The 72,089-nt window shown below is 38.4% G+C and overlaps 1 protein-coding gene across 1 annotated transcript; it reads left to right on the top strand.

Moving 5' to 3' along the window:
• The first annotated feature begins 22,825 nt into the window (after nucleotides 1-22,825).
• Nucleotides 22,826-34,093, top strand: CENPW (centromere protein W). Its single transcript, XM_006878977.1, has 3 exons — nucleotides 22,826-22,951; nucleotides 32,027-32,140; nucleotides 34,067-34,093. The coding sequence occupies exons 1-3, from the start codon at nucleotides 22,826-22,828 to the stop codon at nucleotides 34,091-34,093; spliced, it is 267 nt and encodes an 88-aa protein (XP_006879039.1).
• The last annotated feature ends 37,996 nt before the right edge of the window (nucleotides 34,094-72,089 follow it).

Here is a 72,089-nt window from a genome sequence, read left to right as displayed (position 1 = left end):
AATTTATTAATATTTAGAATTTTTTAATTTCCCCTCTTTTTATAATCTGAGCTGCCTCAGTGGGAATGAAGTACTATGTCCACTATTGTGGATGGTTTACTTCTATATAATGGCTAATTACACTGATCACTTTTTCACATGTTTTAGATTTTATTTTGATGTTACAAATGTACCATTTCAACTCTGCTTTAGGAAAAACTATGTAGAAAACACAAACTAAGAGAAAGCAGAGCCATGTTTAATACAAATAGCTTTGGGATAGTTATAAGGATTATGAAAAACATATGAAAGGTAATGGATACATGTGTGTTTGACAATAGATAGCATTTAAAGTTTCTTCTCTTTTAAATGTTCTACTTTACAAAGAGAAAGCATATATTAAAAACAAAAATCTTTACATTTATGTTTTATGGCAATTTTATCCATTTAAAGAAAAAACTGAATTAGATGATAAAGTCCAAGTAAATGATTGTAATATTTTTTAAAAGTAACTTAAAATGAAAATTAAATAAGAAAAAGTGTTTATTTTATAACAGTATTAGAAAGGTTTTCACTTAAAGAATATTCATTTATGTTGTTGTTAGGTGCCATCAAGTGGAGTACAAATCATAGTAACCCTATATGAACAATATATACAAATCCAGTCCTATCTTGTGCCATCCTCACAATCTCTCACACACTTGAGTCCATTTCTGCAGTCACCGTGTCTGTCCATCTAGTTGAAGGCCTTCCTTTTCTCTCTTCTGTTTACCTTCTACCTTTTCAAGTATGATGTCCTCTTCCAAAGAATAGATTCTTCTAGCAACATGCTCCAAGTATATGAGATAAATCTTTCTCATCTTTGTCTCCATCAAACATTTTTCTAAGACATATGTTTGTTCTTTTGGAAGCCCACGGGATATTTAGTACTCTTTCCAACACCATAGCCCAAAGGCATAAAATCTTCTTTCATCTTCAATATTCATTGCCTAGCTCTCAGATTCATATCAAGTATTGGAAAAGATCATGAACTGAATCAGGTACACTTTACTCTTCAGACTGAGATCAATGCTTTTTAATATTTTGGAGGAATCCCTGACAGCAGATTTGTCCAATGCACTATGTCTCCTGATCTCCTGACTTACTAGTGCTAGTGGATTGTTGATGCAAGCAAGATTCATTTAGTGACAATATCATTACTACTCCATTTATCCTGACATTACCAATTGGCCCACTAGAGAGGCTTGTTGTTTTTTTTATAGTGAAATGTAATCCATACTGAAGACTACAGTCCTTGATCTTCTGCAGCAACATTTCAAGTCCTCCTCACTCAGAAAATAAGGTTGCCTTATCTGTATAACACAGATTGTTGATAAGCTTTCCTCTGATCATAATGCCACACTACTCTTTGTAGAGTCCAGCTTCACAAATTATTTTCTCAGATAAAAACTCTTCCTGATTTTAAACCATGTGGTAATTCCCTTGCTCCATTTGGACAATAGCTTCTTGGTCGAGGTAGAGATTTCATATACAGTTAAGTGTTCTGGATCTCCATTTTTCTTAATGGTTGTCATAGTTTGTTATGATCCACACTGACAAATGCCTGTGTATAGTCAATTAAACACAGGGAGGTGCAAGATGGATCTTGGTTGAAAGTGAAGGAATGAAATGCTATGACTTTCGGATAGTAAATAGCTACTACTCTTTTATTGTTGTTCCTGTTGCTGTTAGAAGTATATCTATTATTAACAATTATAATTAGCCATGCAACTCTGCTCTTACTGCAAAATTTTTATAACCACTAGACTTCCTTTCCCCCTTCCTTGTCACGACCTTTCTTAAACTCTCCTTGAACTCCTGTCAGTCCCCTGTCAATGTACTTTTATAGCCATTTTTTTATGATCTTCAGCAGTACTTTCCCTGCATGTGCTATTAATGATACTGTTTGATAATTTCCACATCCTGTTGGATTACCTTTCTTGAAGATGGAAAGAAATATTAATCTTTTCCAGTCAGTCAACCAGGCAGCTGTTCCCCAAATTTCTTGGCATAGACTGTTGAGGTCATCCAAAGTTGCATCTATTAGTTGAAATATGTAAACTGGTATTCCATCAGTCCCTGGGGTCTTATTTTTTTGCCAACGCCTTCAACATAGCTTGAACCTCTTCCTTTATTATCATTGGCTCTTGTTCATATGGTACTTCTTGGAATTTTTCAATGTTGATGAATTCTTTTAAAAGTGATATGTCATACTTTCAAAAATTAAGTGAAGCTCTCATTAGAAACCCTAGCTGATTTATGAAATCTTGATAGACTTCAAGTGACTTAGATGGCTAATACCTTTCTCCCAGCCTATAATTAATTTTCAACACATTCAACTATCCTCTTCCAATAAGAATCTAGCAGGTATGCTTATTTAATTATGTAAAGTCAGAACTCACTAAAATTGTCTATATGCAGATAAAGCAACTGTGTTGAAAACAGTGGCAAAAATTTGCTGATGAAACTCAAAGACCTTTGTGTATGAACTTTAAAATAAAGGAAAGAAACCCTCACAACTATACACATAAACAACCTTAGGACAAACAGAAAAGACTGAAACTGTCAAGGATTTCATTTGGTTTAGATCCACAATCAATACTCATGGGAGCAACAGCCAAAAAAAAAAATCAAACCAAGTCTTGCACTGTGCAAATCTGCCACATAGGTCTTACACTGCCAGACCAAAGGCAAGTGGTTCAAATCAACCAGCTACTCAGCAGGAGAAAGATGGACAATCTCCTGTGATTTATGGCCTCTGAAAACCTACTGGAGGACCAGCTATGAGTTGGGTCACAACTAGATGGCACATAATAACAGCAAAGATGTCACTTGAGGACTAAGGTGTAGTCCACAAAAACAATAGCATTTTCAGTTGCCCAATATGCATGTTAAAGTTGTATTGTGGTTTCAGTTATGAAAGATGAGAATTATAACTGTCTATCACATATGGCTCACTTTTCCCTATGAACAAAAGTTTGCATTTGAAACTAAGGCACAAGTTATTAGAATTACACATATAGTTATAGGGAGCTCTACTGGCCTAGTTAGGAAGCTCTGATAGTCTACTGGTATTGCAATCCTGAAGGCGTGCAGCTCAAGTTCCCCAGATGCTCCATTGGAGAAATATGGGCCATCTCCTCCCGTGCGATTAACTGCCTCTGAAAACCCACTGGAGGGTAAGCTATGGGTCAGTACCAACTCGATGGTACTCAGCAACAACAAAGTGGTCTATTTGGGAGCTCTGGTGGCCTAGTGGTAAGAAGCTATACTGTCAGCCTCAGGGCAGGCAGAATCTACAAGCTGCTCCATGGAAGAAAGATAGGCATTCTCCATACATATTTGTTAGGTTTTTCTATACCATCAAGTTGAAACTGACTCACAGCTTATACCTCCCAGTGGGTTTTCAGAGGCAGTCACGGGCCTTTGTCAGTTCCTTTGTTGTTAGCTGCTGTGAAATCAGTTTATGACACATGGCAAACTCATGTACGATGTAGTATTGCACACTTGGAATTCATGGGATTTTTATTAAGTTTTTGAAAGCTTAAGTTTTTAGAAGTAGATTCCCAAGCATTTCTTCCTGGTCTATATTAATCTGAAAGTTCCACTGAAACCTCCTCAGACCATAGCAACATGTAAGCCTCCACTGAGAGAAGGGCGACTTCTGTTCTTGATACTCACTGACTGAGAATCAAACCTAGACCAATCACTTGGAAGGCAAGACTTTACCATTGAATTACCAATCCCCTGTCAACCTCTTAGGGTTTACCTAAACAAGAAATTTTTGGAAAGTATTAGATATTTTATCCTGAAACATTAACTTTAGATAGTTTAGAAGTATTAGATTTCCAGGTTTGACACATAGAAATTCTTTGTAACTATTTGAATCTACCAGCAGCCGCATGAGAGAAAGATGGGCAATCTCCTCCCACGCGATTTACTAAAACCTGCTGGAGAGTCAGCTATGGATCGGTTTCCATGTGAAGGTACACAACAACAACAACAATCTTTGTTTATGTATATGAATATATTACTCCTTAAGAAAGGAGGACATCAGGGTTGTATCCTCTCTCCATGCATATTCAATTTGTGTTCTGAGCAGATTACTTGAAAAGCTGGATTCTATGAAGAAGAATATGGCATCATGATTGAAGGAAGACTCAGTAACCTGTGTAATGCAGATAACACAACCGTGCTTTGCTGAAAGTGCAGAGGACTTGAAGCACTTGTTGCAGAAGATTAAAGAATACAGCCTTGTAGTTTGGCGCTTCCTAAAAATGCTGAATGTAGAAATTTCATACATCCCAACTATTCCATTGCTTGGAATATACCCCAAGAAAAGGAGAACTGAGGCTCAAGTGGAGACTTGTACACCAGGATTCATAGCAGCGTTATTAACTATGGCAAGAACTTGGAAACAGCTCAGATGTCGAACTACAAACAAATGGATCGAGAAGTTGTGGTACATTCATACAATGGACTACTCGGCAGCACGCAGGAGCAATGATTTTGTAAATTAGTACCTGACTTGGGAGGTACTAGAGGGCATTATGCTGAATGAACTAACTCAGTCCCACAAGAACAAAAACTGTTTAATATCATTATTGTAGAATGAGTGTGAGGATAGGATAGGGAGGAGGGAGGAAGCAGAGGGGTGAGGATGGACGGGTGCAGGGCAGGTGGGGGGAAGGCTGTTAATCATAGGGTTGTACAATTCGGTAGGTGGAAATGTGAAGGAAATGTAAAGGATCTTGTATGAAAAACAGTGTATTCAAACTTTGTAAATAAAACAGTATAAAATTAAAAAAAAAAAACAGCCTTCAATATGGATTGCATCTCACCATTAAAGAAAACAAAAATTCTTACCACTGCACTCATAAACAACATCATGATAGATGGAGAAACGATTGAAATAGACAACTATTTCATCTAATTTGGATCCACAGTCAACACCCTTGGTACCAACCAGGGTCAGGGAAATTAGGAGATTTTTGCACCGGGAAAGTCTGCACACAGAGACTTCTTTACATTATTGAGGAACAATGATGTCAGTTTGAGGACTAAGGTGTGTCTTATTCAGACCATTGTTTTCCTAATTACTTGCTATGCATATTAGAATAATGTGGATAATGAATAAGGATGACAGAAGAATTAATGCCTTTGAGCTGTGGTGTTAGAGAAGAATACTGAACATCCCATGGACTGCCAAAAGAACAAACAAATATGCCCTGGAAAAAATGCAGCCAGAGGACCCTTTGGAGGCAAAGATGATAAAGCTTCATCTCATATGCTTCGGGCATGTTGCTAGGAGAGGCTATTCCTTGCAGAGGGACCGCATGCTTGGAAAGGAGGGGTTTCACCAAAAGATTCCATTAGATGGATCTACACAGTGACTGCTACAGTGGACTTGGTGGGTCAGGTTGCGCTAGGAGGGTGCATGATAGGAGAGATCTGTTGCCCACAGTTGTAATGGGTCGTACTCAGCTTGGCGGCACCTAACAATAACAGCAACAGCATCATTTTAGTTCAACTGGCATCCCAATATAATATCAATATAATATTATAGAAAAGCTTTGTTGAACTTAGAAATTATTTGAATCAGACTCATATTATAAAAGCAATAGAGAAAAATGAACCACTAATTGGAACTTGCAAAATATATTTTTACAGAATTAAAATAAAAAAACAAAATGCCATTTAAATGTCTTAATTGGTTTCAGTTTTACAACTGCAATCCAGATGGTTTCTTTTCAAGTAGTTTACAATGTCTTTGCCGAGTAACTGAATTACCAAAGCAGCTGTGATTATTAACATTTACCTAAATAGAAAAATATGTCTGCTATTTGTTTGCAAAGAAAGTACCTGCTTTTCAGGAGTTTGGAAAACAAATCATGACTTAATTATTCTAGATAGCACTCAATTTTAATAAAACAGAGATAAATCTGAGATGCACATAATAGCATATCTTTAAGTGAATGCTGATTTGAAAAATGTTATTCATAATTAACTTTAAAATTAGACCAAAGCAATTTCTTGTAGATTCTTCTAAATTTATGATTCTACAATACAATTATAAAAGTTATTTACATTTTAGGGTGAAAAAACTGTTTTATAGAATTGCTTTAAAATCCTATTAACCATTCCCTTTAATTGCTAGTTAAAATGTCATATTCTGGAAACAATTGGTCTTTATACAAATTTGTTTCTGATAAAGTTGAGGTGTTCTAATGCCAAAATCTTAGCAAAGTTAATTTTCTAGATACTAAATATAACTGGAGTACTATATGTAAATTCAATGTTTTTAAGGACAATTAAAGAAAAAACTCAAATATTTAAGGAATGAAGAGCTATAATCTTTTCACCAAATGTTACCAGAGAAAAGTCTTATTAGAAAATGACAGTGTAAACATTCCATGACTCCCATTTTTCAATTAATGTTTTCTTTGCTCACTTACTATTTAGGTAAAAGGATGGAAACAACTTATTTAGTCTATATCGCACAACTCTATGGTTGGCTAGATATAATAGTAGCTTAACTATTCTGATCTCATTCCGTTGGCATTAGGATGGCCTAGATCAGGATGATGCAACTCTACTCCAGGTATCTCTTGCAATCTCCCAGCAAGCTAATCTGGGTGAATTCTCATAATGAAGAGCAAAAATGTACATCTCACTGCACAAATCTCTCCAAGTCTCTTCTGTGCAATGTTTTGATAGCATTCCATTTGCCAAAGCTAGTCATATAGTTGAGCCTAGACTCAAAGTGTGGAGTACTGTGACATTCATGGGAGAGACTGTACATCTTTCTCTCATAGAACAACTGGTACATTTGAACCATGTGCCTTTGTGTTTGTAGCACAATTTACGATTAAGTCACCAGAGCTTTCCAATGAAGACAGGTAAATCTCAATCCTTGACCTTTCTTTTCCTTTGCAGAGGCAACCACTAACTTAAATTGATGAGCAGTTTTCAATTGTCTGGTAACTATGCTTTGTACATATGGGATAATATAGTATTTTTATATTTGAAATATTTTATATCAGTGTTATCAGATTACATGAAACCTTCTGCAATTTCCTTTTATATTCAACATTGTGTTTTTTGAGATTTAACTATATTAGTATATGTAGCTTTCTGTCAATAATCTTAATCATTATATAATATGATTCTACTGTATGACTAAGCTAGTTATTAGGAAGCACTTGCATTTCTCCAAAGTTTTCCTATTACAAAGTGTGCTAAGTGGCCAGCCTTTTATATAATTCTCTGGGAAAAACCCAGAGAAATCATTTCTGTCTAATAGAAGGTACACCAGTTTTCTATAGTCTTCTCCTCCCAAAAATGTATGAATGACACGTTCAGTGCAATCCCAATGCAAATACCAATCCCATTCTTCAACGAGATGGAAAAGGTAATCTCCAGTTTCATCTGGAATGGAAAGAGGCCCCGAATAAGCAAAGCACTCCTTAAAAATAGAAAAAACATAGGAGGCATCTCACTCCCTGATTTCAAATACTACTACACTGAGGTGGTGGCTAAGACAGCATGGTACTGGTACAATGACAGACACATAGGTCAATGGAATAGAACTGAGAACCCAAAAATCAGCCCATCTACCTATGGTCAACTGATTTTTGACAAGGAGATGAAATCAGTTAAGTGGGGAAACGACGGCCTTTTTAACAAATGATGTTGGCAAAATTGGAAAAATATCTGCAGAAGACTCAAGCAAGATCCAAACTTCACTCCATATACAAAAACCAATTCAAGGTGGATCATGGACCTAGGACTAAAATCAAGGACTACAAGCTTCATTAAAGAAAAGCTTGGAAGAACTCTAGTAGTCCTACTCCACAACATAAACAGTCTTTCAAGTATCCTGAAAAATCTACAACCAGGAGAACATAAACTAAATGAGTGGGACCTTCTAAGAATCAAATCCCTATGCACATCCAAAAACTTGTCCAACAAGGAAAAAGGGGGAAAGGGAAGCCACAGACTGGGAAAAAGAATTTGGTAATGACATGTCAGATAAAGACTTATATCTAAAATTTATAAAATACTTGAGCACCATAACAAGATAAAGGTAAATAATCCAATTGAAAAATGGGCACAAGATTTGAACAGACACTTCACCAAAGAAGACATTCAGATGGCCAATAAGCACATGAAGAAATGCTCAAAATCCCTAGCTCTAAGAGAGATGCAAATCAACAACTATGAGATATCATCTCACCCCAGTAAGACTAGCAAAATTTAACAGAACATCAAGCAACAAATGCTGGCAAGGTTGTGGAGAGACTGAAACCCTCATTCACTGTTGGTGGAAGTGTAAAATGGTACAACCACTCTGGAAAGTGGTATGGTGCTTTTTCAAAAAATTGCAAATAGAGATACCATTTGACCCAACAATTCCACTACTGGGAATATACCTTAAAGAGACCATAACCGCCATCCATGCAGATATATGCACACCCATGTTTATTGCAGCTTTGTTCACAATAGCAAGGAGTTGGAAAATAACCTAAGTGCCCATCAACAAATGAATGGATAGAGAAGCTGTGGTATATTCACACAATGGAATACTGCATTGAACAACAAGGAACTCATGCAATATTATTCAAAATGGGTGACTGTGGAGGACATTATGCTGAGTGAAATATCTCAGTCACAAAAGGACAAACACTGCATAATGCCTTTTTTTGTAGAATGGGACTGACATCAAGGTTAGGATAAGAATGAGAAAAACTGGATAAATTATGCATACTGCATTCAATCAGATGAGGGAGAGAACAGGTTAAATGAGATATGTGATAGGGTATTATGGTTATCACAAGAGTCCAGAATGAAGGTTGCCTAGTTGAGTGTACTCGGGGCTGAGGTGAGGGGGGAGGGAGGACGGGGAGGGGGATTGTATACCAATGAGGAAATTTTTCTTTTCGTTTTCAAAGAGAAGAGAAAACTGGGGGCAGGGGGAGGGGTGGGAAGGGAGAAAAATGCAACAATGAATGAATGGAAATCCAAAATCTCTGTAAATGTTCATTAAAATTAATTTTAAAAATGTATGAATGATTAATCATTTCTCACATCTGGTAAAAACTTTATATTATTTATGAAAAGAAAGATTTAGGAAAGATTTTCCATGAGATTGATTGATGCAGTAACCACAGCAATGAGCTTAAAGCACAGCAGAGACTATGAGGATAGTAGAGCCAAGTGGGGTTAAGTTTGTTGCACATTTGATTGTTATGAATCAGAGGCAGCTCCATGACACCTACCAACAAGTTACAATTCTTGGTATCTGTGTAACATATTGAACAATCAATCAGAAGATCAGTGGTTCGAACATCCTAGGAAAAGTGAGAAGGACAGATGGTCATTTTCCTTCCGTGAAGATTTACAATCCGGGAAACACTTTGGAAGCACAATTTATGCCCATCTATTATTTTGAGATTGTAGCTCATTGACATTTAAACTTAAATACCTGTGATTTTAAACTCTGCATTTTGGGTTGCTATGATTTCTTTAATCAAACATTTTATGTGTCTCCCAACTTTTCATTGTGATGAACCTCATCAACATACACTAAATTTTGAAAAGCTACATTTGCTTCACTTTATCTTCCCTGTTCAATAGGTGCAATACTAGTATTTCTCCCTAAAGTTATATAGGAGATTAAGTGCATGTGTATGTACACCTGTGTGGTGTTTAGAGTCATTCCTAGTACACTGGAAACACTTGTATAAAGTTATTTTTATTATCATTTTGTAATGACTTAAGTTTATTGAACAAGCCAGACTAGATGAAGTGTAAGCAGAAACTGAGTTTGTTCTCTTTGTTCTTCCCCCATCAAACATGTTCTACAGATTAGGGTGTTGGTTTGTTTTTCCCCCCTCCTCTTAAATATATTTTTCACTAGCCTAATTGTTTTTGGTCAAACATTCTTCTAAGTGGTATAGCACTGGTATATCCATTTACTGTACAGAGGTATCTCGTGGTTTCTGTGATGCTAAACACTGTGACACTGATGTGTCAAATATGATAATGGTTACCCATGGTGGACGGTGTTTGGTGGAGCTTCCTGATTAAAACAAGCTTGGAAGCTGGAGTGGCATCCACTTCTGAAATAGCTTGTCTCCGAAAACTCTACGAATGTGGAGAAATAATAATGTTATACAAGTGCTCAAGTCTTTCATTCATAGGGTCTCTATGAGTCATCTACGACTCAACAGCACCTAACAACAACAACAAAATAAGTATACAATCTAGCAATTTAATTAGTTACAAGTGGATAATTAACCAGTATTATATTTATAATATTGTACAACTTCACTACTATTTCCTTTTTTTATTTTGTTTTACCACATTCAGAAACTCTCTACTTATTAAGCAGTAACTTTAAAATCCCGCCTAGTCCTTAGTGGACTAGGTGGCTTTTCTTTCCCTCTTAGAGGTTTGTGTGTTGGTATGAAAGTGAGAATGTTTCAGTGGAGCCTCCAGACTGAAATGAACTAGGATGAAAAGTTTAGCCATTTACTTCTGAAATGCAGCCAAATGAAAACACTATGGAACAAAAGGGTCTGATCTGCAACAAATAATGGAGATGGTGCAGGACCAATTCGCTTTCCTTTCCCTTGAACGTGGAGTCACTGTAAATTAGAGGCCAATTCAAGGGCAACCATCTAAGAATAGATGAGGTGATTGCTAATAATGTAGTTTTTATCATGAATATGATTTTTATTTTCACTTAACATTTGATAAAATAGTCAATTTCTTTTGTTACGATCTAATAGAAATGAATATTTTTCTCAGAAGATATTCAAAACTCAAAGGTTTCTGGCACTCATAAAAAAGGAGTTTTATTAAAGTCAATATCTTTCACCAACAAAGGTAAACAGAAGTATGTCCCTATAACCACTCAATATTCAATATTTAAAATGGCTTAGGTGCTTAGGAGCAAAGATAAAACGGGTGCATTTGGCTGAGTTCAAACAAGAGACCACACAAGTGAGGTGAAATCGCCTCTGAAGTGATTTGTCTTACAAGCATCTGGCCTGATGAAAGTACAAACTACACAGGTTTCCAAAACTTAATTTTGAATCTTACAAATGATAAATGATTCCATGAGAATTTTTCAAAGTTGTGTAAAATTTTGGCAACTCTGCTATAATGAGCAGCTCTTTAATTTTAACCACAATCTCCTAACTTTTCAAAGATCTAGTGAAAGAAATAAGCGAGCTCTATGGGCTTTTGGTCAGGAGTTGTACTGCCAACCCCAAGACATGCAGTTCAAATCCACCAGCTGCTCTATGAGAAAAAGATAAGCAATCTCCTTTCATGTGATGTATTTATTGCCTCTAAAAACCTGCTGGAGGTTAAGCTATGAGTTGGCTCCAATTCAGTGGTACACAGTAATAACAATGAAGCAATATGGTAATATGATAAAACTTCTTTTTCTATGTAGGACCCTTTATGTCCCTTGTAGGAGAAGTAAAAAAGTATTGCCTGCCGTCTAGTTGATTCTGAACCACAGCTACCCAATGCATCATAGAACTGTTTCATAAGGTGTTCTTGACTGTAATCTTCAAAGGAAAAAAAAGTCCCTATGTCTTTCTTTTGAAGCCCTGTGGTTGTGTTTGAGGCACTAATGTTTGCGTTAAAAATTGACTACAAATTATTTGTGCCATTAAGGGACTACTATTACGGAGCTCTAGAGGCTGAACGATAAGAAATAGGCATTGAAACAGATGAGGGAGAGAGCTGTATAAAAGGAATATATGATTAATTATTATTGTCACGAGAAGAGTCCAGAATAAGAGCTGTATAGTAAAGTGGTTCGGGTGGGGGGCTGTATAACAATAAAAGAATTTTTTATTTTTCAAAGAGAAAAGCAAACTGGGCACGGTGCGGGGGTTAAGGAAGAAAATGTACAACAATGAATGAATGGAAATCCAAGTTCTCTATAAACTTTCATTAAAATCTCAATTAAAAAAAACAAACCCTGAAAGCATACAATTCAAACCTACCAGCCGCTTGCTCTGCAGGATAACTAATCTCCTGTGCAATTAACTCCCTCTGAAAACCTGCTGGAGGGTCAGCTGTGGGTTGGTTCTGACTCAATGGCACACAACAACAAGAACAAAGGATCATTCATATTCAATAGCGTCTCAAAAGCAAATGCAACAATATTTTTGTAGGGGAGAAAAAAGAAACAAAAAATCCCAAGCTTAGTATGTTGTTGTTGTTGTTAGGTGCCATCAAGTCAACCACAACTCATAGCAATCATTTGAAAAGCAGATCTGAACCTTGTCTTATCTGGTGCTGTCCTCATGATTTCTGCTATGTTTGAGACGATTGCTTCAGTCACAGTGTCAGTCCATCACCCTGAGGGTCGTCCTATTTTTACTGACCTACCTTTCTAGCATAATGTCTTTTTCCAAAGAGAGGTTCCTCCTGAAAACATGCTCAAAGTATGTGAGGCAGTTTCATTATCCTTACCTCTAAGGAACACCCTAGTTGTACTTTCTCTAAGACAGATTTGTTTCTTCTTTTGGCAGTTCATGCGATATTCAGTATGGCAGTGTCAAAGGTTTATTGTTCAAAGTGTCTTTTCTACCAAGAAACAAGGCCCAAGAAAAACCAACAGGCATATTTCAACATTGCCCTGGATGTGCTCACCGAGTTGTGCTAAGAAATCTGGAGGACAGCCACCTAGCCAGCTGACAGGAAGATATCCATATTTGTTCCTATTCTGTCAAGTGACCTGACAGAGTGTGGAGATTATCAATAATATCACTAATATCACATGCAAGCAAGATGCTGCTGATAGTTATATATATTAAAAAATTGACTGCAACAGCGCATCAACAGAGAACTTCCTGACGTGCAGGCTAGGTTTAGAAGAGGCCGTGGTACTGTAGCTAATGTTAGATGGATCTTGACTGAAAGTAGAGAGTATCAGAGGAATGTCTACCTGTGTTTTATCGACTCTGCAAAGGCATTTGACTGTATGGATCATAACAAATTGAGGCCAGCTCCAAGAAGAATAGGAATTCCAGAACATTTGATTGTGCTTTTGCTAAAAACTTATAATTAACCAGGATGCAGTCTTCAGAACAGAGCAAGGAAATACTGCATGGTTCAAAATAGGCAAGTGTGTATGCCAGGGATATGTCCTATCTCCGCCCCTTTTCAATCTATATGTGGAACAGATCATCTGGGAGGTTGGGCTCTGTAAGGAGGAAAGAGGCACCAAGATTGGAGAAAGACTCATAAACTGTATTATGCAGATGATACAATATTGCTTACCAAAACTGAGGAGGGCCTGAGGCATATGCTGCAGAAGACCAAGGACTGCAGCCTTCAATATGGATTGAAGCTCAACATCAAGAAAACAAAAGTTTTTCACCACTGGGCAGATTGACTGCATTATGATAGATAGTGAAGAGAGATGAAGAGATTAAGATTGTTAACAGCTTTAGTTTGCTTGACTCCACAATCAATACTCTTGGTACCAGCAGCCAGGAAATCAAAAGATGAATTGCATTGGAAAAGTTTTCTGCCAGGGAACTGTCCAGAGTACAGAAGAACAATGATGTCAGTCTGAAGACTAAGGTGCACCTGATCCAGGCCTTGGTCTTTGCAGTTACTTATTATACATCAGAAATCTGGACAATGACTAGGGATGATATAAAGAGAATTGATGCCTTTAAGCTGTGGTGCTGGAGAAGAGTACTGAATATACCATGGACTGCTAAGAGAACAAACATGTTCATCCTGGAGAGGGTGAAGCCAGGGTTCTCCTTGGAAGCAAGGATTCTGAAGTTCCATCTGACATACTTTCAACATGTTGCAAGGAGGGACCAGTCCTTCATGGTTGGGAGGGTTCAGGGACAGTGTAAGAGAGGAAGATCCTTTATGAGATGGATTGACTCAGTACCTGAGGTAGTGAAAGTAGGTATGTCAAAGACAGTAAGTTGGTCTCAGGACATAGCAGGGTTCAGAGCTGTTGTACTTAGGGTCATTATGAATTACAACTGACTCAAAGGGATATAACAACAACAATAACAACTCATTAGTTAATTGTTTCTCTTGTGATAACATATTTATTATATTACTATTATAGAGAAAATATTAGAGTGAGAAATTTTAAAAAAGGTCCCACATTAATAGAGGCATTTATGAGCTCATGGGAGCTCAATCCTATCCATTTGGGACACTCATTTTCCTGGGACATAGCATCTGGCTACACCACATCTGACGGTCTACATCACACAGCAGACTGTACCACCAGCCAGTCAGTCACGTAAGTCATCCCTCTGGGGGTCTGAGTCTCTGTAAGACCATCCAGTGAACCACCAAACCCAAGATACAAAGAAGAATGGGGGAACTGAACAAAGGAGGAACAGTTGATGTCAGAAATCATGGTGTCAGAGAGCAGGTCAAACATTTGGGACACTGTTTACTTCTGCTACCTCGTAACTGCTCTGTTACTAATCTTAGCAGAATGAATTATGAATGCAAGTTTAAAAACACCATAATTCAAAGATCTCTATTGTTTGGTCTTTTCATTCATTGTACAACTTTCAGATTTATAACCAGCAACAGGAAATACCATGGCTTGAATCAAGTGCATCCTAATCCTTAAACTGGTATCTTTGCTCTTTAACACTTCAGATAATTCCTTGACAGAAGATTTTTCCCAGTGCAAGACATCTTTTGATTTCTTTACTGCTAGTATATGGATGTTGACTGGGGATCCAATTTAAGTGAAATAAATGGCAACCTCAATGTTTTCTCTAAGGATCATGATTTGGAAACAAAGGACTATTATTATTTTTATTTTCCACTGAGTTGGAACTGACTCAGAGCTGACCTTTCAGCAGGTGTGCAGAGGCTACAAATTGCATGGGAGGAAATTACCCATCTCCCATGGAGCAGGTGCTAGTGGTTTAGAATGTGTGTCTTAGTGTTGGTGGCACAACACCTCACTGCTAGGCTACCAGGTCACATTGGTGACAGAAATAAGGCTGGAGATTGAATGATGGAATTTCTTATGATTTATGACTTACTTGTTGCAAATACTTATTAAAATGAATATATAAACAATGAATATACGAACCTCACCTGGTGGACTACACAAGAATCTGGTTAACTTTATCTGTATAACAAGTCCATGGAGAAGTTCAAAATCACTAGCCAAAACAAGACCAGGGGATGACTGTGGAATAGATCATCAATTACTTGTATACAAGTTCAAATTGAAGCTGAAGGAAATTAAAATAATTCCACAGGAGAAAATATAATCTTGAGTCTATCTCACCTGAACTTAAAAATCATTTCTTGGCCAAATCTGGTGGCCTAGTGGCAAGAAGCTGCACTGCAATCCCTGAGGTATGCAGTTTGAATCCACCAGATGCTTTGCTGAGAAGGAGGGACACTCTCCTCCTGTACTAGTCAGGTCAATTTGACAGTACATACACACCCAAACTAATAAAATAAACATTTAAAAAATAATCTCAAGAATAGATTTGATAAATTGAATAAGACCAGATGAGTTGTGGGATGACATCATTCACAAAGAAAGCAAAAGGACATGACAAAGACAGGGAGAAAGAAAAGACCGAAATGGATGTCAGAATAGACTCTGAAACTTTTACGAGAACATAGAGTGACCAAAACAACAGGAAGGAATGCTGAAGTGAGAGAACAGAAGATTTAAAAGGGCACCTTGAAAAGACAAAGCAGAATATTATAATGATATTTGCAAAGAGCTGGGGTTCAAAAACCAAAAGTGAAAAACACACATGGCGTTTCTCAAGCTGTAAGAACTGAAGAACAAATTCAAATTGTGAGATACAAACTGAAGGATTCTATAGACAAAAATCTTGAATGATGCAGGTAGCATCAAAAGAAGATGGAAGGAATATAGAGTCAGGAGTGGCATCCATTTTCTAAACAACATGCCTCTGGAAACTATGAACTTTGACAAATGTCCATAGTTATAGACAGACTTCAGGCCTTTTGTCCATAGGGTCACTATGAGTCGTGCTTGACTCGAAGACAATCAACAACATACCTAAAGCAATTTATCAACAGCGAACAGCATCAAGAAGTAGCATATGATCAATGACCAATTGTAATGAGGGAAGAATTTAAAATTCACTGAAGGAATTGGTAAAAAAATAAGGACCATGGCTTGATGGAACATTAAATGAAATGTTTCAACACAAGTGCAGCTCTGGACATGTTCACTAGCCTATGTTAAGACATTTTGAGGAGAGCTACCTGACCAAATGAATAAAAAATATGCATATTTGTTTCCATTAAAAAAATGGGTGATCCAACAGAAAGTGGAAATTCTTCAACAATATCATTAATGTCACATCAAGTAAAAGCTTGCTGCAGATTATTTCAAAATGGCTAGAATATTAAGCTACACAGAAAGTGAACTGCCTAAAGTTCAATACCATTGAACTTTTTCCAAAGAGAATGAAATTTACATTAGCAAGAACTCATTGAAATAAAGGGAAAAATTCTCAAATTTTTGCTGAATCACAGAAATTCCTTTGGACTCATATACAGATCCAATATAAAGATGCATGTGTAGAATGGGATTTGTATATTCATTTAAGCAGGATTGAGTTTGTTTAGTTTTTCCCCCCCAGGTAAGTATGGGAAGAAAGGTAATGACTAGAGAGGCAAGGGTAAATGCAAGAATATATTATAACAGTGAACAATGGACTGTAGGAGGGAGGGTAAGGAGTAGAGTGGGGATGGGGTTGTGAAGGGCAGAAAGATGGAAGTCATCCTAGTATTATCCTGCAATATAGAAGGAAGTGAGTTCAAAAGTTAGGAGATGCAGAGGTCGAAGGACAAGAAATTAAATTGAGAATATGGTATTTGGCAATGCTAAAGGCTAGTATAGGACCAGATCCCTGGTGGTGCACTGATTAAGTACTAGGCTGTAACTGGAAATTCAGTAATTGATATCCACAATACATAGTCCACAGAAAAAAGAACTAGTAATTTGCTCTTTGGAGATGACAGTTAGGAATCACAGTGAAGCAGTTTTACTTTGTCATATAGAGTTGCTATAAGTTGGCATTAGATATAGGAGTGAGGTCTGATGGCCTGGTGGGAAGGAGGTACACTGCCTTTCCAAGGTACATGGATCAAAACTACCAGCTTCTCTGCAGGAGAAAGATGGGCAATCTCCTTCCATAATATTTACTGCCTTTGAAAACCCATGAAGGGTCAGCTATAGGTCCATTCAGACTCAACAGCACATAACAACAACGAAAGAGAGTGGAGGGCACACACTGATCATAGTATGTAGTGACCAAAAAACAAAACACCAAACCTCCAAAAACCCCCAACCCAGAAGACAAGAAAATTGCAATTGGAAATGGTAATCTGATGAAGTGAAATGATCACTTATGTGACAAGAATAAATAATTGGTGCCATTGACTTGATTTTATAGTGACCTGGTGGTCTACTATCAAAAATATGCACTGCATTCCACAAGGCACATGTTTTAAATCCACCAGCTTCTCCACAGAAGGCTGGACAATCTTCCCCCATGTGATAAAATGCATCTGAAAACCCACTAGAGGGTCGGCTGTGAGTCGGTTCTGACTCGATGGCACACAACAACTTGATAAAGCAGATAAGCCCATAAGACCAAAATAGATGTCAAGTAGATTTTCAAAGCATGCTAAACGATGGTTCACTAAGGACACTGGTTGCACTATTTGCAAGACATACTTGCTTGTTATTTTCTCAGTCCTTGGTATATTCAGTTCTACAACTATTCTCCAACACACCAACTCAAAAGCATAGATAATTTTCCATTATCTTATTGATTAGACAATTTTCAGATGCATAAGAAGTGACTGAAAGACCATGGTTTGGAATGGACCAGGTGTACCTTAGTTTTTAAACAGACATCATTGTTCTTTAGCACTTTGGACAAGTCTTTCATTGCAGATTTTTGGAATATAACACATCTTTTGATTTCTTAATTGCTGGTACCAGTGGTGCTGATTGTGGATTTAAGTAGGATGAAGTTAACTATCTTTCCTCCAGGATTATGATGTTGCATATTAGCCTAGCGGTTCCTAGAGTAATTTGCTTTCTTGATGTTGAGATATAATCCACATTGAAGGCAATCCACAATTGAATGTAATCCACATTTTATATTCTTTAGTATATATGGAGCAAATTATTCAAGAACTTGGACTATATGAAGATGAATGGGGCATCAGGATTGGAAGAAGACTCATTGTGGAGTTTGTCTCTCAGATGACAGACTATGTGGAGGGGCAGGACTGTGTGAGCGAGGTGGATTGGCCTGTCCACAAAGGGATTGGCTATCTACCATTCCACAAGGGGGTTAGTTAGTCTCAACTATCTATAAGAGGATTACCTAGTCTCTCCAATAAGTTGAATGGCTCTAATTGCAGAGAAGAGGAATTCTTGCACCTAGAAGGAATTCTCACACCAGGAAGAGGCTTTCCCCAGCCTGTTGAAATGTAGGACACAATTCAAACTGGCAGCTATAGCCATGGTCGAACAGGAGAATTGTATGTGAGATAAGATTTTGGGGTGGAGCAGCCAATATTGGCAGGACAGCTGTTGGACAGTTTTGTTTGACAGCAAAGGAGAACTTTGTTGGACAATAACAGGAAAAGCCAATATTGGCAAGACTTAGGAACACTTAGCAGCACAAGGCTTGAGGTTGAAGTGCCTGAGTGCACATTTTGGGAGCTGTCTTGACTGTATTTTGTTAGTAATCTGAAGTATAACCTTTTGACTCTCCCAATATGTTTCTGTGTGGTCTGTCAAACAGTAAGATTAGGGTTAAGATGAGTATTAAGAGTCATGGGCAGGTGGGGTACATGTCTGACCTCAGAGTAACTGGTTTCGCATTATTGATACATGGGCAGGGATAGTTTCCTCCTGTGAAGTTAGTAAAGGTGAGATATAGCATTCCCCATGTGGCCCTGGCTGTTTTTACACTCATTAACAACCTTTTTTAGGCAGATGACACAACCTTGCTTGCAGAAAATGAATGAATGAATGAATCCACAATAAATATCATTGTTTACTTGAATCTACAATCTACACTCATTATAGCAGTAGTCAAGAAATAAAAAGATGTTTTTGCATTACTGAAATCTGCTATCAAAGATTCAACATGCTTAAAAGCAAGGATGACAGTTAAAAGTCCAAAATGTGGGGAGCTCTAGTGGTGGCCTAGTGGCAAGGAGCTGCAACTACAATCCCAGAGGCGCACTGTTCGAATCCACCAGATGCTCTGCCAGGGAAGGAGGGACAATCTCCTCCTGTACCAGTCAGATCTGATTTGACAGTACACTGACACAAAAATAATAAAAAAAAAAGGAAAAAAAGTCCAAAATGTGCCTGATCCAGGCATGATTTTTCCAGTTGTTTCCTATGCATCTGAAAGTTTGATAATGAATAATGATGACAAAAGAATAATTGATACTTTTGGATTGTGGTGCTGAAGAAGAATACTGACTATCTCATGGACTTACAAAACAAGAAACAAGTCCATCTTAGAGGAAGTTCAATCAAGGGTCTCCTTTGAAGAAAGGGTGAAATTTGGCCTTAACCACTTTGGACATGTTGTTAGGAGGGGCCAATTCTTGGAAAAGACATCTATCTGGGAAAAGTAGAGTTCAAAAAAAGAGCAAAGGGCCCACAGAATGATAGATTTACATAGTGACCATAACAATGGGCTGTAGCATATCTGAGATCCTGATAGTGTCACAAGACAAGGCAAGGTTAGAATATGTTGTTCATTGGTTTGCAGAATCAAATCATAAGTGAATTGTTTCCTTAGCATTTAATATTAGACACAATCCAGAGTGAGAGTATCTGACTGGTATAGGAGGAGATTGCCCCTCCTTCTCCAGTGGAAGATCTGGTGGATTCGAACCATTTGCCTTCAGGATCAGAATCTGCAAGTGCAGATTCTTGCCACTAGGCCACCAGAGCTACCTAATCTTTACAATTTCTTAACATTTCTTTATTTATTATTCTTGTCATGTACTGCGGACTAGGATCTCATTCATAGTTAGCTGATCCTGTAAGCAGTTTTCAAATCTTTAAATAGCTAGAGAAGAGATTATCCTTCCCCCCTCTTCTTTTTTTTCTCCTGTGGAGCAGCTGGTGGATTCTAAGCAAAAGATTTTGGGTCAGCAGCACAACCCCTTACCAGTAGGTCTCCAGATGCCCCTAACATTTTTAGAAATGATAGTAGAAATAGCACCATAGACTCAAAACATCAGACAGTTGTCAAAGGAAGCCTCCATATTTAATTATACGGGAAGTTGTACTCTATGAAGAATAATTATGGCATGAGAATTTGAGGAAGACTCGTCAACTAACCTTCACTATGCAGATGATATAACCTTGCTTGCTAAAGGGAGGAGGACTTGAAGCACTTGCACAGAAGATCAAGGAGTGTGACCTTCATTATGGATTGCATCTCAATGTCAAGAAAAGAAAAATTCTCCCCACTAGACCAAAAGGTAACATCATGATTTTGTTGTTATTATGTGCCTCCAAGTTGCCTGAGACTCATAGCAACCCTATGTACAACAGCTCTGAACCCTACTCTATCCAGTATCAACATTATTGTCTTCTGATACACCCACTCCCATTACCCCCATCACTGAGTCAATCCATCTCATCCAGGGTCTTCCCCTCCTGCACTGTCCCTCCACCCTCCCAAGCATAACCCTCTCCAAGTACTGGTCCCTCCTTGCAACATGTCCAAAGTATGTCAGATGAAGCTTCAGAATCCTTGCCTCCAAGGAGTAGCCTAGTTTCACCCTCTCTAAAATGAACTTATTCATTTTCTTAGCAGTCCATAATATATTCAATCCTTTTCTCCAACACCACAGCTCAAAGGCATCAATTCTCCTATCATCCCTAGTCATTGTCCAGCTCTCTGATGCATAGCAAGTGATTGCAAAGACCATGGCCTGTATCAGGCACACCTTAATCTCCAGAGTGACATCATTTCTCTTCAGTACTTTGGAGAGGTCTCTGACAGCAGACTTTCCCATCGCAATACATCTTTTAATTTCCTCGGTGCTGGTGCTAAGAATGTTGATTGTGGAGCCAAGCAAATTAAAGCTATTAACAACCTCAATCTCTTCACCATCTATCATGATGCTGCCAATTGGCCCAGTAGTGAATAGATGGAGAAATATTTAAACTGTCAATTACTTCATCTTACTTCGACCCACAATCAATACACTTGATACCAGTAGTCAGGAGATCAGTAGATTTACTGAAGTGGGAAAGTAAGCAGTCAGAGGGCTCTCCAAATTATTGAACAACAATGATGTCGGTTTGAGTACTAAGGTGTACCCGATTCAGGTCATGTTATTTTTCAGTCACTTGTTATGTATGTAAGAGTTGGGCAATGACTAAAGATGATACAAGAATTGCTTTGGTGCTGGATAAGAGTCCTGAACATCCCATGGAAGGCCAAAAGAACACACAAACATGTCTTGGAGAAGGTGCAGTCAGAGTGCTCTTTGGAGGCAAAGATGATAAGGATTCATCTCACATACTTTGGACATATTACTAAGATAGGCTATTTCTTGGAGAGGGACATCATGCTTAGAGAGGTGGAGGGTCGGAGAAAGGAAGAATCTCAACTAGATGGATTGACACAGTGACAACAACAGTGGTCTCAGGCATGTTAACGAAGATGGCATAGGACAGGACAGGGTTCAAATCTGCTGTTCATCAGATCTCTATGAGTAATGTTGCTGTTGTTAAGGGCCTTCGAGTTGTAGACGACTCATAGCAACCCTATAAACTAAAAGACCTGAACACTTGTATAACTTTCATCGTTTCTCCACGTTTACACGGTTTCTGGGGGCAAGCTATTTCGAAAGTGGATGCCACCCCTGCTTCCAAGCTTGTTTTAATCAGGAAGCTCCACCAAACACTGTTCACCATGGGTAACCATTATCTCATTTGACACATCAGTGTCAGTATTCAGCGTGACAGCAACCACGAGTTACCTCTGTACAGCAAATGGACAGACCAGTGATTATACCGCTTAGAAGAATGCTTGACCCAAAACCATTAAAATCAGATCTGAGGGCCGCAGATTTTAATCACCAAATCACCCATCTTTGGCTTGGTAGCATCACTTTCTATCCATTAGACCAACAGAGCTCTATGTCTGAGTTATACTCAAAACCACCTCACACTTCTCTGGTGGTCTGGTAAGGGGCTGTGCTGCCAACTCAAAGACAGGAGGTTTGAATCCACCCAGCGGGAGAAAGGATGGCTATATCTATTCTCCGGTGATTTGTTGGTAAAGTGTTCTCAGGTGGGGATTCAGACGCTGTGAATCACAAGGGGGAAGACTGCGCAACCTTCTCCCCTGGAAGAGAGGGGGAGTCAAACTGCGGGCCTTTGCTATTGCAGCACAGCTTTCTCACCACTAGGCCATGAATCTGAAAGCCTGCTTGAGTGTCAGCTCTCAGAGTATGAGCGGGGCCGTGAAGCCCACCAAGCACCACCTGTGGACGGCGTCGCAGAGGGCCCATTTCCAGGAGTCTCCGGGCTCGGGCTTAGCGTCGCGTTGACGTCACTGCAGGGCGCCGGCGCCTTCGGTTGGCGGTGGATTCAAAAGCTCGGAGCGGACTTTTCGGCGCCCGCACGGAAAGGGTGGGACCTCTTTCCGCCTCTCGTATTCACGGCTGGCTGGAGAGTGTACGGGTGAAACTCAGCTCCTACCCGAGGGGGAAAATGCCATCCTCGACCACCATCCCCCAGAAGAAGAAGGTAAAGCGAAAGGCCCCCCGAGGTTTTCTAAAACGCGTTGTGAAGCTACAGAAGCCTGACCTTCGTCTGGAGAAAAATGGCGACTTATTGGTGAGTTGCAGGCGCTCGTCGGGCTGGAGGTGGGGCCGCTGAAGGCTGGGGAAAGGAACCTGGCCTTTTCCCCGCCGTCTCTAACCAGGGCATAGCCCTTGATTCAGTCCCACATTTCTGGCACTGGCTAGGTAGATTGCTCAGGTCGGGCTGTCAGTGTATCTGCCTTAGTTGCTCGAGAAACAGATGAAAGGCAGATGTCTGGACCTCTGGGGAGGAAGGAGGCACACCAGCTTGAGAGAACTAAGTGGCTGCTTACAGAATTTAAATAACACTAATGGAGAACAGAGTTCCCTACTGTGCGTAGTGTATTTGCGAAGGGTGTGAAACATCCACTCTTATAAAACCAGATTTGAGCCTTCCGGTTGGGTCATTTTTATTTAACTGTTGTAAAAGGCATTACTGACATCATGCTTTTTAAGCACTTTTCTGCTTCCCTCTCCTCTCGCTTCTTTACTTTAACCAACCCCGAGACAGGTGGTCTTGGAAATGAGAGACAGGTGAAATGGAAGGATTATCTAAAAACCGTAAAGAATTGTTAGGTGCCTGAAGCATAGTCCTTCGCAAAGCAAAGCAAAACAAAACAAAACAAAAACCCAACACCAAGAAGCACAAAAAATGCACTTAACCAAACCACTATGTGATAATCTTTCTGCCTTGAAATAAAAAAATTTGTAAGTTGAATGCTTAGACCTCATAACCCCCTAGCTGAATGGGGTGTATGTTCCTGCATTTACACTATAGGAGGCAGATGGTACAGGAGATAAAGCTATGAGTTTGTAGATGTTATGTGGAGAATGTCCTGTGAACGTGTGATTCCAGCCATTCCTGAGGTATGCCTTTTGGAGGTGGTGGTGGTTTTCCATTCTTTTCTCTGCCAGTTTTCATGAAATATCAGCCCTGGATTCATAGTGACTCTCTGTGTGTGGGTAGAAACAGATTTATGGAAAGCAGACCTTTCTCCTTGTCAACCCCTAAAGGAGAACATGACCAGGTGGGCTTCATGGAGCCATGAGATGCTGTGCTCGAAGAAACAAAAGTCCTTTTGGCCACCTATACCCAGGTGCTATGATTGCCTTCTGGGCTTTAGTTTTTTATCATTGTCTTTTATGTCAGTTATCTACCCTTGGGTGGGTTTTCTTTTCTACATTTTCTTTCCTTCTTGGGTCTCTCTGGTGGCATTTGTAGCAAGTGGAACCTCTAACCCAAAGGCTGTTCCTATGGGTTCAAATTCACCTGCATCTGTGTATATAGCCTCAGAAACCTGATGGAGGATCACTGTGAATCGAAATATATTTGACCATTGTGAGGTGGGTTGGTTTCTTTTAAAATGGTTTTACGTTAATACTTCAGAATCTTAGATGTTACACATCATCCTTTAAGCTTTCTATAATTAAGGCAGTCTTTTTTTTTTTTGTTGTTGTTGTTGTTATAAGTCACCTTATTTTTTATAACTCTTCAGTGGTAGTAGTGTACATCTACAGTTTAGTTATGGGCACTCTAATACTTTTCTTGGACTTTATTAAGTTGTGTTCAGTGTGGTATATAGTATACCATTTACTCCTTTTCTATCTTCTTTAGAACAAAACTAAGCTACTTTTATGCTGTATTTTGTTCGTGATGTTTATTTTGACTGAAAACTTTAAATTAATGCTTTCTCAATGAAGCTTACTTTAGAAAGGATTAGTTGTTACACTTTTGTTTATAATTTTCTTATATATATTTGATTCACCCAGTAGACTAGGAACTTTGAATTGGAAACTTTAGGTATGCCTAGTATTGAGTATAATACCCAGTACGCAGTTAATGCTGGAAATCTATGTTAATTACATGTGGATTGATGCACTTTCTTACATGTAATGCATCGTTTATTTTATGCTGTTTTATGAGTCACCACTTTTTGTTTCATGCTTTGATTGTATATTTGCTGTTAAATTCCTTATTACAGCTGAAATCTAAAGTTGTTCCAATTATTTGCTGAATTAGCTTTTAGACTTATCACAAAGAAACACTATGCAAATATCTGTATAAGTTTTATGTGAAATTTTAAAGTCTTTTGCCAAAGAAGGGAAGTTATATTGGCACAATCTTTTGGCCAATTTAGATTAACAAGAGATGTCGTGTAAATTTATTTTTACTTACTTTTCAAGCAAACTGATTTCTACCCTTAATTCCTTCAATGTAAATCCTTTATATACTAGTATCATTTTCCCATTTGAATAGCTAGCTAATACCTTCATGGGTGATAGAACAGGGTTCAGATCTGTTGTTCATCAGGTCACTGAGTCATACTGGAACTTCATGTGACTGGAAGCACTAACAACAACAACAGTACCTTTGAATGACAGCAGTTGAGTGCCATCATATGAATGTTGTCATTGTTAGGTTAACTCTTGTTAGTTGTCCCTGAGTTGACTCTAATGATCTGAACCTTACCATATCCTGTGCCATCTTCACAATCTCTTACATACTCAAGGCCGTTGATACAGTCACTGTTAGTCTGTCTAATTGACAGTATCTTTCTCTATTTTTCTGAATGTTATTTGTTGTTATGTGCGTCAAGTTGCCTGCGACTCAAAGTGACCCTATGTCAGCAGCCCTAAACCCTGCTCTTTTTTGTGCCAGTCTTATTGTCTCTGACACACCTACCCTCCTAACCCCAGTCACTGAATCCATCTCATCGAGGGTCTTCCTCTCCTGCACTGTCCCTCCATTCTCCCAAGTATGACGACCCTCTGCAAGGACTGGTCACTCCTTGCAACATGTCCAAAGTATGTCAGATGAAGCTTCATAATCTTTGTCTCCAAGGAGTAGCCTGATTTTACTCTCTAGGACAAACCTGTTTGTTCTCCTAGCAGTCCATGGTATATTAATACTCTTCTCCAACACCACAGCTCAAAGGCATCAATTCTTCTGTCATCCCTAGTCACTGTCCAGCTCTCTGATGCATAGCAAATGATTGCAAAGAGCATGGCCTGTATTGGGCACACCTTAGTCTCCCCAGTAACATCATTGCTCTTCAGTACTTTGGGGAAGCCTAAAACAGCATGTTTCCCCAACACAATACAATACGTCTTTAATTTTCTGGTTGCTGGTGCCAGTAGTGTTGCTTTTTGAGCCAAGCAAACTAAAGCTGATTAGTCTCAATCTCGTCACCATCCTTCGTGATACTGCCAGTCAGCCCAGTGGTGAGAATCTTTCTTTTCTTAATATTGAGCTTCAATCCAAATGAAAAGTGCAGACCTTGACACTCTGCAGCAAGCACTACAGGTCCTCCTCAGTTTCAGCAAGCAAGGTTACTTAAAAAATAATTTAGGATATCTAAAATATTAATACAAATTTTTCTCATGATTCATGTCTCATGCAGATGGAAAGATCATGTAGACTAAAAGCATTCACAAAATATCATAAAAGAATTTTGTTTGTCTGAGGTTGATCTGTTTAAACAGTGGGCTACCAATCAAAAGTCAGCAATTTGAACCCACCGGTCATCAAAGTTCAATCTCCACCTACTTCACAGCAGAGAACTATCCCAGTTATTAACATCTCTGGTCCCAAACAAATAGAGACAAGGGCAGACATGGTCCCTATACTCTTGCACTCATTTCTGCTAATTAGTAAGTCTGATTCAATTGCAAGTTGACTCACTGACTTGACTTTACTCACACTTGTGGGCTTTATTAGGGAACTAGGTTGGTGGAAGGGGGTAGGATGTCACTGTGAAAGTCCTTGTTTAATCAAGCAGTCCCAAATCAGATTAAGAAAAAATCCTTAATCCCAAACCCTTCTTTAGTTCTCAAGTCGACAATTATAAGTCCAGATTTGGTCCCGCAAAACAAATACAAGAAGCATCTGGTTTCCTCAGTCGACCTGCAAGCTTTACCTCATAGCAGCCACAAGTTAGCTCTTCCTTCACTTACCTATCTATTAAGCAGAACCTTAAACTTTGGCTCCAGGACTCCCATCAGGACTCACCATAATTTCTTGACTGGTTAGCTTTCTCTTATAATGTCTTCACAGCTGATGATGATGTTGAATATCAATAGGTGAACCATGTGTCTGCAGTTGAGGCAGCTGGAGACTATATCCCGAGAGGGGACTAAAATAAGGGACACAAAAGCCATTTTCAAAAGTCCTAACACTGCAGTATGTAGTCCATATTGGAAGCTGTTGCCTTTAATCATTTGCTGCAAATGTTTTAAATCCTCTTCACTTCTGCAAGCAATAGTGTGTCGTCTGCATAATACAAGGTTGTTGATTCTCTGATTCTAGTGCCACATTCTTCTTTGTATACTCCAGCTACTCTAATGATTTTCCAGCATATAGATTGAATACATGTGGAGAGAGGATATAATCCTGATGCATATTTTTTCCTACTTTTAAATTATACAGTGTTTCTTTGATCTCTTCAGACAACTATTTCTTGGTCAGTGAATAGGTTTTACATAATAATAATTAAGTCTTTTAGAATTCCCATTCTGCTCAGTGTTCATAATTTGTCATCACCCATACAGCCAAAAGGCTCTGGATACTCAGTCTAACACAAGTGTCTTTTTTTTATTTTTAATATTTTCAACCTTGTGTCAAGACCTTCAAACATCAGCATTGATATCCTTCATGCTACAGCGTATTCCAGCTGTTTTTGAATAGTCTTGAGCAAGATTTTACTTGCTTGGGATATTAAGGATTTTGTTTGAGAATTTCCACATTGTTTGACCCACCGTTCTGGGGAATGGGAGCAAATATGGATTTCTTCTAGTCATTTGGTCAGGTAGCTCTCCCATATTTTTTGGCATAGACTGAAGAGCATGTCCAGGGCTGCATCTGTTTCCTGAAGCACCTCATTTGATATACATCAATTCCTGGAGCCTTATTTTTGCCAATGCCTTTAGTGCAGCTTGGATGTCATCTTTGATAATCAATTCTTGATCATATGCTACTTCCTGAAATGTTGCAATGTTGACCAGTTCTTTTTGGTAAATTGACACTATGTATTCTTTTCATCTTCTTTTGTTAGTTCCTACATCATTGAGTATTTTCCCCATCCAGTAGTTCATTGTTGTAACTCATGACTTGAATTTCTTTGTCAGTTCTCTCAGCTTGAGAAATGCCAAGCATAGTCTTCCCTTTTCTAACTGTAGCTCTTTGCACATTTCATTATAATACTTTGTGTTCTTGAGTCACACTTGAAAATCTTCTGTCAGCTCTTTCACCTCAGCTTTTCTTGCCCCTCTTGGAGCTCTTCTGGTTCCAGTACAAGTTTCAGAGTCTCTTCTGACATCTATTTGATCTTTTTTGCATTTTTCACGGAAGATGTCTTTGATGTCATCTGAAAAGTGGTTTAGTTTTCAGTGCCGCCTATCTATTTTTAAATAGTTTTAAAATTCTTTTGTGATGAACTCGTGGTCACATTTTGGTTCTCATAAACTAATTTTCATATTAAATTTAAAAAGCAAACTGTACAAAGATACTTAGTGTTAACTTCTACAAAGAATATGGAATACTATGATGTATCTAATTGAATCTGAATGCTGTCAGACAGCTGATCATGGGAGCATAGAAGTAAGAACTGTCTTAAAAAGAATGGAAAAGAGGTTAAGAGTAATTTAAATCAAGGAGTACAAAATTTGTAAAGGGAAAATTGAAATAGGACTATAGTTCACCTTGCATTCATTGCTGATTGTATTGTTTACCTTAATTATTTTCACAGACAGATGAATATAGATTGTATAATAATTTTTCCATTTCCATAGTGAGTTTTCAGTAAAATATTTCACTGATTTACTGTTTACATTCCGCTAGTAAAGATAGAAAATGAGAAATCTTGCTTTTGTGTAGAGCTTGCGTCTATAAGAATATACAAAAACCTAAATATATACACACACACACACACACACACACACACACACAAACAACCTGGAACCAGTGTGAATGACTAATGGATGATTAGAAAGAAAGTCTTATTTTTGATGTTTTAACTTTTTGTTGTTTGTTCATGTTATGTGCCATCATGTCCCCTGCGACTCATAGCAACTATATATAATAGCTCTGAACCCTTCCCTGTCTTAAGTCATTCTAAATTGTCTCCAACACATGTACCTCATTACCCTGTCACTGAGTCAGTCCATGTCATCCAGGATCTTTCTCTCCTTTGCTGTGCCTCCACCCTTCCAACCATAATGCCCTTCACTAAGAACTGGTCCCTCCTGGCAATATGCACAAAGTACAAGAGACAGAGCTTCAAAATCCTTACCTTTGAGGAGCAGCTTGTTTTCACCCTCTTCCAGCATAGACCTGTTTGTTCTTTTGGAAGTCTATGGTATGTTCAATACTCTTCTCCAGTACCACTACTCAAAAACCATCCATTCTTCTGTCTCCATTACTCACTGTCCAGCTCTCTGATGTATAGCAAGTAATTGCAATGACCGTGGCCTGGATCAGGTGTGCCTTAGTCTCTAGACTGACATCGTTGCTCTTCGGCACTCTGGGGAGGTCCCTGACAGCATATTTTTTTTAATGCAATTCATCTTTTGCTTTCCTGACTGTTCCAAGACTGTTGATTGTGGAACCAAGCAAGCTGAAGTTAACAATATCAATCTCTTCTCTTTATCATTATGCTGACAATTGGCCCAGTGATGAGAATATTTTCTTGATGCCAAGCTTTAATCCATATAGAATAATACAGTCCTTGTCCTTCTGCAGGAAATGCCTTATGTCCTTTTCAGTTTCAGCAAGCAAGATTGTGTCATCTCATCTGCATAATATAGATTGTTGATGAGTCTTTCTCCAGTACTCCAGTGTGATGCCACATTCTTCCTCATAAAGTCCAGGCTCCCGATATGTCCGTGAAGTATACTTTTCCTAATTTTAAGCCATATAGTTGTTCTTTGCTCTCCTCTGATGACTACTTCTTGGTTCAAGTATAGGTTTGACATGAGCACAGTGAAATTTTTTGGGTTTCCCGTTCTTCTCAGAGTTAGCCACAGTTTGCTGTGATCCACACAGTCAAATACCTTTCACTTAGTCAGTGAAACACAGCTAGACATCCCCCTGGTACTCTCTGCTTTCAGGTAAGATCCATCTAACATAGGCTATTATGTTCCTAGTGCCATGTTCTAAACCTAGCAGCCCTAATAATGGATTAGTTAAATGCTTTATTGCTAACCGAAAAGTGGCAGTATAAAATATCAGTTTTCCCCTCAATGGGAAAAAATAACTGAACTTGCTCTTGTGAAGATCATATCCAGGAAACACTATTGGGCAGTTCTCCTCTGTCACATTATGAATTGAAATCAACCCTGTGACACAACAGTGCCACCACTTCTTTGTAAAATGTTAAAGAAAAAAAATGTATTGGTTAGAGCCATTTTAGATTTGCAGGAAAAAAAATTGTGTAGAAAGTACAGAGATTTCCTATATTCTCCTCTTTTCCCTGTACATAATTTTGCCTCATATTAAACTCAGAAAACACACTGCCTTCAAGTCACTTCTTAGTCATAGGTGTCTGTTAGGTTTCCAAGGGTGTAAATATTTATGGAGGAGAACTGCTCAGCTTTCTTCCTCCAAAGGGCTAATAGATTTGAACTGCTGGCCTTTGTGTTATTATCCCAATACATTATAAACTAAACCCAATTTTATTGTTGTATGTTAGTTACAATTGATAAAGTTGTGTTGATACATTATTATTATTATTATCTCTAGTTTACATTAGGGTTTTCTTTTTGTCTTGTTCAGCTGTATGGTTTTGACAAAGGAATATGTAGCTACCAATAAACGATCATGCAAAATATTTTTTAAATCATTAAAATGTCCAGTGGACTTTTTGCTTATATTTTTATTTAGAAATAAATTTAGACTCAGAGTTGCAAAGATTCCTTTTAACACATGATAATCCTAAAGACTCTCATTTTCTACTGTTTTATACATATTTCTTTAAAAGATTTTTTAAGGTTTTTAATGGTAAGTGAAATTATTTTACAGTAATTGCCATATAAATAAGACCTTTGTACATACACATTTCAAGTCAACAAATTATAATTTCAGTAATTAACATATTCTTGAAACAAGATTGAAGTTGTCAACAGTTTCATCTTATTTGGATTCACATTCAATACCCTTGGTACCAGTAATCAAGAAATCACATGTTGTGTCGCTTTCGGAAAATCTGTTGTCTGGAATCTCTATCTAGAGTATTAAACTTAAAGACTAATGTGCACCTAATTCAAGCCATGGCCTGTCTTCTCAGTTGCTTGCTATCCATCTGAAAGTTGGGCAGTGACTAAGGACGACAGAAGAAGAATCAGTGACTTTGAGTTGTAGTGTTGGAGAAAAGAATGGGATATACGTTGGACTACCAGGAGAAAAGTCTGTCCTGGAGAAAAGGAAACCAGGTGCTCCTTGGAGTCAAGGATATTGAAACTCCTCGCACATACATAGAGCATGTTGTTAAGAGGGACCAGTCCTTACAGAAAGGACATCCTGCTTGGAAAGGTGAAGGGTCAACGTAGGAGAGGAAGGCCCTTAATAAGATGAATTGGCAGAGTGACTGTAAAAGTGGGCCCAAGTGTCTCGTGGATGGTGAGGATGGTATAGGATAGAGCAGGGATCAGATCTGTTGTTCATTGTGTCGCTGTGAGTCGTAGTCTGCTAGATGTCACATAACAACAGTTAGAATGTCTTCTTAGACTTCAGATTATGAAATGATAACCTTAATAGTTAAGGTAATTTTAGGTTTTTAAGAAACTGAAAATGATAAATATAAAGCAGTAATATTTCTTGGTAATAAATCCTGCATAAGTTTTAGCATGTACTAATTCTTTATGGTAAGATTATGCCTATACCTTTGGTCAGTTTATTACAGCTTAGGTTCATATATTGCAGCATGTCATTTTCTTTTTATGAAATCTCAGAGGTACTTATATTAAGTTGTGCATAGCGTTAACTAGAAGAACGAAGTAGCATATTTACAGTGAATAAATGTTATAATTTTAAGTGAATTTTGAGATCTTTTAATTTTAAAAGTTTTCATAGCATCTGTATTATAATTTAAAAATGCTTTTAAACTTTCTTTTAAAGATTCATCTGAACTGTTTACTGTTTCTTCATCGATTAGCTGAAGAGTCCAGGATAAATGCTTGTGAGAATAAGTGTGGAATAATTAATAGAGAGCATATCCTGCGTGCAGCAAAGGTAAAACTGAAGTTTTTACTTGAGCAAGAATTTTCTTAAGTAATAATTAACTTGACAATATCACCTGGTTCATCCTTAGATTCCTCATTCTTCTGGAATAATTTGAGGCTTGACTTTTCTTAATAATGGAGATGAATTTTTCCCGCTATTTGTATATTGCAGATTTCTGATTGATTAATAGCCATTAATTTATCACTAAAAGGGAGAATTTTTTTACTGTTTCATCTGTAGAAGTATCACTATTTCAACCGATTGTTGTCAAGTCAATTGAGACTCATAATAAGTGAGCCTGTAGTAGGGGTAAATAAAACTGCCCATAATTTCCAAGACTGTAATAGAAGCAGACTGCCACACAGCCTTAACCCTATAGAATGTATAATGGGTTCAAATCATGAACCTCAGGGTAACAGACAAGTGCGTGCATACTGCGTCACTAGTGGAATTATGTTGTTAATATACTCTCCGCTTGGAAGTGACTCAGCTGACCCTCTAGCATATTTTCAGAGGTGGTAAATCACATGGGAGATTGCCCATCTTTCTCCTGCAAAGCACCTGGTGGATTTGAATTATATTGCCTTGCATTGACAGTGCAGCTCCTTACACTAAGTCACCAGAGCTCTCTCGTAGAATTATAGAAGACTGTTGATAGTAGCAATGACAGTGACTGCAGTGATGAATTTAAGCCCAACAGAAATTCTGAGGTTGGAGAGAATCAAATTGTACATGTGTCACTATAAGTAGGAGCAGGCTCAACAGCACCTATCATAAACCGCAACATGTATAATATAGTAGGACAGGTTTATCTCCTTGAAATTATAAAAATATTCTTTGTTCTTGCTTATTGTAAGTGATCCTAATATTTGATGTTACAACTTTGATTATAGTTGCAATTTCTTGTATAAACACAGAAGATTGCTTATTTTTCTACATAAGGATATGATGCTTGGGACAATATTTTTTAAATGTGTTTCAGAAAGCATTAATTCCAAGAGTTGTTAATAGATTGTCCACCACAGAAAGCTACTGTGATACTGTATCTCCTTAAATACAATTCACATTACTATAAAAGATTATTAGTAAAAAAGCTAATGTCATAGTTGAATTGAGCGTTCTGTAAATTTGAGTATGTAATAATTTATTTGAAATACCCATATAAAAATCCTGAGAACAGAAGGACCCTTGGTCCCATCATGGTTAAGAACCCAATTGCTGACTTCAAGATTGGCAGTTTAAACCTACCCAGTGGCTCTGTAGGAGAAAGACTTACCAGCCAGCTTCCTTAATTCAAGCCAGTAATGTTATGTGTGCCATATGGGATAACTGAGTTGACTTCACTTTTGTGAAAGTCTAGGCATGAATATGACCTGGCTCTTTTTAGGGTCTTTTTGTTCTCTTGCAAAAGTAAATATTTCAACAAATTTGTAATCTATTAAAGCCAATACGTGTAAAAGGCTGAATATGTGTTTGTGTGTGTGTGTATTTTAAGTGGAGCGTTTGTTTTTAGAATTACCTGTGGCCTGTGCTTAAAGTACTAGATGGCTAAATTAAAGATCTACTATTTGTAGCCAAAATATAAGAAATTTAATGTTGCGGTGAATTTGCACTGCTGTATAGTTTAAAGGAGCCCTGGTAGGACAACAGCTAACTGAAAATAAAACTAGATTTTTAATACTTCTATGGAGTTTGAGCTTTCATTCTTTTTTTCACCCCTTGTTTTTTTTTTCTTCAGTGATATGTTTTGTATTAATTGAGAAACTTAAATTATGTGATAAAAAGTCATTTATAAGGCATTGTATTCCCTAGTGGCGTTCTAAATTGAGTTTTGCCTGTTAAGATACTCTGACGTTTTACTGAAAATTTTATTAATTTGACATAGACAATATATATGCCACTAATAAAATATGAATCTTTTTGTTTCCCTGCCAGGTAATTCTAAAGAAGAGCAAAGGTTAGAAGTCAAAGGGCATGTTCTTCAAAACCATATGATTTTAGGTAGTTAAAAGGAAGATGTTAGATCACTTTCTACATATTTCTTGGTATTGTAGACTAATAAAATATTTTATATTTGCGTATTTTTACTGGTATTGAAATACCTTGAAGAAACACAGAAAGTTATTTAATCATCTTGAGATATTACACTTTATTATATGATGGCAAAAAAAATAATATTCCAAGAATAAGTCTCAGAAGTAAAGCCTGAATACTCCTTGAAAAGAAGATACTACATTGTCTCATCTACATTAGACATGTTACCAGGAGGAACCAGTTCCTGGAGAAGGACATCAGACTTGACAAAACAGAAGGTCAATGAAAAAGGATGGATTGGGCACGTACCTGTAACAATGGATTCAGGCATGGTAACCGGAGGATACAGGACTGAGCAGTGCTTAGTTCTGTTGTGCAGAGGGATGCTATGAGTCAAAACCTACCTGGCAGTGTTTAATTTAAATTTCTTTTTTCAATTTTCTGCTATTGCACATTTTTACAAGAAAAGGAAGCTTACTCTATTAGCAATGTACTCTTCAGTTGTTGACGGTTTTATTCAGTATTCCACATTTCTGATAATACTGGGAAATATATATTATGGTATTGTCCATTCGTGGTGGATATCTGGCAATAACAATGTGGGGTAGGAGTAACTTGCTAGATCTGATAGTGAAGATTGTAAGTCAGCTTAATTTGACAAAGATGGCTTTGCTTAACAGTTATGTAAGGTAATTTGTCATATGACTTTGTATTCTAATGAGGTTAACTGTTGTTCACATAATGCTGATTTTCAAATAAGAACCTGGTTTTTGGAAAATAAACATGTTGAGAGAGCACCATGCATAACCCCTAGCAATTACTTATTTTTTTCCTTTCATTTTTTTAATTTGAGACTGTTCTAAATAGACCCAGAGGATAGAACTTTTTGAAACAGTGTCTTTTTCACCACTTAGAAAAATGTACTTACGACTCATCCTTAATTAGTCTTTGTTAATGTGGTTGTTGTTTTTATGTACCATCATGTAGCCAACTTAAAGCTGACCTTCAGTGGTTTTTCAGAGGCAGTAAATCATGCTAGCGGAGATTGCCCATCTTTCCCCACTGGAACAGCTGGCGGATCAAACTGCTAGCCTTTAGGTTGGCAGCAAAATTCCAAAGAGTTGCTTTTAATTTTGGAGTGGTACTTTACCATATGGTTTGTCCATAGTATAATCATCCACTTTTTGAAGGTTGTTTTGGATACTTCCAGTTTTTACCTTTTGTAAATAAACTTCTATGGACTAGGGGTACTATTGCAGATTGTATGGCTAAAATTTTGATTTGGTTTTACACTAATGTTCATAATTGTGTCTGTGTGTCTCAGCTCTGCTATTATAATCCATAGGCAGTTGCACTGCTAAGCCAAAGGCTATGTTTACCAGAGGCTCCACTTGGAGGAATATAGAAATTCTCTTTCGTTGCAATTTACAACCTCTGAAAACCCACAGGAGAGGGTCAGTCAACAGTTGGTTCTGATTTGAGAGAATAAGGTTTTTCTAGTTTGTATGAACACAAAACATAGAAAAAGTTCTGCATAGACAGTTAATTCAGTAACATGGATCATACTCTTTTGAGTTATTCCTTCATTAACATAAGTTTATTTTTTCATGATCTTTGCAGCTATTTTTACTTTGAAATTGTGAAGGTCTTTTAACATTGAGGGTCTTGAAAGCTTTACTCTAACCAAGTAATTAAGGTTGTCTCAGCTTTGAGGAGTCAGCTCTCCCCAGTAGAATTTGAGTGCCTTCCAACCTGAAAGGTTGGCAGCTTTAATCGACCCAGAGGCACCTCTGAGGACAGGCCACATGATCTGCTTCTGAAAGGCCATACAGGAAAACCTTTTGGAGCAATTCTACTCTGTACCCATGAGGCCGCTATGAGTCAGAGGCAATTGGATCAGCAACTCATAAGAACAACATTGAAATACAGTAACTGTACTAAGTGTAAGTAATGAGTGTCAGAGAGCCTTAGGGGGGAATAAATCTGAGTCTTTTATTAAAATTAACAGTATTAAAATGCTATAAAAATGGGAATTGACAATGTATGCCAGTGAAGATAACTTAAACAATGTAGATAGATCAGTAAGGCACAATAGGTCTTCTCCTTTCCGGGTAAAGGTGAGAGGTCAGATTGAAGAAGTAGAGACTTGATTGATGAGTGAAAACTTGCAGAGTACTAACAAGGTGAGATAAATCAAGTAAATAGTCTCATTAAAGAAGATAAATTCAATAGATGTATGCAGAGATAGATAGCAGCTCAAGTGTCTTCTAGGTATGAAGGCCAACCTACAAAACTATGAGAACTTGTAACTTTGCCCGAGAATTGACATTTTGAAAGAATCGGCGAAGCTTTATGAAATATAGAAACATACCACTTGTCTGCATGCAATCAGTAATGATAAGGACTGTTATAAGAGCTTTTCTGGAATAGAGATCATGTAGGAAAAGGCAATGAGGGCCTATTAACTTGGCTTAAGACTACGTGAACTAGCAAGTTCTTGCCAGAAGTCCCTCAGATACTGTTCTTAATTTATAAATCAGAAAACTAAGTGACTTGTTATTGTAAAACATTCAAAATTATACAACAGGCTGAAGACAACAGAACTAGTGAATCTCTGAGTGACATAGTTGGATGGTGTGAATTTCCTTATTTTCTGTCTTAACTAAGGACTGTGAGGATCATAGAATTATAATGAACCCATTATAGGAAACAAATGAAAACTAAATTGTGTCCATAATATATATATTTAGGAATTTATATAATATCAGAGCATAACAATAGTATAAAGGAAAATGTGTCAATGATGTAAAGAAGCTATTTTAAAGCTGTTTCAAAATGTCAATAACTTATCAAACAAAAACGCGTGTCTGTTTTCTCTAATTCTTGCCTACAAATTATTAAATGGAAAATATTTTAACTTTTTTTGTAGCAATGAGAACTCTTCTTTCATCTGTATTTTACATTTGATGAAATTTCTTAGTTACGAAGTTCAGTTTCCTGATGAATCACTAATACTTGACTATAGCATTGCTACAGAATTAACTTCTTGGTGAGTTTGAACTGCCAGCCTTTCACATAGCAATCATCAAATCTTTTATTCCCTTGCATAGATAATTTTGGTTAATGAAACGACAATGCTCAAAGATATTTAATTTTTTAAAGTGTGCTCTCTATCAAGTCAAAACTGACTCATAGCTGGCCCTTCCTTCATTGTGTTTCCAATTTTGTAAATTTTAGCAAAAAAGGAGAAAGGACCACCTGCTTTTCCTCAGAGCTGCTGGTATATTTGAACCACCATCCTGGGGTTAGCATGTTTCAGACTACCCCAGAGCTCCTTTCCTCCGCTTATTCTGGGGCAGATACCACCCTTTTGACTGTGTGGCTGATTGTTCTATGGAATGCATCCCTCCCTGGTTGTCTTGTACACTTTACAGGTTGCTACTTGCTTGGCTGAAACTAGAACCAGAGGTGAATTTTCCAGCCTCAAAAAGTGACTAAAGGGCCATAGTTTTCAGGATCGACCCTTATCAAAATGTCTTTCTGAGCTAATGATTAACTTTTTGTTTTGTGCTGAAGTATTGATGATTTCTTGTATTAAGGTAAGAAGATGAGGTTGGGATTTAAGCCCTACCCTGCTAGAGGGTTCTGTGAGCTCATGGGACCTCAGTACTAGCTCTCTTTGGGATCTCTACCTTTCTAGCTACGCTGCAGCTGACAGTCTGCAGTACTCACCAGTCTCTTCCAAACCAGCCTCCATTCAGTCATGTGGGTCATTCCCCTGATAGGTCTGAGTTTCTGGAAGACCTACCTTCCAGTGAACCAACAAATTCCGTGAACATAGAGGAGCGAATGAACTGAATAAAGGAGGGACTGTTGATATTGTGAATCATGGAGTTATACAGCACATCAAGCATTTGGGACAAAACTGGCATGCTATTGAAGAGTAATGATGTTTGAGGATTAAGGCGTGATTGATTCAGGCCATGTTTTTTCAACTCACCTGCTGTGCTTCTGAGAGCAGGACAATGAATAAAGATAACAGAAGAGTAATTGATGCCTTTGAACTGTGGTGTTGGAAAAGAGTACTGAACATCTCATGGACTGCCAAAAGAATGAACAGATGTGTTTTGGAGAAAGTACACCCAGAGGGATTGTTAGAGGAAATGATGATAAAGCTTTGCCTCACATACTTCGGACATGTTACCAGGAGGGGCTATTCCTTTCCAATATGATAGTTGGAAAGGCAGAGAGTTGGCAAAGGAGAAGACTCTTAACCAGGTGTATTGACATAGTGACTGCTGCACTGGGCCCTAGTGTGTCAGGAAATGTGAGGATGGCGCAGGATGGGACAGGGTTTAGGTCTGGGTCATAGGGTTACTATGGGACAAACTTGGCTTTATGACACCTAATAGCACTAAGTAGACTAAATCTGGTGACTTGGTGGTAAGAAGCTGTGTTGTTGTCCTGAAGGCACGCAATTTGAATCCATCAGTTACTTTCAGGGAGAAGGATAGGCAATCTCATGTGCAATTAACTGCCCCTAAAAACCCACTAGAGTGTCAGCTATGGGTCAGTTCTAGCTTGACTGCACACAACAACAATCTTACCAGATCAGTGAGCTTAGTCATTTTTAGGATTTTGAATTTTGATACACATTTATCTCCTCAAACTTTGCTCCCTTTTGGAGCAGTCATTAGTAGCAAGGTTAACTAACAGTCATTAGCAAGGTACCTTCTGGTTCTGTTTGCAGAATCTTAGATGCTAAGCTTCACGTATTTGTCCTTTGGAGATCATTGTTTTCATGCACCTTTGGTTTTCTTCACTTTGCTCCAGATAGGTGAGGGATGACCAAAGTTGTAGTCACAAGCTTTAAGAACTCAGTTGTTACTGCCCCCAAATGCAGAAAATATCTTTGTGTCTATGTTGGGTCAGTGAAAGAAAGCAAGATGCTCAACAAAATGGATTTACAAAGTGACTGTCAGCTTTAGCATACCAGAGATCATGAGGATGGCACAGACGGGTCAGTTCCAGTATGTTCTTCCTAAGCTGACTAGGAGTCAGAGCGACCTGATGCCACGTACAGTAACAACAGTTCCTGTGAAGATGAGGTGGTGGTGGTGAAGTGCTGTCGAGTCATAGATGACTAACTTTCATCATTTCTCCAAGTTCAAAGAGTTTCCGAAAATGAGGTTAGCAATTTGCAAATATCCAAGCGACCGTTCTATCATCTCTGACAATTATTCCTTTGGGTCAGTCCTCCAACGTCCTATATCTTTTTAAGTTCTGTGATTCTCTGAAGTCTCACAGACAAAATGGCTCATTCTGTTGTGGCCAGTGTACGTGGTGGAAGAGACTAGTAAACAAGGAGCCTGCATCCGGCTGGTGGTGGTTGCCAGCACAGTTGGAGTGTATTAGAGACAATGTTTCCCAATGCACGAGGATTGAGCTTCCTTTAAAGAGGATCTCGGCATTATGAACTACATCGCTAAAGAACCAAGGGTGATGAGTAATACCCTCTAGTAAGCATGGGGCTTGAATTTGGTCCTAATCCTGTCTTAATACAATAAATAGCTTATCCTTGAATGAGAAGTATAGAGAAAAGAAGCTAGAAACACAAAATTGGAAGGGCCATCTTGAATTCACTGTACCATAGGTAAAAGCAAAATTACAGAAAGTCTTTTTGTTTAATGTCTTAGTAATTTTGACTTTTTATTTTAGCTAGTAAAGAGTAGAAACTGATTAAACATAATTTTAATTTATACCTTGATGGCTGTTTGAATAACATGAAGAATGGGATTCCAGAACACTCAATTTTGGTCATATGGAACCTGTACATAGATCAAAAGGCAGTTTGGACAGATGGGGATACTGGTGGTTGAAAATTAGAAAAGACATGTGATAGGTGTGTTTCTGTATGCTATATTGGAAGAAAAAGGAAATAGGAAAGAATGGTGCCTATGTTAGAGGAGAAAAGGCGTTGCTTCTTTTACAATTGTATTTGTCGTATGAACACAAAACAGCTTTTTACAACTAGGCCACCAGAGTTCCCATATGAACATTACTAGCTTCGGTGAAGTCTGGAGCAAGTGACTTTCTGAGTAGGCACTTTGCCTGAGTACAAGAAATGATCAGTTATTGAGGAGACAGATACTGGATAGCCATCTCTTATGGAAATATTCTAAATCCATTTAATTCTACTTGTAAAAGATTAATCACAAAATTGTAATTTATTGAGTTGGAATTCATTCAACTGTTGGGGTTTTTTTAAATATAAAATTTTTATTTTATACTGGTTTACTTACAAAGTCCATGTACATTGTTTCCACATCAGATCTTTTCCATTCCCTTAACCCACCCCTTCCTCCTCCCTCCACCCATCAAATTGTGCTACCCTGTGATTGCCCTGCCCCCCCCTTCCTGACCATCCTCACCCCTTTGCTCCCACCCTCCTCCCCTTACATCCTCATACACGTTTTACTAGTTATTTCTACAATAATGATTTGTACAGTATTTGTCCTTATGGGACTGAGGAACCTAACTTGGGAGGAACTGGTGAGCATTATGCAAAGTGAACGAACTCTTTCAACTGTATATTGAATTAGGAAATGATCTTTTGTTCTGAATTTATTCTAAATTTTAATATTAGTAACAAAATAATATTATTCTGAACTTAATGTTTCCCAGGATATGTAGCCACAGGAATTAAGTTACACTAGCACAAGTATGTAGAAATTGTATGTAATTAGAGGGCCAATTTATAACTACTATGTAAATATATTAAGTATCTTTAGAAAAAAATTCATTTTTAGACTTTTAATACCTTCAGTTCTATTTTTAAAATTTTGTATAATTTTCTTGATTTCTATTACCACTTGTGTTTTCACATGAAGGAAGACTTTCAAATTAAAGGAATGGCTGATAGAGATAGAGTAATTCTGTAAGAGAAAATAAATGCAGCCACATAAGTTATTGGGCATACTTTGTTTCCTAAATTGTGCATAAGGTAGGTGAAAAATGATAAAGTTGAAGATACTTAGCCAATGAGATCATGAAATTGTTAAAATATTCCTGAAGATTTTAAGAATGAGGTGTTGAAGGTATGTGGTTATTTGAAATACTGTTTTTGGACAAACCTCCAGTGAAATAGAAGTTAAAATATCTAGCCAAAATGTCAAATCACTGAAGAAGTGCAGAAAGAACCAGCTATAAACTTTCTAAGTGTCTTTTCTGGAAATGCAATCATTTCATTGTTACTCACATAAGTCTTCTAAAGTGCTTTGGGATTTTACAGTCATATAGATTCTATGCCCTTGAGTAATAAAATGTTACTCTTAGTCATTTGGAATTTTAAATGTTACCTTATTTTTTGATGTAACTGAGTTACTTTTCTTCTTTGTTACATAAGGCCTCAGAATACTTGTTTTCTTTTTTATGATTTTACTTGGCTATATAACACTGCTTTACATATGAAAAATAAAGGTGGAAGATATAAATGATCTTAAAATAATTATATATTCCTTAAAGATTGTTCATAAGATATATAAATAAAATTTATTTTATTCCAAACCTTTCAAGAGCCAAAAGAAGCTAGATGGGTCTCTAAAGTATTTAATCTGTAGACATAATAAATATTATTTCAGTACCTACTATTTTTAGGATACTATGCTTAAAGAGCAAGAGACTTTAAAAAAAAAATCAAAAAACCATTAGCACACATTCCTTGTCTGTAAGAAGTTTATAGTTTGAACAGAGAATAACTGATGACACAGGACAGTTTACTAATATTTAAAGTCTGTTCCAGCTATAAAAATACATGTTTCTAACATGACTGGTTGTTTTGCTTATTTATTGGTGCATAGCAAACCATCTTAAAACTTAATGACTTCAAACAACTGCTATTTTATTATTTTTCATGATTCTGTGGGCTGGCTGAGGCTCAACTAGGCAGTAGTTCTGGTTTCACTTGAAGTGTCTCATAGCCTGGCAGTCACATGATAGGCAGGCTGGAATGTTCAACTTCTTGACTCAGCCATTGGGGTCAGAGAGCTCTTCCTTGGGACCTTCCTTTCCTCATGTCTCATCCTTGAGAACCTCTTTATGTGACCTGTTCTGTAGAATAGTCTGGACTACTTACATCGTGGGTTAGGGCTCTAAGAGTTGAGGCTTATACTACTTTAAGCTGTGGGATGAGAAGTCCCAGAATATCCTTTTTCAGTGTGCTCACTCTCTATGCCAAGGCAATCATGAGACCAGTCGGGGTTTGTTGTTTGCTTTGCTTTCCTTTTTTGGAGTGGATGGGGAACAAGCTCTACTTTTTGGTGTAAATTAAATAGTGAGAGTGGAGATATTTTTAGAAGCCATCTTGAGCTCCCACTGCCTGTTGATTCTTCATTATTGTAAGAGATCTAAGATTTTAGAAATTTATTTTAAATTTAGATGACTGAGGAAGTCTCCAACGTGTAGCTAAGACTTGTCTGGATTATAAAAGCTCGATGCACCTTGGAGGCAAAGATGATGAGAATTTGTTATCAGGAACAGTCAGTCCCTGGAGAAATACATCATGTTCAGCAAATTATGGGGTGAATGAGAAAGCAGATCTTCAATAAGATAAATTAACACAGGAGCTGCTTTAATGGACTCAAGGACAGCAGAGGCTGAAGCTGGACAGCATTGGGTTGTGTACCGGATTATTGAGTCAGCCCACTCAGGTTACCTAATGACAAAAGTATAAAGATATTTGGGATGAGAAGGCAGCCACTGAATTAATAAATGTTAAAAAAATGTGACCCTGAAATAATCATCTTTTAATGTAAGCAGAACTAGTGAAAATGCATAGAAAATTTGTGTGTGTATATATATGATGAAATCAGTCCTTGAAATAATAAAGCCGTTATAAAATTCCAACACTCATCTGTCAGTTTGTCATCTTGTAACTTGCACGTATCTATGATTCTGGATGCTTTGCCACTGGTAATTTCAAGTACCATTAATGTCACTCATAGTGAACAGGTTTCAGCATGAACCTTTGGAAACCTATGAACGGTGGAACAGTGTATAAAATCAACATATTGCACTTGGACAGTGAGATTGCCATGGGACAGAGCAAGGTTTAGGGCTGTTGTACATAGGGTCGCTATGAATCGCGAGCGACTGAATGGCACATAATAAGGAACTTCCTTAAAGTGCTAGAGATCAAAAATACCACTTTGAAAATTAAGATGCAACCGACCCAAGCCATTATATTTTCAATAGCGTCATTTGCATGTAAAAGTTGGACAATAAGGAAGACTGAAGAAATGATGCCTTTGTACTAGGATGTGGGTGAAGAATATTGGCTGTACCAGCAACTGCCAGAAGAATTCTGACTTGGAACAAGTACAGCTGGAGTAGTACTTCATTAGCAGCAAAGGTGTGAAGGCTTCGTTTCACATCCTTCAGACGTATTAGTAGTGGCCAGATGATGTAGAAGGGCATTATGCTTGAAAAAGTAGGTCAGTAAAAAGAGGGAGACCTTAATGAGATGGACTGATAGGATGACTGCAGTGATGGGCTTAACCACAGCAGGCATTCTGAGGATGGAACAGGGTGAGGCAATGTTTCCTGTTGTCCATGGCATTGCTGTGAGTCAGAGCCAACTTAACAGCATCCAACAATGCAAAATTATACCACTAAGAATGGCCCCACGTGTATGAATGATGAGGATGGCACGGGATAGGGTAGAGTTGAGATCTGTTTGTAGTGTCACTATGACTCATCCTTGATAGCACCTACCAACAACGTGAGGTGGTGAAGAAGCATTTTCTGTGGGTGCCAAGTTTCCAGTTTCTTCTGGTCTTTGGACAATGCAAGACTAATCAGAGAGGGAGCATGCTATTTTAATAGATCCAGAATAAGAAAAGTTAGAGACGTGATTTGAAGCTTTTGGCTTGGAAGACTAAGCTTAGAGTACAACTGACCACTGTCATTGCCGTGTTCATTAGCACTGAGGTAAACTTACCTGGCTGCTCAGGGCAGTGTAGGTCTCCTGTGCCTTTAGGATTGGATTGTATGTGGCAAAATATAAGTGTGGAATGAATTGCAGTAAAATCATGTCGTTACAACTTTCCCCCTTAGACTTAAATAGCATAATCAACCCACTTATATTAGAAATTAATTTCACTGGTGGCAATCCTGAAGGTATGCAGTTCAAATCCACCAGCTGCTCCATGAGAGGATGGGCAATCTCCTGTGTGGTTAACTGCCTCTGAAAATCCTCTAGAGGGTCAGCTATGGGTCAGTTCCAACTTGACCATATACAACAACAACAACAACCTTTATTTCACACTTTGTTGATTACTTCATGAATAGCTCAAAACTGAGGAGACTAAGTTTTGGAAAAGTCTTTATTAAACTGTAGCCTTTGTTCCTATTACTGCCACATACTGACATGGTTTCTGAGCAGTAGATGAATATAATCACTTTGTACAAGTTGCTCCTAAACCATTTGGAGAAACAAGCATTTCCCATTGCCTAAGTCTTTCCTGCGTTCCAGTTTCCTCAAATATGTATATTATTTGGAAGCATTAGATGTAGATTTCTATTAAAGGGAGGACAGCAATATTCTTCTCATGAAAATGCAATCATCTGTTCTTACAGTTGTGTGCGGTCAAATCAGAGCTGACCCTCCAATGAATTCTCAGAGGCTGTAAATTGTAGAGGAAATTGCCCATCCTCCTCCCATCGAGCAGCTGGTGGATTTGAACCACATTGCTTTGGAATTGCAGTGTAGGTTTTTACCACTAGGCAACCAGAGCTCCACCAGAGTTCTTACAGTATGAACTAGTAACTTAAGAAGAAATTCCATCATTTTCCTGTGAAGAGCACAATTATATTGCAGTGTAATTTTTATTTAAACATTTATTTTTAAATTGTAAATATTAAAAAAATGCTACGATTCAGACTCTATTCTGGAATATAATATATATATTTTTTCTCCCCCCACCCCAAAAGCAAGAACACCAAAAATTAAAGATACAGTGGACCTTTTAAGGGAACTCTGGTGGTATAGTCCATTAAGATTTGCACTGCTAATCCAAAGACCACATCTTTCTGGTGATCCAAACCACCAATGGCTTCATGGATAAATATGAGGAACCTCTTCCCACACAGTTTATAAATTTGGTAAGTCAATGGAGGGTCTACTATGAGATCCAACTTAACAGCAGAGAAGGACCTCTCTGCTTTTGAGAAGACTTAAAAATCATTAGCCTTCATATTACTATTTTATTGCTTAACTTATTTCAATACTGTAGGCTTTGAAATCAAAGTGTAAAAATAGTAAAGGCCATGTGGAGACAGCCGTATCTGACCATTATCAAATTCACAAAGGGAGACTGTCCTGGCCACAACATCACCCCAGAGGGCAGATGTAACCTCTGCATACACACACACAGCCACACCTCTTTCTACTTATCTCACCAATCTTACTGCTTTACTGGGTCCAAAATCCAATACAATAGCTCACAGACCACACAGCCATATTGGGAAAGTCAAATGGTTATAATCCAAGTTAGTAGTAAAAGAAGTGTGTTAGGGATGTGTCCTTTATGTGGAAAAGATTACTTGGGAGACTGGATTCTGTGAGGAGGAATGTGGCATCAGGATTGGAGGAATGTGGCATCAGGATTGGAGGAAGAGTCGTCAATAACCAACTGTATATAGATGACTCAAGTTTGCTTGCTAAAACTGAGGAAGACCTGAAGCATTTACTGCAGAAGGTCAAGAATTGTGGTCTTCAATACAGACTGATGCTTAACATCAAGAAAAGATTCTTACCCCTGGGCCAATTGGCAGCACCATGATAATGGAGAAGAGGTTGGAATTGTTAGCAATTTCTGCTTTCTCAGTTCCACAGTCAACACCATTGACACCAACAGTCAAGCAATCAAAAAAATTGCATTGGGAAAATCTGCTGTCAGGGACCTCTCCAGAGCGCTGGAGGCAATGACATTAGACTGAGGTATATCTGATCCAGGCTGTGGTGTTTGCATTTATTGTCTAGGCATCAGAAAGCTGGACAATGACTAAGGATGATGGAAGAAGAATTGATGTCTTTGAGCTGTGGTGCTGGAGAAGAGTATTGAACATAGCATGGATTGCCAAAGAACAAACAGGTCATTCCTGGAAGAGGGTGAAGACAAGCTGCTCCATCTCACATACTTTGGGCATGTTGCCAGGAGGGGCCAGTCTTGGAGAAGGACATCATGCTTGGAAGGATGGAGGGACAGCACAAGAGAACAAGACCCAGGATGAGATGGCTTGAGACACAATAATAGATAATGGAGGTAGGTGTGTTGGAGACAGTGACACTGGCTCAGGATAGGGAAGGTTTCAGAGCTATTGTATATAAGGTCTTTATGAGTTGAAGGTGACTCGATGGCACACAACAACAGCAGAATACAGTTAGGACAGCTTCCAAGCTGTGCTTGCAGGCACCTCAGCCTTGAGCCTCACAACCTTATGCCTGTGTGACAGAATCCTCAGCCCTGCCAATATTGGCTCTGTACACCTCCACCCCAGTGCACCAATAAACTTGGGTGAAAGGTTCTTAGATGTGGTTCTATAGGGTAAACAGTCCCAGGGTCAGCTCCATACTGGGTCTCTGGTCCTCTGCTCCAGCCATGGCTGCTGCTGCTGTAGGTCTGTCTGGCACAAGAATTTTGGAGCCTTAAGGATATACTACATTGGCTTGTTGCTGCTTGCTGGCAGGGGAGGTCTTCCAATTATGCTGCTAGATCCACTCAATTTTATGGCGAGACTAGATAATCAGTCACCTTGTGCTTAGGCTAACACACCCTATATGCATATTCCCACCCATTCGCACGAAAAAGTAAAATTCAGTGGCTAGAAAAGCCATTTCAAACATTAAGCCCTTAATGTCATGGTAAACTGGTTAAAGATTGCAAGTTGTGCAAGGCTTTGATTTGGAATCAAGGCTGGGATTTGTAATCCACGCTGTGATTTGGAATCTTTAATTCTTCTACTCCTGTACGTCTACTGTCTTGTTATGTTGTCATATGAAATAATGAGTAATTGATGAGAACAAAATAATACTGTCCAAATGCCTGGTTTATTTGCTGTAGTAAGTATAATCTCATTAATTTTTAGCTACTTTACATACCCACTGCTTTGTATTGTTGCTGTTTACCCTGTAGTCAGAACTGACCTATAGCTGACCCTCCAATGGTTTTTAGAGGCACTTAACCACACAGGAAGAGATTGCCCATCTTTCTGCAGAGCAGCTGGTGGCCTAGAACTGCATGACTTCAGGATGGTAGGTCAGCTTCTTGCCACTAGGCCAGCTATCAGAGCTCCTTACTTTTGTATTAGGAAGGGGGGGGGGAGGGAACAACAAAACCAATCAATCAATCAATCAGGAGTTTGTCTCCATAGAACTGAACTAGGTTGTGTTGCTTTAATTTAAAAGCTTTCTTTTACATCCTGGAAAAATGGAGTAGCATGTAAATAATGTAATTGTTTATTTAATTGTTAAGATGTGGTTATTAATTAAATTATCCCTTTGTAATATATGTGGTAAGGGGTGACACAGATAGTAATAGTTTCTGCCAGTGTTGCTAAATTGATTTCAGAAAGTGATAGTTCTATTTCTTGCCAGATTTTTTTTTTTGTCAATGTAAGTCTATTGTATCCCAAAATTGTGACTGTGAAGACTTTTTCTCAAATGTGATTTTAAGAAATGTTTAATCCTGGTGGGTTGGTGTTTTGGTGTTTTTTGTTTTGTTTTGGTTTTTGCCTTGTTTTGCATAAGTAAACGAAATGCTTACACACACTTTGAAAGGACTGTCCAAATATCACAAAGTCTGTTCCAAAGTCCAGACAATTTCCAGTCCTTCTGTCAGAGAGCAAATAACAACAAAAGACTTATTCCAAATACAAGTCAACCAGAACCTTGGAGAACCTTCACAGTAACTTGCTTTACACAACAACTTCAGGAAATTTTGTGACTTACTCACAGGGGAGAGCACATAACCCCATAATACTCAGTCCAAACTGCCTGAGCTCCACATGATCACAAGGTAAACATTTGTTTAAGAACTCCTTCAAAGAGGGAAGTGGTATAAAATAACCAGGGGAAGCTCTCCCATCTTTTAAGCCCCAAATTAGGTACAGCCCTTCCCAGCACCCTCAAGGTCTGACTGCTACAAATTGTCTCATCCTTTGGTTCAAAGAAAACAGGGACTTCATTTTTCTAGTCAAATACTTCTAATTGTTGACCTGCCAGGATGAAGATCAGATGGATGCACACTGAGAGTGTTTGCTGGGAGATTTCTAGTTAATTTTAGAGCAGCTCGTGGGTTCCAATTGCCTCTCATTTAACAGGCAAATGCTTAATGAGTGCATCACCAGAGTTCCTTCCTGCATGAATCATATCATGTTGTTGTGTGCCAGTGAGTTGGACTCATTCATAGCTGACCCTCCAGAGGTTTTCACAGGCAGTAAACGGCATAGGGAGAGATTGGCCATCTTTCTTACACAGAACATTTGATGAATTTGATAAGTCAAATGGATTACCCAAATCCTTTTGGGTAATCAGTGTTATTTCCGATTTATTCGTGTTTCTTAGTGTCCAACCATTTTCCATTTAGCTTCTAATGATGCCATTCATAGATTTGTTTATATATTCATTGGGTACTTTTCTACTGAAGAGCACATGGTCACTTGTGGAGTTCCCAGCATAGATGCAATTCCCAAATAATTTATACTGTGCTCTAAAACCATGGTATGCCAACTACATTGAGTAGTTTCACATTTGGCTACAACACCACATCTAAGGATCATTAAAATGAAAATGTCCCTTGAGTGGTTTGGTGTGGTTTTTTGGGGGTGGTGGTGGTGTGGGTGTAAGTTTTTTAAGGAAAACTTATGCCTAGCATTACATTTACTTAAACCATTACCAGACAAAACAAAACAAAAAGACCTTGTGCTAGCCTCATTCAGTGTATTCCTGAATGGACAAATCTATGATGAGGAATTATAGCAAATCAGGATGCATCCTCATAATAGACGATTGCCCAGTGCACATTGGTTACATGAAATGGAGCAGTAATTAACTTTAAAGGAGCTCTGGTGGTGTAATCTTTAGTGAAATTATGAGTCTTTAAAAGTTGGAACCCACCAGTGACTCCGCAGAAGAGAAATTGACAATCTTCTGCTATTATTATAGCAGGAGAACTCTGAAACCTGAGTGGGAACCAACTAGACTGGGAGTGAGTGAGATTTTTGGAGTTAATGAATTTTAATTGTGAAGGTCATAATTATGTACTGTCAGATTGGACCTACTCATAGCGGACCATCCAGTAGGTTTCCAGAGTCAATACATTGATGGGGAGAAGCTTTCCCATCTTTCTTGTACAGAGCAGATGGTGGATTTGAACTATGTGCCTTTGTTTTGGCAGTGCCACTCTACCACTAAGCCACAAGAGCTCCCAATGGTGAAGATATGATCCTGAAATACAGAAGAGGATCAGAACCATATGCACATTGGATCCATGGAATGAAGAAATCAAACATGCTTATGTGGCTGCACTCCTAGGAGTAAAACAATATGCACATTAATATGCACATATTCTTTCTGTAAGAAGATCTGTATTAGTGTTGTTATGTGTTTTCTAATGGAAACTGACTTTTAGCTGCCTTTTCTGCAGGTTTTCAGAAGCTGTAAATTGTACAGGAGGAGATTGCCTATCTTTCTGTGGCATGCTTTAGTAAGTCTGAACAAAGGAGAAGTTAGCTAGTAGTACTGCGTTTTCTATAATAATGAAGTCTTATATTGCATAATGTTAGATGGATCTTGACTGAAAGCAGTAAGTACCAGAGGAATGTCTATCTGTGTTTCATTGACTATGCAAAGGCATTTGACTGTGTGGACCATAACAAACTGTGACTAACTCTGAGAAGAATGGGGATCCCAGAACATTTAATTGTGCTCATGTAAAACCTATACTTGGACCAGGAAGAAGTCATCAGAACAAAGCAAGGGAGCACTGCATCGTTCAAAATTCAGAAGAGTGTACACCAGGGATGTGTCCTATCTCCATACCTTTTCAATCTATATGCAGAACAGATTATCTGAGGGGCTGGGCTCAATGAGGAGAAATGTGGCATCAGAATTGGAGGAAGATTCATTAACAAGCTGCATTATGCAGAAGACACTACCCTGCTGGCTGAAAATGAGGAGGACCTGAAGTGCTTGCTGCAGAAGATCAAGGACTGCAGCCTTCAATATGGATTGAAGCTCAATATCAAGAAAACAAAGGTTCTTAACACTGGACTGATTGGCAGCATCTGATGAATGGTGAAGAGATTGAGATTGTAAAAAGGTTCAGTTTGCGTGGCTCCACAGTCAACAGTCTTGGCACCAGCAGCCAGGAAATTAAAAGACTTATTCTGATGGGAAAGTCTGCTGTTAGAGAACGCTCCAAAGTACTGAAGAGCAATGATATCAGTCTGGAGACTAGGTGTGCCTTATACAGGCCATGGTCTTTGCAATCACTTGCTTATGCATCAAAGAGTTGGGCGATGACTAGGGAGGAGAGAAGGAGAATTGATGCCTTTGAGCTGTGGTGCTGGAGAAAAGTCTTGAATAAAACATGGACTGCTAGGAAAATAAACAATTTTGTCCTGGAGATGGTGAAGCCAGACTGCTCCTTAGAGGCAAAGATTCTGAAGCTTCATCTGGCATACTTTGGACATGCAAGGTGAAATCATTCCTTGGAGAGGGGCATCATGCTTGGCAGGGTAGAGGGACAGTGGAGGAGAGGAAGACCCTCTATGAGATGAATTGATTCAGTGACTGCAGTATTGAGGGGGTAGGTACATGTGTCAGAGACAATAAGATTGGCACAGGGTAGAGCAGGGTTTAGGGCAGTTGTACATGGGGTCACTATGAGTAACAGGTGAATTGACAGCACAAAACAACAGCAGCAATATTAGATTTTGTTATTGTGGTGGTGTTCTTTATTGCCTTTAAGTCAAGCATGACTCATAGCGACCCTATGCCTGAAAGGCTTGAAGCCTTTCTATAATTATCCACATTTGTCTCTTTTTCCTGGGGAAATGCTGCTGGATTTGAACTGCCGGAGAGGCACTGCCCTGGAAATAGCAGTACAACTCCCTGGGAACTACACCGTGAGAGCTCATTTTGTTGAATTCTACTCACAATTCCTGAACCGTTTAGGGAGGTTGTTTCTCACAGCTTTGCATATAAATATATGGTACTTCAGCTAATGACCTTGTGTTTGTTAAAAGTCAGTTTTTTGTTTACTCATATTGACATATCCTTTAAGAAGTCAATGCTGAAAAGTGAAGTCTTGAATTTACTCAATAAACATGAGTGAGATACCAGCTTTGTATCAGATCTTCTCTGAGGAACGTGTATTGTAAAGATAAAAGACAGTATCTGCAAGGTCTCAAGTACATGAAATTTGCAGTGCAAGCTCCCATAATCCCAGGAAATAATTGTTTTGTTGGAAAAAACAACAGGCTAAGGTTAAATATTAAATCATGTGTTATATACTTTACCTTTTTCTCTTTAGAGGCATTTCTTCACAGAAAATGTTAAGTTTCCTGGAAGAATGTTAGCTGAAATTTTGCTAATGCCTGAATTTTAAGCTTAAATTATACATGCTTTGGGAATACAGAAAAGATATAGAAACTCTAGTGCTGTCAAACTGACCCTTTAGGTGAATTTAATGCTTTTGATTTTTATTATGTTACTAACCCTCTGCTTCCCCTGAAACCTACCCAGGCTTGTTCCAACCAATGTGGTCTGAAACTCATCCAAGATTTTGCTAATATTTATTTATCAGCACTCAACTTAGTAATGCTTTATAAATCAAATTTGTTTCAAATCATTTCCAGTTGTACAAATATATTATTTACTCATAAATGGGTTAAAACTTCATGCTGTCATTAAATAAGTCAACATGCCTACCTAATTAGCTGGTCTGGGAGTCTGGGTAAGTGTGATTATTCTGAAGGAACAAAAAAAAACAACAACAAAACAGCACAAGACTTATAATCCCATGATCTTTGACAGTTTGTTATAAAGCAAGTATTTCTGAAAACATGTTATTTTACTTCACTTTTAATCTCTATTTTTATTTTATAAATTCTCTGTGAATTATTGAAGTCAATGTATTGAAATATTTCAGTTAGCTGATGAATTGAAATGTTTCATTATCAGTTCTAAGTGACCCATTATGTAGAATTCATGTATTGTGCCACCAACCCCAGCCAGAGAAAATGCTTCTGACACAACTCCAATTCCAAACATACTGGATGTAGATATAACCTGAAGAGTAGAGTGGAGAAAAGCATCAATCCAAGCTTAAATTGGAATAAGCCTGTCATATTATTGAAACATTTCCTCTCAGATTCACTGGGCTGTCTTCAAATTGTGTATTAATTTGAAATCTAGTAATCAGCTTTTAGGCTGGTATTGATTTGACCCTGAAATTAATTTTTGAGCTAGTTGTCTACAATGGTACACTACAATGGTAGTATCCCTACCATTGGCCTTGAAGTTCATCATAACAGAAGGAGGACCCTCTGTTTTAGGTTGACTTTGTTTTAAAAGCCACAAGTTTGCTAAATTATCTGGTTGTGAATCGTGTTTCAGGACATGTGGTAATTACCACCAGTCATAGAACTTGCAATCTCATTTTGTCCTAAAATAATGGCATAGGGACCTTTGAGAATCACTGCTAATAGTGATGTTATATTGGCTTGGAATCTTTATGGGTTTCTACTCTGAGTCATGATAGATAGAAAAAAGATGTAAATTGTCAAGTACTTCATCTTATTTGAATCCACAATCAACACCCTTGGTACCAGCAGTCAGGAGATCAAAAGACACATTACACCAGGCAAGTCTGCTCTTAGAGAGCTCTCCAAAGCACTGACGAGACAGTGATGTTAGTTTGATGTGCCTGATTCAGGATATGGACTTTCCAATCACTTACTGTGCATCTGAGAACTGGACAATGAAGAATGGTATTGAATGTTTCAGAAGAGCACTGAATATCCCATGGACTGCCAACAGAACAAACATATGTCTTGGGGAAAGTAGAGTCAGAGGGCTCCTTGAAGCTTTGACTTACATACTTTGGGAATATTTCTAGGAGAAGCTATTCCTTGGAGAAAGACATCCTACTTGGAAAGGCTGAGGTTCAGGAAAGGAAAGGAGGACCCTTAACCAGGTGGATTGACATAATGACTGCAACAATGGGCTCAAGTGTCTCAGAAATTGTGAGGTTGCACAGGATAGGACAGAGATTACATCTGTTGTTCATAGGTCCCTATAAGTTGTACTTGACTCAACAGCATCAAACAAAAATAACATTAGGCCCCACATATCTTTAAAGATCTAGTTAATGATTTGTTCTTATGTGCTCTTGAGTCGCCTGTGACTCATAGTGATCCTGTGTACAACAGCCCTAAACTCTGTCCTACCCTGTGTCTATCTCACCATCTCTGACACACCTAACTCTATTACTCCAGTCACTGAATCAATCCATTTCATCAAGGGTCTTCCTCTCCTGCGCTGTCCCGCCACCCTCCCAAGCATGACGTCCTTCTCCAAGGACTGGTCCCTCCTTGTAACATGTACAAAGTATGTCAGATGAAGCTTCAGAATCCTTGCCTCCAAGGAGCAGCCTGATTTAACCATCTCTCAGATGAACCTGTTTGTCTTCTTGATATATTCAATAACTCTTCTCCAGCACTACAGCTCAAACACATCAAATTTCCTTCTATCCTCCCTAGTTATTGTCCAGCTCTCTGATGCATAGCAAGTGATTGCAAAGACCATGGCCTGTATCAGGTACACCTCAGTCTCCAGACTGACACCATTGCTCATCAGTACTTTGGAAACTTTAACAGTAGACTTTTCCATTGCAATATGTCTTTAATTTCCTGGCTGCTGGTGCCAAGAGTATTGACTATGGAGCCACGTAAACTAAAGCTGTGAACAATCTCAATCTCCTCTCCATCCATCCTGATGCTGCTAATTTGCCCAGTGGTGAGAATCTTTGTTTTCCTGATATTGAGCCTCAGTCCCTATTAAAGGCTGCTGTCCTTGACCTTCTGCAGCAAGCTCTTCAGGTCCTCTTCAGTTTCAAGCAGGGTTGTGTCATCTGCATAACGCAGATTGTTGAGAAATCTTCCTCCAATCCTGATGCCACACTGTATGAGGACATACAGCCCAGCCTCCTGGATAATCTGTTCTGCATATAGGTTCAAACGGTATGCAGACAGGACACATCCCTGGCATACACCCTTCCTAATTTTGAAACATGCACTGTTTTCTTGCTCTGTTGTGAAAACTGCCTCCTGGTCCAAGTATAGGTTTTGCATTAGCATGATCAAGTGTTCTGGGATTCCCATTCTTCTCAGAGTCAGGGACAGTTTGTTGTGACCCACACAGTCTAACACTTTTGCATAATCAGTGAAACACCAATAGACATTGCCCTGGTAATCCCTGCTTTCAGCCAAGATCCATCTAACGTTAGCTACAATATCCCTAGTACCAGGACCCCTTCTAAACCCAGCCTGATTTCTGGCAGTTCTCTGCTGATGTGCTGTTCCACTTGCTTTTGAATAATCTTCAGCAGAATCTTGCTTGCATGTGATATCAATGATACTGTTCAATAATTTCCATACTCTTTTGGATCACTTTTCTTTGGAATGGGAACAAATATAGATCTTTTTCAGTCAGTTGGCCAAGTGGTTGTCCCCTAGATTTCTTGACACAACTTGATGAGCACATCTAGGGCAGCATTGGTTAGTTGAAATACATTGGTTGGTATACCATCAATTCCTGGGGCCTTATTTTTTGCCAGTTCCTTGAAAGCAGCTTGAACATCTTCCTTCATCACCATAGGCTCTTGCTCACATATTTGCTTCATGAAATTATTCATTGTCTGCCAATTCCTTTTGGTACAATGATTCTGTATACTCGTGCTATCTTAATACTTCCTGGATCATTTGACTCCATTTTTCAAATTATTTCAAATACATACATACTCTCCCAACTTCCTACCCCACCTCTTTCCCCTTCCTTTGACTCTTCCCCTCTCCTTCCTAAAGAACATATGGACATCTCAGTTACTCATGATCTAGTGTCTACTGTCCAGTGTCCAGCCATAGGATAATGCACATCAGTAATCTGGAATATCTTAAACATCCAGTTCAGAACTATCATTGTTCAAACCCCAGGGAAATTCTTTTCCATTTTTCCTGTTCTGTATTCTCACACAAAAGACTTTTAAAATAAAGTAAATATCTGTGGGTTATGCTGCAATTGACCTTGCAGATGGAAAGTGCTTTAAAGCAGGGGAATGATTTGAGTGGTAGAACATTTAGTTAAAAGACACACTGTCCACTCTTTCTCGGATAACATGCAGATTATTAATTCTTGCTGACAAAGTGTCTTCTTGGCTAACATCTGCTTTTTTGTTTTTCTTTGTGTGTAAATTTCTGGATCTCTGAGTACTTAGGAATAAATATACTATTTACAGTATTTCTATGATGTAGCTAAAGAATATTTCAGTAAGTCATATTTCACTTAAATATATTATCTATCTATCAAGTAGAAAATAGAGAAAAACTAAGAGGAGGGACAGGGGAGCAAGTAAATGAGTGGGCGAAAAGTGTGAGAGAGCAAGAAGTTGTAGTGCAGAGGTTAAAGCATTTTGGTTGCCAACAGGAAGACTGATGGTTCTAACACACAAGTGACTCCTCAGAAAAATATTTGACAGTAGATTTATTTGACAAGTAGTCCTGAAAATGTGTCCTGTCTCCACAACTTTTCAACCTGTATGCAGAGCAGATTATCCAAGAGGCTGGGCTCTATGAGGAGAAGCGTGGCGTTAGGATTGGTGGATGATCTATCAACAATCTGCGTTATGCAGATAACACAACCCTGCTCACTGAAACTGAGGAGGACCTCATGCACTTACTGCAGAGGGTCAAGGACTGCAGCCTTCAATATGGACTGAGGCTCAATGTCAAGAAGTCAAAAAATTCTCACCACTGGACCAATCGGTAGCATCAGGATGAATGGTGAAGAGATTGAGATTGTTCACAGCTTCAGTTTGCTCGGCTCCACGGTCAACACTCTTGGCATCAGTAGCCAGGAAATTAAAAAAAACGTATTGCGTAGGGAAAGTCTGCTGTTAGGGACCTCTCTAAAGTACTCCAGAGCAACAGTGTCTCTCTGGAGACTAAGGTGCACCTGATACAGGCCATGGTTTTTGCAATCACTTATTATGCATCAGAGAGTTGGACAATGACTAGAGAGGATAGAAGGAGAGTGGATGCTTTTGAGCTGTGGTGCTGGAGAAGAGTACTGAATGTACCATGGACTGCCAAGAAAACAAATAGATTCATCCTAGAGAGGGTTAAACCAGGCTGCTCCTTGGAGGCAACGATTCTGGGGCTTCGTCTGCCATACTTTGGACATGTTGTTAGGAGAGACAGGTCTTTGGAGAGGGACATCATGCTGGGCAGAGTGGAGGGACAGCGCAGGAGGGGAAGACCGTTTATGAGGTGGATTGATTCAGTGACGGGGGTAATAGGGATGGGTGTGTCGGAGGCAATGAGATTGGCACAGGATAGAGCAGGATTTAGGGCTGTTGTACATAGGGTTGCTATGAGTCCCAAACAACTTGACGGCACATAACAACAACAACAATATTAATATCAGTGTGTTTAAATCTGATCTTTATTTGTCTATGGGGACTAGTAACATTAAATATAAATACATGTGAGTGAATATCTCAAAACTTCAGTAAATTAAACTGTTGCAGCACTATATGCCGTATTTATTATGAATGGTAATATGTAAATAATAATAATCCACAAGGACAAAACATGGTCTCAAATTCAAGTCCTTACAACTTACATAAAATATGAATCATGGACTAGTTGTATTTATTATAGAACACTTAGGAAATTCCTGTAGCAGTCAATACATGCCAGGCACATTGTGAGAGTTTCATAGAAATTTATTTAAACTGATTTTCACAATAATCATGTTACTTTTGCTCCCATTTCACAGATGAGGAACATGATATACTAATATGGCAAATAACTCGCAAAGTGACACATGTAGAGTTGGAACTTGACATGAGTAAGCTTGCCTCCAAAGTAAAAGTATTTTTTTAAATTTACACTAGACTGAGAAATACAGGAAAAAATTTGAAGTGATATAACAAATGGAGACTTTTGAAAGAATTAGAGAATACTGCTCTATGTGCCATCAAGTTGGCTGCGACTCATGGAGACCCTATGAACAATGGATCTGTATCCTGCCCTATTCGGCATCATCGTCACCATCTGTGACATACTTGAGTCCATTGTTATAGTCACTGTGAGAGTTAATCTTCTTGAGGATCCGTCTCTCTTATGTTGACCCGAAGATAGGTCTCTCCTAACAACATGCTCAAAGTATGTGAAATAGAATTTTACCTTCCTTGCCTCCAAGGAGCACCCTGATTTCACTATCTCCAAGACATACCTGTCTTGGCAGTCCATTCAGTACTTTACTCCAAAACCATAACTCAAAGACATTAATTTTTTTCTTCCTCAGTCATTGTATAACTTTCAGATGCATAGCTAGTAATTGCTATGACCATGGTTTGGATCAGTCACCCTTTATAGCCTTTAAAATGACATCATTGCTCTTTAGTACTCTGGGGATTTCCCTGACAGTAGATCTTCCCAGTGCAACTTATCTTTTGATCTCTTAACTAATGGTGCCACTGGTGTTTATTGTGGATCCAAGCAATATCAAATAGTTGACTGCATCAGTCTTTCTCTATGTATCATGAAGTTCACTTATTGACCAATTTGTGAGAATTTTTGTTTTCTTTATGTTGAAATGTAATCCATATTGAATGCTGTATGTAGTCTTTATTCTTCTGCAGCAAGTCATTCTTACTTTCAGCAAGCAAGGCTGTGTCATTGATATAACACAGGCTGTTATGAATCTTCTTCATATTCTGATGACACAATCTTCTTCATAAAGTCTAGCTTCTTAAATGATTTATTCCATGTACAGATTGAATAAGTACAGAGAAATTATGTAGCCATGACACACACACACCCCTTTCTTAATTTTAAACAATGCAGTGTTCTTTTGCTGTTTAGACAACAGCCCTTTGGTCTAGGTTTCCTATGGCAGAGCAGTGTTTTGGATTTCCTATTCTTGTCAATATTAACTATAATTTGTCATGATTCACTCAGTCAAATGCCTTTGCATAGTTGATAATACACAGATAGACATCCATCTGGTGTCCTCTGCTTTCTGCAAGGATCCATCTGACATCAGCAGTGTTATCTCTGGTGCCATGACTGCTTCTAAATTCAGCTTGAATTTCTGGCAGTTCTTTTCAGATGTACTGTTATAGCATTATTTTTTAATAGTCTTTAGCAAGATTTTGCTTATGTATGGTATAGTTTGATAATTTCCACATTCTGTTATAACCATTTTGGGACAGAGAATAAATATTCCAATTAGTCAGTCAGTCAGTCATGTAACTGTCTTCCAGATTTATTGCTATAACCTAAGGAGTTTGTAGAAGGCTGCATCTGTTTGTTGGTATTCCATCTATTCCTAGGGGCTTATTCTTTTGCTAATGCCTTCAATACAACTTGAATGTCTTCCTTCAACACAATTGGTTGTTTGTCATATATTTATTACTTCCCGATATGGTTTCATGTCAACCAATTCTTTTTGGTACAATGACACTGTGTATTCCTTCCATATTCTTTTGATGCTTCTGGATTATTCAAGATTTTGCTCATAGCTTCCTTTTGCATTACAGTTCAAAGCTTCAGTTTGTTCTTCAGTTCTTTCAGATTTAAAAATACTGAGAAAATCCTTCCCTTTTTATTTTCCAATTACACCTCTTTCCAAATTTCATTATACTTTGTTTCATTTTGTTTTCTCCAACTGCCCTTCAAAACCTTCTGTTCAACTCTTTTATATTATCATTTCTTCTCTTTGTTTTGGGTCCCTGGTGCTCTAGTGCAATTTCCACCATCTCTTCTGACATCCATTTTGTTATTTTCTTTCTCACCTGTCTTTGTTCTAAATTTTTGTTTTCTTCCTGGATAAGTTGTTGTTGTTCTGTGCTGTCACATCAGAACTGACTCATAGCTGACTCTCCAATGGGTTTTTATAGGTAATAATAACTTGGAAGAAGATCGCCCATCCTTCTCCCACGGAGCAGGTGATGGATTTAAATAGCTTCCCTTTGGGTTTGAAGTGTAGTCTCCTACCATTAGGCCACTTAGAGCTTCTGAATGAGCAGCAGGTGCAAATATTGTAGTTGTAAATAATGTAAGAAAAAAAATATTTGGGGAGTGCAAAGGGGAAAAAAACCTCAAAGGATTCACAAGGAAACAAAATAACTCACAATATTATTACTCTTCAGTATCCTGGAGAGGTCCCTGACAGCAGATTTTCCCAATGCAATTCATCTTTTGATTTCCTGGCTGCTGGTACCAAGAGTGTAGATTGTTGGGCCAAACAAACTGAAGCTTTAACAATCTCAATCATGATGCTGCCAATCAGTCCAGTGGTGAGAATCTTTGTTTTCTTGATCGCAGTCCTTGACTCTCTATAGCAAGCGCTTCAGGTCTGTATCAGTTTCAGCAAGCAAGGTTGTGTCATCTGCATAACACAGGCCATGGTCTTTGCAATTACATACTATGCATCTGAAAACTGGAAAATGACTAGGGATGATAGAAAGATAATTGATGTCTTTGAGCGATGGTGCTGGAGAAATGTATTGAATTTACCATGGATTGCTAGGAGAGTAAATAGGTTTATCCTAGATTGGGTGGAACTAGGAGTTTCCTTGGAGGTAAGGATTCTGAAGCTTAGTCTGACATCCTCTGGGAATGTTGCAAGGAGAGACCAGCCCTTGCTTGGGAGGATGGAGGGACAACACAAGAGAGGAATAACCTCTATGAGATGGATTGATTCAGTGACTAGGGTAATAGGGTTAGGTGTGTCAGAGATGACAAGGTTGGCTCAGGACAGAGCAGAATTCAGAGCTGTTGTATAAAGGGATGCAATGAGTAGCAAATGACTTGATGATTCATAACAGCAACAATTATTACTAGATTCTGTAGTGATACCATATCTGTAGTGGATAACATAGTCCAAATGATATCAAGAAGACAAAAATCCTCACCATTGGACCAACAGGCAACATTGTGAAAGACATAGAGAAGACTGAAATTGTCAACAACTTAATTTTGCTCTAATCCACAATCAACAGCCTTGGTAAGATCAGTTAGAAGATAAGGTGATGTACTGCATTCAGAAGTCTGTGGTCTGTGAATTCTTTAAGGTCTAGAAGAGTAATGATGTCAGTTTGAAATTCAAGATGTACTTAATCCAGACCATAGGCCTACTATGCATTTAAGAGCTCAACAGTGAATATGGATGACAGAAGAAGAAATGATGCCTTTGGGCTGTGTTTTTGGAAGAGAATATTGAGTGTCCTTCATTCAGCCAGAAGAACAAACAGATTTTGGAAAAAGGGAAGCCAGAGTGCTCCTTAGAAGTGAGTATAGTGAAGCTTCATCTCACATACTTTGGGATGTTGTTAGAAGGAATATCCCTTGAAAGGCGACATAATGTTTGGAAAGGTGAGGATCAGTGAAAGAAAGGACTATCCCTCAATCAGATGTATTGACATAGTAAGTAAGGAAATGGGCTCACTTATATCAGAAATGATAAGGAAGACATTGGATAGGACAAGTTTCAGATCTGTTGCTAGAGTTGTACTTGACTGTATCTAACAACATCAACAACAAACAGTAATATAAACAAATTGATGGCAATGGGTAAACTTTGATAGATGGAATAAAATTAATTACATCCAAGGAAAGAAATCATGAAGACACTCAATATCATAAATAAGAACAAGACAGGACACTAACTGCAAATCAGATTATCATTTGCTCATCTTCAAGTTTAAGCTGAAGCTAAATAAATTGAAAAGTAGTCAACATTGACCGCTTGAGTATGCCATCTTAATTTAAGATTTACCTCAACAATAGATTTGATGCATTGAACACTAATTACTGAAGAAGAAATTAGTTCTGTGATGACAACAAGAACAATACAATGGGGGAAAATTACTAAAAGGATAGAAAAGAATGAAAAGACCCAAATAAATGTTGGAATAAACTCAGAAATTTGCTCAAGAACATATTGTTGTTGTTGCTAAGTGTCATCAAGTCAACTACAACTCACATTGGCCAGAAGAACAATAGATCTTAACCTATACTATGTTCATGATCTCAGCCATGCTAAGCCCATTGTTGCGGTCACTGTATGAATCCATCTCATTGAGCATTTTCCTCTCTTTTGCTGACCCACAGCTCTGGAGGCACAGTGGGAAGATGTTATGTTACCTAATCAAAGGCATGGTTTGAATCCACCATCTGCTGTGAGAGAGAAAGATGGGCAATATCCTCCCATGTGATTTACAGCCTCTGAAAAACTGATGGAGAGTCAGTTATGAGTCAGTTCTACCTTAGTGAAAAATAACAAAAGCAAAATCTTGCCTTTCCCAGAATGGTGTCTTTTTACAGGAACTAGACTCTCCTGATAACATGTCCAAAGGTTCCTTACCTCTAAAAAACACTCCAGTTACACTTCCTCCAAGATAAACAGATAGCTTAGAACTTTTGATACTACATACTATGTTCAATACTTTTCACCAACACCACAATTCAAATTGTTCTGCCATCCTTATTCATTGTTCAACTTTCACATGCTTTAATTTGTTGTTGTTAGATTCTATCTAGTAGGACAGCATAGTGACCCTATGAAAAGCTGACCAGAAGCTTGCTCTGTCCTGTGTCATTCTTTTTTTTTTTTTTTTATGTCCTGTGTCATTCTAATCAACTCCAATACACTTGAGCCCATTGCTGAAACCACTGTCAATCCACCTCATTGAAGTCTTTTTTTTTTCTGACCTATCTTTCTAACCATGATATCCCTTTCTAAGGAAGAGCCTGCCTAACTACATGTCCAAAGTATGAAAAGTGAAGCTTCACCATCCTCGCCTCCAAGAAGCACTCTAGCAGCACCTTCTCCAAGATGTAGCTGTTTGTTCTTTTGACAATCCATGGTATATTCAGTATTCTTCTCTAGCACAACTCAAAAGTATCAGTCCTTCCTCTGTCATCCTTATTCATTGTCCAATTCTCTGAAACAATTGAAAATACTATGGTTTGGATCAAGTACTCCTTAATCTTTAAACTGACATCAAGTATGATTAAAGCAACCCAATGAACAGCCTTGAACCCTGCCCTGTCCTATGCCATCCTCATCATTTTCAAGACTCTTTAGTCTATTGCTGAAGTTACTTTATTAATTGTTGGGAGTCTTCTTCTTATTCCCTGACCTTCCATCTTTCCAAGCATGATGTTCATTTCCAAGCAATAGTCTCTTTTAGCAACATGTCCAAAGTATTAGAGACAGAGGTTCATCATCCTTGTCCGCAAGGAGCAATCTGGCTGCACTTCCTCCAAGACATATCTGTTTATTCTTTTGGCAGACCATGGGATATTCAGTGCTCTTCTCCAAAACCGCAGCCCAAAGGCACCAATTATTCTTCTGTCATCCTTATTCATTGTCTGGCTTTCTGGTTCATAACAGGGGATTAAGAAGTACATGGCCTAAATCAGGTGCACCTTAGTAGTTAAACTGACATCATTGCTCTTAAGTATTTTGGAGAGGTTTTTGACAGTGGATTTGCCCAATGCAATACATATACTGATTTCCTGACTATGGTCTTAAGGACATCAATTAATTACTTTTTCCATCTATCATGATGTTGACTATTGGCCCAGTGGTGAAAACCTTTGTTATCTTGATGTTTAGATGTAATTCTGCAATAAGCATTTCAAGTCTTCTTCACTTTCTCCTAGCAAGATTGTGTCATTGAATAACATGTGTTAATGAGCCTTCCTCCAAACCTGATGCTACATTCCTCTTCATAGATTCCAGCTTCATTAATTAATTTCTCAGTATACAGATTGAATAGATATGGAGAAAGAATATATCTCTGATGCACACTCTTCTTTATTTTAAACCATGTGGTGTTTATAGAAAAAAAAAACCTTCTTCATCTAAGTATCAATTTCTCATGAGCACAATTAAACATTCTGGGATTCCCATACCATGTTGTTGTTCTTGTTATGTGCTGTTGAGCAGTTTGAGACTCATAGCGACCCTATGCACAACAGCCCTAAACTCTGCTCTGTCTGTGCCAATCTCACTGTCTCTGATACACCCATCTCGATTACCCCAATCACTGAATCAATCCACCTCATAGAGGGCCTTACCCTCCTGATCCTGCCCTCCACCCTCCCAAGCATGATGTCCTTCTCCAAGGACCGGTCTCTCCTTACAACATGACCAAAGTATGTCAGATGAAGCCTCAGAATCCTTGCCTCCAAGGAGCAGCCTGGTTTAACCCTCTCCAGGATGATGGTACCCTCAATACTCCTTTCCAACACCAAAGCTCAAAGGCATCAATTCTCCTTCTATCCTCCCTAGTCATTGTCCAGCTCTCTGATGCATAACAAGTGATTGCAAAGACATGGCTTGTATTAGACACACCTTAGTCTCCAGAGAGACACCGTTGCTCTTGAGTACTTTAGAGAGGTCCCTAACAGCAGACTTTACCATCACAATACGTCTTTTAATTTCCTGGCTGCTGGTGCCAAGAGTGTTGACTGTGGAGCCAAGCAAACTAAAGCTGTGGACAATCTCAATCTCTTCACCATCCATCTTGATGATGCCAATTGGTCCAGTGGTGAGAATCTTTGGCTTCTTGACATTGAGCCTCAATCCATATTGGAGGCTGCAGTCCTTGACACTCTGCAGCAAGCGCTTCAGGTCCTCCTCGGTTTCAGCCAGCAGGTTTGTGTCATCTGCATAGCATAGATTGTTGATAGATCTTCCACCAATCCTCATGCCGCATTTCTTCTCATTAGAGCCCAGCCTCCCAGATAATCTGTTCTGCATACAGGTTGAAGAAGAATTAAATATTTTTAAATGACTGAGTTATTTACTTAGTGAGAAACTGAACTAAAGAAATCAGCATCTAATGAAAGAATAAGTCTAAAGTACAGGCTCTCAACTTTATTATAAATTAATAAAATAATTTCCAAATTTTCTATAAAAATTAGTTATTTAAAATATATACATCTTTCTCTGAAAATCCGCCCTAAGTCATGACAATTTTTAAAAAAATTTGATTCCCAATGAACGGTACTGTAATATTTCTTGGACTTCAACTCTTTATTTACCACAAGATTATGCCACATTCTGACTATTTTCCAAAGTAAATCACTTTGAAAAATATTTACTCTGAAATGTGGAAAAGGTAGTTGTTAATAAAATAAATCTTAACTTGATAGTTTATGTCTGATGACTTAATAATAAGGAATTACACTGACAACACAAAGATTGTTGTTATTGTTATGTGCTATTGAGTCCCTGCAACTCATAGCAACTCCATGTACAACAGCCCTAAACCCTGATCTATCTCTTGTTAATCTCATTGTCTCTGACATACCTATCCCCATTACTCCAGTGACTGAATCAATCCATCTCATCAAGGGTCTTCCTCTCTTGCATTGTATCTCCACCCTCTCAAGCATGACGTCCCTCTCCAAGGACTGATCCCACCTTGCAACATGTCCAAAGTATGTTAGACGAAGCTTCAGAATCCTTGCTTCCAAGAAACAGCCCAATTTCATCATCTCTACAATGAACCTGTTTGTTCCCTTAGCAGTCCAATGGTATAATTCAATACTCTTCTCCAGGACCACAGCTCAAAGGTATCAATTCTCCTTCTATCCTCCCTAGTCACTGTCCACCTCTCTGATGCATAGCAAGTGATTACAAAGACTATGACCTGTATCAGGCACACCTTAGTCTCCCGACTGGCATCATTGTTCTTTTTTAATTTTCTGGTCACTGGTGCCAAAAGTTTTGATTGTGGAGCTAAACAAACTAAAGTTCTTTACAATCTCAATCTCTTCACCATCCATCACGATGCTGGTTATCAGCCTAGTGGTGAGAATCTTTGTTTTCTTGATATTGAGCTTTAATTCATATTGAAGGCTGCAGTCCTTGACCTTCTGCAGCAAGCATTTCAGGTCCTCCACAGTTTCAGCAAACAAGGTTGTGTCATCTGCATAACACAGACTATTGATGAGTCTACCTCTAATCCTGATGCCAGATTATGGAAATTATTAAACAATATCCTTAACATCAAATGCAAGCAAGATTCTACTGAAAATTATTTTTAAATGGCTGGAACAGCACATCAGTAGAGAACTGCCAGAAGTCAGGCTGGGTTTAGAAGAAGCTGTGGTACTAGGGATATTGTAGCCCATGTTAAGTGGATCTTGGCTGAAAGCACAGAATACCAGAGGAATGACTATCTGTGTTTCATTGATTATGCAAAGGTATTTGACCGTGTGGACCATAACAAACTGTGGCTGACTCTGAGAAGAATAGGACTCCTAGAACATTTAATTGTGCTCATGCAAAACCTATACTTGGACCAGGAAGAAGTCATCAGAACAAAGCAAGGGAACACTGCATCATTCAACATTGAGAAGTGTATAGGCCAGGGATGTGTCCTATCTCCATACCTTTTCAATCTATATGCACAACACAAAGGTACATAGTATAAATCCATCAGCTGCTTGGCAGGGAACAATTACCAGTCTTCTCCAGTGCCATTCACTGCCTCTGAAAAGTCAATGGAGGGTCAGGTATGTGTCGATTCCCACTTGATGGTACATAATAACAAAACCAATATTATATTTAATTTATATTGATTTTGAAATTTCATACAAATTCTATAGGTAAATGTAATAACTCTACTTTGGCTTCTGAACTAAAATGAAAACCTTAGGAACTTTATCATCTTTCTGCTATAAAATAATATACTGATACTTAGGTTTCAGCCTGGAACATATCTGTGTTTGCTCTTTTACCAAGGATTTTTCAGTGTTGCAGCTTGATGGCACAAACATAATATACGGAGTGATTTCAAAGGGCGTTAGTATGCTTATCTTTTGTCTGAACCAGCTTCTACAGTGAAAAGGCAAGCCTGATTCCTACCTGGGACCATGCGCCTAACAGCACTATTGTATCGACAAGGTGCCAAAAAGACTTTAATTAGTCAATGCTATTAATTTGTTTAGGAAGACTTTACATTTATTCCTAAAACAATAAGTATTACAAAGTTTATTGAACTTTTTCCGGCTTCCAATTCTTATCAGTTAGTTGTCACCTATTAACAGCTCCTATTAACAAATACACTTATTTGCACATACAGATTAATTTTAAAATGGTGAAGAGTATTGATCTGAAATGATAGTCCACATATAATGCAGGCTTTACCGCTAATAAGATATTTCTCTGTTGTTCACAGTGTTGTCAGAGGCTTGTTATTTCAAAAGTGGGGGACAGATCCTGCCTCATAGTCTGATTTATTTCGGAAACTCTACTGAAACCTGAACATTTTAAACACCAATGCCATAGCTTTCAGCATCATAACAACCCACATGTAACTTTTACTGTACTAAAGTCCTGTGATAATAAGAGAAAATACCAAACAAATAAGCATATTAATTTCTATGCTGTAACATAATTAATAACATACAGATCAGTTCCAGAATTAAATGAATTTTAGGTATTCTACCTCTAAATTCTGAACATATCATGGAGAAAAGACCAAGATGGATGTCAGATGAGATTCTGAGTATTGCATTAGAGCGCTGAGAAGCCAAAGCTAAAGGAAGAAATCAAGAATTCAAAGAGCTGATCAGAAAATTTCAAAAGGCAGCTCGGGACAACAAAGCAAGATACTATCATGAAATGTGCAGAGAGCTGGAGTCAGAAAATCAAAAGGGCCTAATTCGCTCAGCGATTCTTAAGCTGAAGGAGTTGAAAAACAGATTCAAGCCACGGGTGGCAATACTTAAGGATGCTTTGGGTAAAATGTTAAATGATCCAGGAGTATCCAAAGAAGTTGGAAGGAGTACACAGAGTCACTGTATGAGAAGGAATTGGCTGACATAGAATTTCATAAAATAACATATGAGCAAGAGCCTATGGTGATGAAGGAGGAATTTCACGTTGCTCTAAAGGAATTGGCAAAAAACAAAGCTCCAGGAGTTAACAGCATATCAATTGATTTATTTCAACAAACAACACTGCCCTGGATGTGCTTACTAAATTGTATCAAGTCATCTGGAGCACAGCCAGCTGTTCAACTGACTGGAAAAGATTGATATTTGTTTCCATTCCAAAGAAAGGTGATACAACAGCAGAACGGAAATTATAAAACAATATCATTAATATCACATGCAAGCAAGATTCTGCTGAAAATTATCCAAAAATGTTTAGAACAATATATGAACAGGGAACTGCAAGATGTACAGAGTGGATTTAGAAGAGGTCGTGGTACTAGGGATATTATAGCTGATGTTAGATGGACCTTGACAGAAAGCAAAGAATACCAGAAGAATGTCTATCTGTGCTTCATTGACCATGCAAAGGCATTTGACTGTGTGGATCACAACAAGCTGTGGCTGACTCTGAGAAGAATGGGAATCTCAGAACATTTGATTGTGTTAATGTGAAACCTATACTTGGACCAAGAGGCAGTCATCAGAACAGAGCAAGGAGACACTACATGGTTCAAAATTAACAAGGAGGTCCGTCAGGGATTTATTTTGTCTCCATACCTTTTCAATCTGTATGCAGAACAGATCATCTGAGACACTGTACTGTATGAAGAGGAATGTGGCATCAGAATTGGTGGAAGAATCATCAACAACCTGCGTTATGCAGATGACACAACCCTGCTTGATGAAACTGAGGAGGATCTGAATCGCTTGCTGCAGAAGGCCAAGGACTGCAGCCTCCTATATGGATTGAAGCTCAACATCAAGAAAACAAAGATTCTCCCCACTGGGCCAATTGGCAGTATCAGTGTGGATGGTGAAGAGATTGAGATAGTTAACAGTTTTAGTTTAGTTGACTCCACAGTCAACAGTCTTGGTAACAGCAGTCAGGAAATCAAGAGATGAATTGCATTGGAAAAGTCAGCTGTGAGGGACCTCTCAAGAGTACTGAAGAACAACGACATCAGGCTGGAGACTAAGGTGTGCCCGATACGGGCTATTGTCTTCACAATTATGTGCTATGCATTGAAGAGTAGGACAGTGAATACGGATGACAGAAAAAGAATTGGTGCCTTTGAGCTGTGGTGGTGGAGAAGAGTGTTGAATATACCATGGACTGCTAGGAGAACAAACAGATTTGTCCAGGAGAGGGTGAAGTAGGAATGCTCCTTGGAGTCAAGGATTCTGAAGCTTCGTCTTACATATTTTGGGCATGTTGCAAGGAGAGACTGGCCCTTGGAGAGGGACATCGTGTTTGGCAGAGTGGAGGGGCGATGCAGGAGAGGAAGACCTTTGATGAGATGGATAGATTCTGTGAGTGGAGTGGTGGGAATGCGTGCATTTTAGATTGCTAGGTTGGCACAGTATAAAATGGCGTTTACGGCTCTTGTACATAGGGTCGCTATGAGTCTTAAGCGACTTAGTGGCACATAACAACAACAATAACACCTCTAAATTAAAAATTGGTAAAGATAATAATGCTGAATAAATTCTGATGTGAAAAAGATGATCAGAAGAGTTTAAAAAGGCAGATAAAGCAGCCAAATGAAAATATTATAATGGAATATGTAAAGTGTTGAAGTTGGAAAATAAAGGGAAGACTTCACCCCACATTATGTGAGCTTGAAAGAACTGAAAAATAAATTCAAGCCACAAGTTGCCCTACTGAGAGATGCTACAGGCACAATATTCAATGATACAGGAAGCATCAAAAGAAGATAGAAGGATTATACTGCTGTAGCAAGTAAATTGGCTGACACTGAAAACCTTCAGGAAGTATGATATAAACAAGAGCCAGTGAGAAGGCAAAAGTTCAAGTTGCACTGATGACACCAGCAAAACTAACTAATGCAGCCCTGAACATGCTCAGCATTCTACACCAAGCTATTTGGAGGACAGCTTTTGACCCATTGACTGAATAAAATTAATATTTGTTTTTATTCCCAAGAAAGGTGATCCAACAGAATATCTAAATTATTAAGCAATATCATTAACATCACATGGAAGTGAAATCTCTCTGATGATCATCCCAAAATGGCTACAACATTTTATTGACAGAGAACTTCGACTTGTTCAAGCTAGACTTAGAAAACAAACAGACGTCTTGGGAAACGTGCAGTCAGAATGCTTCTTGGAGGCAAGGATGACAAAACTTCATCTCTTGTACTCTGAGCATGCTGCTAGAAGAGGCTGTTCCTTGGAGAGTGTAATCATGCATGGAAAGGTGGAGAGTCAGTGAAAGGGATGAAGACCTTCAATGAAATATATTGACAGAGTTACTGCAGCAATGGGCTCAAGCGTGTCGGAGATGATGAGCATGGCACAGGATAGGACCTAGTTCAGATCTCCTTGTAGTGGTTCTATGAGTTGTACTCCACTCAACCATACCTAACAACAATATATGTACAGAAGTAACAATAAAACTGGCCATACCCCATTTCCCAAGCACCAATCATATGCTTGTTATTCACTACTCAAATATTAGTCTAAACACTAGACAGGATACATCATATTAGTCTGATATCTGGTGACTTTTAGTAACAAGATAAAATGTAATTAATATTTATGATTTTGTAAATTACCTGTATGAATTCACCTTAAAGGATAGTTTTATTCAGCTTATACAGATATGTTTCACCATTTACAGTAGCATGTGCACACAAACACGTATTCACCAAAGCACGTGTGGACCAAGTCAAAAGAAAAGACAAAAGTTAAATTCACCAAGGGGAAAAAAAGTGTATAAATGAAGGTGGCTAACCGGAGACTACATACAACTGTTTATTTGTCATAAAACCATCCATGAGCTAAGAGATAAGCATAAGCATTAAGTGACTGACAGTTGTTTTATTGTGTTTTCAACATTTTTAGTTGTATCTTAAAAAATACCAGATGCCATCCAAATGATGCCAAACATATGGTTTTTGGCTGTGCTTTTGTGATCTCTAGTACATTGCTGTGGTGTACGAGGTAGGGGGAAAAACCCATTTACAGACATCTTTGGCTCGAGTGTTTCACAGCTGGATCTAATTTCATTGAACTGATGGCCTCGTCCCTCCAGCACCTTCTATTTTATCAAATGCCACATACTGGGTTTTGAAGTGGTTCTTGTTGTCATAGTGAACATCACAGATGCATCACACACAGGACATTTGGCTGTCTGTTTTCTGATGAAGGTCAAGACCTACTGTTGTTCATATTTGGGCAGAGGATGTATTTTATGGAACTGTCCCCATCACTAGAAAAAAAAATTATAATGACTTTCAGCTGTCAAGGAGATAATGTATAAGACATTGCTCACTTGGTTGGCATACTTAAGGCCATTATAGTCTTTTGAGTTTCTAGACACTAACATTGCCCTCCAAACTGTGTCTTGTTTTATTAGTTACTAAGTTGACATATCACCTGGAAATAAGATGAAAATGGTAGGAAGTAGAATGAATAAATGCTAATAATTATTCAATTGCATTATAATTGCCTTTCTCCTGCTTCTCTTACTGGATTTTATGCCTATTAAAGGTAGACAATAAATTCATCACTGAATAGCCTGCATGACATCCAGTAATTGGGCATACCCAAGAAAAGTGAACTGATTGTAGAAATTATTGACTAATAGAAGGAAAAATATTGCTGAAGATTATTCAAAAATGACTAGGACAGTACATTGACAACAAACTGTCAGATATACAAACTGTATTTAAAGACCATGAAACTAGGGTTATCATTATCAACGTTAAATGGATCTTGATTGAAGACAGAGACTGACAGAAGGGTATCTCTTTGTGTTTTATTGACTATACAAAGGAATTTGACTGTGCGGATCACAACAAATTTTGAATGACATTGAGAAGAATGGGTATCCCAGAACACTTGATTGTGCTCATGTGAAATCTGGGCCTAGACCAGAAAGCTCCGTTCATAAACAGAGTAAGGAAACACTACATGGTTCAAAATCAAGAAAGGACTACTTTCTCCATGCCTTTTCAATCTATATACAGAACAGTTCCGTCAAGAGGCTGGACTTTATGACAAAGAATGTGGCATCAGGATTGGAGGAAGACTCATCAACAACCTGTGTTATGCAAATGACCCACCCTCCCCAAAATGAGGAGGATTTGAAGCCTTTGCTGCAGAAGATCAAGTACTGCAGTCTTCAACATGAATTGTATCTCAATGTCAAAAAACCAAAAAATTCTCACCATGAAGCCCATGGGCAGCATCATGATAGATGGAGAAGAGATGGAGGTTACTGGGATCCACAACCAACACTCTTAGCACTAGCAGTCAGGAAATAAAAAGACGTGTTGCTTTAGTAAAGTCTGCTGCAAAGGGCCTCTCCAAAGTGCTAATGATGTCAAGTCTAGAGATTCAGGTGCACATAATCCAAGTCATGGTTTTCTCAATTGCTTGCTATGCATATGAGAGCTGGACAGTGACTAAGGATGACAAAAAAAGAATCGCCGCCTTTGAATTGTACTGGAGAAGGGAATTGAACATACCATGGATTGGCAAGAGATCAAACAGATCAGTCCTTGAAGGGTGACAACAAGTTATTCCTTGGAGGCAAGGATTTAAAAGCTCCATCTAATATACTTTAGGCAGATGGCCAGGAGATACC

This window comes from Elephantulus edwardii, unplaced genomic scaffold (assembly GCF_000299155.1).
Source record: "Elephantulus edwardii isolate Elephantulus edwardi_28Jun2011 unplaced genomic scaffold, EleEdw1.0 scaffold00002, whole genome shotgun sequence".
Lineage (NCBI taxonomy): Eukaryota > Metazoa > Chordata > Mammalia > Macroscelidea > Macroscelididae > Elephantulus > Elephantulus edwardii.
This window is presented reverse-complemented; position numbering and strand designations above follow the sequence as displayed.

Coding starts and splice junctions, on each gene's coding strand:
- CENPW (XM_006878977.1), top strand. CDS start 22,826: ATGCCATCCTCGACCACCATCCCCCAGAAGAAGAAGGTAAAGCGAAAG. Junction 22,952..32,026: donor AGAAAAATGGCGACTTATTG/GTGAGTTGCAGG, acceptor TTTCTTTTAAAG/ATTCATCTGAACTGTTTACT. Junction 32,141..34,066: donor ATATCCTGCGTGCAGCAAAG/GTAAAACTGAAG, acceptor TTTCCCTGCCAG/GTAATTCTAAAGAAGAGCAA.